Source organism: Silurus meridionalis, chromosome 11 (genome assembly GCF_014805685.1).
Source record: "Silurus meridionalis isolate SWU-2019-XX chromosome 11, ASM1480568v1, whole genome shotgun sequence".
Classification (NCBI taxonomy): domain Eukaryota; kingdom Metazoa; phylum Chordata; class Actinopteri; order Siluriformes; family Siluridae; genus Silurus; species Silurus meridionalis.
Genome location: NC_060894.1, coordinates 20,577,871 through 20,637,500, shown reverse-complemented (window position 1 = coordinate 20,637,500; position 59,630 = coordinate 20,577,871). Strand labels below are relative to the sequence as shown.

At 37.8% G+C, this 59,630-nt stretch overlaps 5 protein-coding genes and 1 long non-coding RNA gene across 7 annotated transcripts; 4 read left to right on the top strand and 2 right to left on the bottom strand.

The window, feature by feature from the left end:
• Positions 1-498: 498 nt before the first annotated feature.
• On the top strand, positions 499-4,323 carry LOC124393202 (GTP-binding protein Di-Ras2). The gene is made up of 2 exons (XM_046860756.1): positions 499-944; positions 1,820-4,323. Exon 2 carries the CDS (start codon positions 1,838-1,840, stop codon positions 2,435-2,437), a length of 600 nt encoding a protein of 199 aa, XP_046716712.1. The 5' UTR covers positions 499-944; positions 1,820-1,837; the 3' UTR covers positions 2,438-4,323.
• A 29,398-nt stretch (positions 4,324-33,721) lies between these two features.
• Positions 33,722-38,109, top strand: LOC124393199. The gene is made up of 3 exons (XM_046860752.1): positions 33,722-33,878; positions 34,936-35,022; positions 36,344-38,109. The coding sequence occupies exons 2-3, from the start codon at positions 34,965-34,967 to the stop codon at positions 38,107-38,109; spliced, it is 1,824 nt and encodes a 607-aa protein (XP_046716708.1). The 5' UTR covers positions 33,722-33,878; positions 34,936-34,964.
• LOC124393200 lies at positions 38,106-45,916 on the top strand. The gene is made up of 11 exons (XM_046860753.1): positions 38,106-38,379; positions 39,356-39,514; positions 39,941-40,111; positions 40,213-40,314; positions 40,401-40,511; positions 41,273-41,451; positions 41,614-41,771; positions 42,137-42,179; positions 42,532-42,718; positions 44,045-44,180; positions 45,005-45,916. Exons 2-11 carry the CDS (start codon positions 39,442-39,444, stop codon positions 45,102-45,104), a joined length of 1,260 nt encoding a protein of 419 aa, XP_046716709.1. The 5' UTR covers positions 38,106-38,379; positions 39,356-39,441; the 3' UTR covers positions 45,105-45,916.
• Positions 45,917-46,055: 139 nt separating this feature from the next.
• Positions 46,056-48,219, bottom strand: LOC124393203 (lysozyme C-like). The gene is made up of 4 exons (XM_046860757.1): positions 48,007-48,219; positions 47,222-47,380; positions 47,025-47,100; positions 46,056-46,327 (listed from the first exon to the last, which is right to left on the bottom strand). The coding sequence occupies exons 1-4, from the start codon at positions 48,131-48,133 to the stop codon at positions 46,261-46,263; spliced, it is 429 nt and encodes a 142-aa protein (XP_046716713.1). The 5' UTR covers positions 48,134-48,219; the 3' UTR covers positions 46,056-46,260.
• A 2,829-nt stretch (positions 48,220-51,048) lies between these two features.
• Positions 51,049-55,215, top strand: LOC124393204. The gene is made up of 2 exons (XR_006927293.1): positions 51,049-53,573; positions 55,162-55,215. It is a non-coding gene; the product is annotated as an uncharacterized LOC124393204 (long non-coding RNA).
• macir (macrophage immunometabolism regulator) lies at positions 54,086-57,421 on the bottom strand. Of its 2 annotated transcripts, none has more exons than XM_046860754.1 (2): positions 57,266-57,421; positions 54,086-56,072 (listed from the first exon to the last, which is right to left on the bottom strand). In XM_046860754.1, exon 2 carries the CDS (start codon positions 56,063-56,065, stop codon positions 55,439-55,441), a length of 627 nt encoding a protein of 208 aa, XP_046716710.1. In that variant the 5' UTR covers positions 56,066-56,072; positions 57,266-57,421; the 3' UTR covers positions 54,086-55,438. The 2 variants fall into 2 exon arrangements, with proteins under 2 accessions (XP_046716710.1, XP_046716711.1); XM_046860755.1 differs by having other exon boundaries at positions 54,086-56,068; positions 57,266-57,392.
• Between the last annotated feature and the right edge of the window lie 2,209 nt (positions 57,422-59,630).

Sequence of the window (59,630 nt, the reverse complement as noted above, 5' to 3'; positions counted from 1 at the left end):
CTCAACAAACAATCATTTATCATGCTTGTTCTCTAAGACCAATAACTGATCTCCATTCTTCCCTACAATCAATCACTGATCAGCATTGTTTTTAACAACCAATCACTGATCACCATTCTTCATGACAATCAATTACTGGTCACTATTCTTTTTAACAACCTATCAATGATCACCAGCTATAAGTAGTAATGTATAAGCCACTGTCCCCTGAAAAAAAGTCAACTGTGATTTCAGTTGTATTATTTTGCTGTAGAAGATCAGGTCAGAAGTGATCTTCCGTTACACTATAGTGTAATGTTACCAATGTGGTACCTTTCCTTGTCATTACTGGTAACCTCAAGAAGACATTATTTCCACCAATATCTTATAAAGAAGCTCCAAAATCTAAGTAAAGGCTCCTTAAAGGACAATTTTGCATGTTAAATAATTTTAATTAAAGTACACTCCTTTTAAATAGAATAGATTTACCTGTAACGCCAGACCTGGTGTTTACTATGTGTATGGATAATCTATGAATTTAATTGTATTGTGCGTTTTCACCTATAATGAATATGTCATACAGCATTTCCTTGGAATCTTATTATTTAATGATTTCAGGGGATTTCCCTAGGATTTTTCATTAAGTCTGTGATGAGAACTGATAGCACAGGTGGTCAGGTGATTAGGTAATTAGGTGATCAGGCGATCACCTCTCAGTTCAGCCCACGCGCTGGTAGGAGGGGGTGTTCTTGTTGGTGATTAAAAATGGGCGGGGCTATGATGCATAGATGAGATTCCACGTGACGTCAAGGGGAGCCGCGTTTATAAAAGCCTGGCTCAGCGCTCCAATGGACTTTCAGTATCAGAGCAGGTTCACAGGACGGAAGGACTGCGTGTTTACCGTCTCTACTACATCATTCAACATGATAACAGGAGCATAAACTTTTCTCTTCATCTGTTTGTAGGTAAGTGTTTTACCTGGTCTTTTTTTATATCCTTCTGCACCAATGGATGACAAGCGACACCCTGTCACCCTGTGTAATCAATATAATTATTTATAATCAAATTGTATTATAATAGTGAAATAGAAAAGCGCAATGGAAATCGATAGGATACTTACAAGACATGATGCTGTTCGGATGCAGTCCATTCTGCACCTTTATTTATTATTTCCTGTATCCTTTTCTGCATCCGCGCGCTTTCGGATTAGAGCTTTTCCGACATTGTGCATTGCGAAAAAAAAGGGGAGAAAATGCAAAGAAAAAAAACCCAGGCTGTGTCCTATTCAAAAGAATAAAAAAAGAATAAAATTGTGCGCATTGTACATTAATTTAGATCTGGAGCGACATCATGGAGCAACAAGGCGACCGACGAGCCGCGTTTGCAGTTTTTTTGCAACAAAAAAAAAAACACCCTTTCCTCGCATAAACCCTTATTATTTTATAAAAGATATGGAAAACGTTTAGGATGTTCATTCTAAGCGATAGGAGCTCTAACGCGTGATGTGCATCGCGTCTAAATGTTTATGCGGCTCATTTGACGCATGGCGTTTTGTACCCTGTGTTTTTTTTCCTCCCCTCATTCTGGCATAGAGGATTTGATTTTGCGGGTGGGCAGACACGTGTATGAGCAGTGTGAACTCTGTATTCAGTGAAAGATACTTGCAATTCCCTGTCAGGTTACAATTTTACCTTCAAATGTGCTTGTTTGATTATTATTTTTTTTAAATCACACTTATTATACAGGTCTTCATATTACACATGTCAAATACTAATCATTTGTAAATGCTCAACTAGCTTCCCAGGAACTTTTTTTCACTTTCTGTCTCATCTGCTTCTAGGATTTCAAAAAAAGAACAATGCCGGAGCAGAGCAACGATTATCGCATGGTCGTGTTCGGAGCTGGAGGGGTCGGGAAGAGTTCCCTGGTCCTGCGCTTTGTGAAGGGAACTTTCCGTGAGAGCTACATCCCGACTATCGAGGATACCTACAGGCAGGTAATCAGCTGTGACAAGAGCATCTGCACTCTCCAGATCACAGACACTACGGGTAGTCATCAGTTCCCCGCCATGCAACGCCTATCCATCTCCAAGGGTCACGCCTTCATCCTGGTCTACTCTATCACCAGCAAACAGTCTTTGGAGGAGTTAAAGCCTATCTTTGAACAGATCTGCCAGATCAAAGGTGACGTGGAGAACATTCCCATCATGCTGGTGGGCAACAAAATCGATGAGACCAGTGGCCGCGAGGTGGAGAGCAGCGACGGAGAAGCCTTGTCCAAGAGGTGGAAATGCGCCTTCATGGAAACGTCAGCCAAAACCAACCACAATGTAAAAGAGCTGTTCCAGGAGCTGCTGAACCTGGAGAAACGTAGAACTGTGAGCCTCCAGATCGACGGAAAAAAGAACAAGCAACAGAAACGAGCTGAGAAGCTCAAGGGAAAATGTGTGGTCATGTAAGGCATCTAAAGAGGACGTGTCTGGATTCAACCCAAGGACATTCGAGCTTTCACAACGTAGCTGTTCTGGCTGACGCCTTTTTCACCTCACAAAGAAAGATATGCATGGTTAAAGATAAGACTTTGTGTCGCGACAAGTGACTTGTTGAAGGAAGGGATCGCTGGTGTTCACTGACAGTCAATTCAAAAAAAAGAAAAATCCATTCTGAAGCCACTTTCATCCTGTGCTGCTTTAAAAGACATTATTCCCTGAGCTCGTCACTAATAGGATTCAGTTGGCATCACATGTTAGTACACAACAGCAGTGTTTAATGCTTTGCCACCGTGCTCATGCTCTCATACTGCACAGTCCAGGTGTAACTAAAAGAGAGGAAGACGAGGAAAGTATGAAAGAAGGTGGAATTGGAAACATCGATTTAAACCATCTGCTCCTGAGATGGATGCGATACAAAGCAATACATCATGTTATACAGATTTGAGTATTAAGAAAATAATTGCTCATATAAAAACTGTAATTTCTGGTCTCTTGTACAGCCAGGAAAGTTCACATGGTTTAAAGGTCACCATTTGAGAGTTTACTAAGTAATATATTTGACTTTCTTTTGAATATTGTATTTAAGTAACTTAAATACAAAAAAAAATCGCAAAAGGAAATCGCAATAGGAAAATCCCATCCTTGCCAAATGTTATTTACGTACTTAAATAAGTTTTTTTAATAAAACATTATGAATAACATACATTCTACCACGCATCTCGACAGATATGACAAATAAGTCCGACTTGGATTCGTCATAGATATAAGTCTGATTCATTTGATTCAATAAGATTGAGTCAGTGCCTTTAAGGTTTTGAAGATGCTGAGTTCCAAATTAAGATTACTTGAGGTGTTTACAGATTATGGTAAAAGCTTGATCAATCATGGCCTGTGTGTGTGTGTGTGTGTGTGTGTGTGTGTGTGTGTGTGTGTGTGTGTGTGTGTGTGTGTGTGTGTAAGAGTGAGAGTGTGTGTTGATTCATAGAGAATTCACCTACCAAAGGCATACAAATCACTAATTGAATTCCAACCTTGCTTCTTCGGGAAATATCAAAGATGCCTCCTTCAGGTGGCTAATGCACTTGCGTGCCAGTATTCCCAGTCTGTTACTGATTGTGGATTTTATGAAATCAAATAGTGGCCTTTGTGGTTGGAGCATGTGGCGATTGATTAAATGGATTATTCTAATGAAACCGATAAGATATAATAAACTATATATAAAGCTTTACAGCAGAATTGCATGATTCCAGCAGCAGCAGGAATGAGCTTCAGATAACGATTGTGCAAAACGAAATTATAAAACCATATGCCCTACCTAACAAGCACCCTGGTATGTTTAAACATAGGCCTGGCATCAACTAGGCTTTCTAATGTTTATAAGAGTAATAACATATGTATAGATTTAGCATGATGGGTCTTGAAATTCTAATGATAGGGTCTGGCTTTACAGCTAGCTTATATCACTGCTTTGGCTGTCTTCTTATACATCAGTACTGGTTCCAGTACGACAGATAATACGTGCTGTTTATTTCAGTGATATTTTGTCAAAGAAATGTCATTAATATGGTTGTAACAAGAAGTGAAAGAATGCCAATAGATTAAATGCAGTCGCAGTAGTTAGTATATGCTCTATCTAGAAAAATCATAGTTACAGGCACCAGTGTGCCGGATCGTCAATCACTGATTAAGATTAAAAAAACCTGTTTGTTTGCTATGACGGAACTGTAAAATAAATATTATATGAAATGATGTAATATTGTTTTATTGACCTGCCTGTAAAACATCATGTGTGCCTACAAGTTTATATATTTACTGTAAATAAATGAGAAAATAAAGATAGTTCTGCATTTAAACCTGAATCTGGAGTAATTCCTATGTAAATTGTAACTTTTTTCATAATTGTATTAATCAAAATAATTGTAACATAGATCATTTAAAGTGTATACACGTCTTCCGGGGTAGAAATGAAACGATTTCATTGCAGAAAGGTAACAATGAGACGTTGTAGTATAGACAATTTTGGATTTGCTATGAACCAGACATCATATTTGATATTTTCATTTTTTAATTTGACTTGACGAATGTCATGTATGCGTAGTGAACAGACCAAACGATGTACACTTCTCAATAACATCTCATAAATGACGCTTTATTGTTCGTGAGAACAATATAGAATAAAATACCAGATATAGATAAATAGAATAATATTTATCCATAATATTCTCTCTGATCTGTAAATGTTATATATTTATTTATATATTAATAATTCGCTTAATTATTGTATCTTGCAGCAAATCACCCTCCTATGTATAATTACAAAATATTATAACATTAATGGACATTAGTGATTTATTCTATAGTTCTATTTTATAGTATTTCTATTCTAGAAATACAACATCCATCAACAGCAACAACTCTAAAGCCGATTAGACTTTATAATACCCTTTTGACACCAATCGTGCCAGACAAAAACACGTAAGATGTTCCTTCAGTAATTGCTAGAAGCTTTTGTACTTCCTTATTCAAACAGCCAATGGCCAGTATGACCAGGCTGATGAGAGACAGCCAGAGGCCAGGCTGGGGGGAAAGTAAAGCTGGGCTATTAGATATGACTAATCAGCCTATGTGGCTCATTATTGTGGAGTGACATAATGGAGCACCTGCCAGTGCTCACTCAGCTTGCTTGTCTCAAAGCCCCTTTATGACCGGCGGTTTCTTTTAGAGAGGCGCGAACTGAAGCAGAGTGCATCACAACTACCAGAGTAAAAGATGCATCAACCTGATATACGCTGGAGACAAACAGGCCTGTATATCACAGACGAACAAACAGGCTGTCATGGCTGGATATATGAGTGGTGTTGTTATGTAAACGGCAAAAGAAAAAAAACGGATATGACAACTTAATACACAATGATGAATAAGCATCATTCAGTCAGGCATATTATGCTTCGTGTTTATCTACAATCCCATAGATTATTGTTTTAGCACAAATTAATATAAAATACAGCAAACATAATTGTATACAAAATATATCAGCTAAAAAAAAAAAGCACAAACAAAATCGTTGGGAAAAAAAATAATTATTTATTTTATTTAAATTGAATTTATTATTAATGAAAATTTCTTTAGCCAACAAAATATTATTAATGATAATTACAAGGTGTAATAAAGAAATGACAGTGCACATTACAGCAGAGTATTTGTGTAAATATTATTTTCATTTTTAATCAGTCATTTATGGGAATGTAAGAACCAATGGAAGCATAATATTCCTAAATGATTGACTTTACCTGTTTCATTAGCTGTGTCACACATTTATGGTCATATTTATACCATAAAACTTGCCTGCCCTTTCCAAAAATATTGCAAAATGCAAAAGCTTAAAAATGAACAGAGTTTTAAATTAAAGATCAAACAAAAAGGTCTTCACTTGAAAACAAGATCAATGTGCATTCGGCAATTTTTGGCAGTAGTTATTTGAACCGGTTTGCTTGTAAATAGTTACACAATAATGGTTTTACCGATTTTAAAATCAGTCCAATTAATTTATAAATCAAAATGTTTTACCAAAAGAGAAATTATTGAAATGATCAATAGTCATTCAATAATTAACTCAACTGTGAATATATAAATATATATACTCAGCTTGGTTGCAATTTCTGCAAACTGCAATTAAATATTAGTTCCACCACTTGTCTCTTTTTTAAGGTTTATGTCACCGTTGAACCATTTCTTCCACTGATATATACTCTAGGGGTTTTGTGTTAAAAAGATGTTCTTCCTCTTTGCCTGTTGGGATTTTCTTGTTAGCAATATCATGCAACAAAGGAAAAACACAGCAAATCATTCTGTAACTCAGGAACTTGGTCTATAGCCTCCTGATCTTTTTTCCCCAACATGCTCGACTGATTACAGTTTAGAAATAGAGATGGTCTGTAGATTACACATACACATACACATACATGCTAATTCTCCACTTGGGTGCAGCAAATATTTTGTGAGTTAAATCCCACAAATGGCAACCAAATCTATACCAGGTCATGCTAATGAGGCCCTCCAGTGTACTCTCCAGTGTAACCACAGGCCAAATCTCAAGTGTTTCAAAGCACTAAATCTGTCTGTAAATGCTTGTCTGGCCACTTCAGTGACAAAACAACAACAATAGTCTCTCCATCATTTCGCCCACTCGCTCTCTGTTTAATCTGATTTGAATAATTTAAAAGCCAGGCCATGCGTGTCTTACCGTGTACTATGTTATGTGCATCAATCTCAATCGTTTACATTTTCACCACTTCAACCTTTTTTGCGTTCCAAATGAAGCTCGGGTTTGTTTAAAGGCTGTATATTTGTTTTTTAAAGAGCTCATTGAAACAGAAAAAACAGAAATGAGCGTCAAGAACATTTAGAAAGGACGCTTTGTGATTGCAATTGGATTTAAAATCTATAAATAAAAATAATCTAGTGGACCGTAATTCAAGATTCAGTGAAAGAGCTGGTGTCTTAGGACCATGGCCTCAGCTTCTGTCGTTATGATAGACCATTCTTTATAAGCTAGCAAACTATCTGTATTAAATTCAATGTATTTAAAATCAGGATTTAGAAAATGTGTTGGGCTTTTTGGGGGTTCTTTCTTTTTGGTCATAAGTTTTGTAGGTGATGCATGATCAAACCGATACATAGCAATATAAGAGCACATTTTAGAGTAGTTGTTGATGTTGAGGTGGGGTTTGCTATAGATCTTACCTTCGGTCATTGACACAACACTGAGGTGAACATAAACAATTAGCAGTTCTTTTCCACTCGCTCTGATAATCTCATGCTGATGCTCATGCCAATTTCCCCTTTACAACAGATGAAAGATTCCTCTACTTCTACCCATACTGGCTATCGGTCCTTTGTAAGACTTCAATGCTCTCCTGGCAGGCCTGCCTCTAAGCAACCTTTAATCTCTCCAACTAAGCCAGAATACAGCTTCCCCATTTACTTCCTATACCTTATTGAAAACATTGATGCATGCCAACAAAGCTGTTGTAAAATAGAACCAGTACCACTTTCCTTGTATATAAACACAAGGACATTTCAGTAGACACCCGTATCCAGAGCAACTTACATTTATCTCATTCATACAACTGAGCAGCTGTGAGGTTAAGGGCTTTGCTCAGGGACCCAGAAGTGGCAGTTTGGTATAAATGGGATTTAAACTCATGACCTTTGAATCGTGACTGTGATTACGAACTTAAGTCTAATGCCTTTACCAGCTCCTTTTGTCACACCCTGTACGTTACTATGCTCCCTCTGATCTGGCATTGCTCGATTGGTCCTACCAACACTCAGGGTACAATGAACTTCCCAGTTGAATCTTTATTCAATAAAGTCCTAACTCTTTTTGAATACTTACATTAAATTATTTTCAGTATTATCTCAAAAACAGAGTTTATTTTTTTACTAATAATGCATATAGCTTATGAGCTCATTAACCAAGATCAGGAATTATATCTAAATTGTTTATTAATAGATTTCTGGTTAAGGGCATCTGCCAAAAGGTATAAATATTGTAGATGTGAAATCACCACCTTTGAGATATGAATGCTTTTTAATAGTTTTAGTTTCTTTAGCACAAGGCCCAAGCATTTACTGACACATAATGATAAATTATAATTTATTTCATTATTGTTTGCTTGCTGTATAAACGCTTGTGTGGCACCATGTTACCATTATGATATAGTCTATCTGTACTCACCTATAATATGAGTTGGAAGCTCAGCAGTTAAGGCATTGGACTTTGGTTATAAAGGTCATGAGTTACAATTCCAGCCACACCATGCTGCCACTCCTGGGCCCCTGAGCAAGGCTCTTAACACCATAGCTGTTCAGTTGTACAGTATGAATGAGATCAATTTAAGTTGTTCTGGATAAGGGTTTCTGCCATATGTCAAATCAAGTCAAGAAGCTTTTATTGTCATTTCAACCATATATACTGTAGCTGACACAGTACACAGTGAAATGAGTTAACGTTCCTCCAAAACCCTGGTGCTACATAAAACAACATAAAACAACACAGAGCTACATAATAGAACACAGAGCTACAGAATTAAAGTAAGTTGTCCTCGCCACATAAAAGTGCATCGTGTGCAACCTGGTGCAAACAGTGCAAGACAAGACAGTGATGATACACAAAACACAAAAAAGCACCGCCAGTAAACCTACTGTATGTTCTACAGTACAGTGTGCAAAAAAAGATTCAGAAGTGTACTTTTAAACTATATGCTGTTAAAGGTAACATTTTAAATAAAGCTTTAATGTCAGTTCAGGATAAGAGCGTCTGCCAAATGCTGTCTCCGGTAAATTGTCTATTGCTTTACACTCACCACACATTTGTAAGCATGAAGAATTGATTGCATGAGTGTGCAGGAAAGGTAGGATGGGCTCTGTGTTAGGTAACCATGGCTGTACTTGTGATGGGATGGGTGCAGTGGAGACAGTGGGCCAGGCTTGTTGGATTGCTGATGATCTGCAGACACAGAGGATCTGCATCTCACAGGGCGAACAATCGGAGGGAGGGAAACAATTGCCATGGAGATGGAGAGAACTATGCCTCTGGCTGTGGAGGAGGAGTAATGACAATGTAAATAAAGCGAAAGTGAAGAGTGGGAGTGGGAAAAGAAGACAAGAAAGACAGACCAAGTCAGTGTGTGTGTGTGTGTGTGTGTGTGTGTGTGTGTGTGTGTGTGTAATTAAAAGTATTCAATATTATAAAACATGTTAAGTTGTGACTTCAAGCTCAGAGAACATTCTCAATCCTCATAACGAGGCAAAAAACATTCACTGACAGAAAACTGTGCTGCTTGATTAATGTTGTAGGTCTCACACTTGCTTCAGTGTCACATGGTTTCTGCCTGATGCTATTGTTAGACTTTAGCATGTGCAAAATTAGGTAGACATAGTGCCTTTCACACATATTTGCATGCTTGTTTAAGATGAGTGAAGAGAGCTGCAAAACATTGTCGTTATTGTTTAAAAAAATTCCCATAAATACTCTGCTGTCATGGATATCAAGCAATTTTGAACAGAAGAATTATTTATATACTGTATCTCACAAAGGTGGGTGAACCCCTCACATTCCAGCAACCGTTTTATTATATTTTCTAAAGAGGAAATACTAAAGAAATCAAACTTGGATATATTTTAGAGTAGTCAATGTGCAGCTTGTATAGCAGTATAGATTTACTATCCTCTAAAAACAACTCAACATACAGCCATTGTTGTCAAAATAATTGGCAACAAAAGTGAGTGCACCCTAAGTGAACTCGTCAAAACTGTGTCCGAAGTGTCAATATTTTGTGTGAGCAACATTATAATCCAGCACTGCTTTAATCCTCCTGGGCATGGAATTCACCAGAGCTGCACAGGTTGTTGCTGGGATCCTCTTCCATTCCTCCAGAATGACATCACAGAGCTGCTAGATGTTAGACACATGGCGCTTCACCACCTTCCACTTGATGATGTTCAACAGGGGCTCAATAGGGTTCAGGTCTGGAGACATACTTGGCCACTTTATCACTTTCACTCTCAGTTTCCCAAGCAAGGCAGTTGTCATCCTGACGGTGTGTTTGGAGTCGTTGTTATGTTGGAAAACTGCTGTTCGGCCAAGTTTCTGGAGGAAGAGCATAATGTTCTGCTTTAGAATGTCCAGAACATGTTGGAATCCATGTTTCTCTTAATGAATCGCAGCTCCCCAGTACCAGCAGCACTCATGCAGCCCCAGACCATGATGCAACCACCACCATGCTTGACTATAGGCAAGACACAATTTTCTTGGTCCTCCTCACCAGGGTGTCGCCATACATGCTGGACACCATCTAAGCCAAACAAGCTTATCAGACCACAGGACATGGTTCCAGTAATTCATACTCTTGGACAGGTTGTCTTCAGCAAACTGTTAGCGGGCTTTCTTGTGAGCCAGCTTCAGAAGAGGCTTCCTTCTTTTTCAAATTTGACCTCGTCTAGAAAAACTTCTGTATGACCCTGGCCACTGCACCACTCCAGATCAGTAACTCAGTGTTTCAGGGTGTTACAGATCTTCTTATAACCTCGGCCATATTTGTGAAGAGCAAGATTTTGCCATGAGATGCCATGTAGAACATCCAGTGGTCAGTATGAGAGAATTGTACTCAAAGCACCACATTTTAACTGCTCTGATAGGAGATACACAAATTTGTATGGTCCTGTCAAGCAGACAAAAACATGAATTTAATGAAAAGGTATTGTTTGGACTAATAGTTTTTGAGACAATAAGATGTATCTCAAATATAGATTGATATCTTCTCGCTAAACTGTTTCCCAAGCACCACTGCTGCTACGTAAATATGGCGTATCACAACACTCATATAACACGAAGACATGTCCTAATAGTCACATAGAATACAGATTAACATGGCAGAGGTAGAACAGCATCTTCTTGGAGACAGAACAGGAAACGAACATCTGGTTTTATTAAATCTTTTATCTTTTGTTTCTTTTTTGTACTACAGAGCCGTGTTTTTGAAAGGGCCATGCATTAGAAGTCAAAAGGCACAAAAGTAAATTAATCTCTACCATATTAAATGACTTCACATCATATTTTTTACATTGCATGGAATCGCATTGTGTTGAATCAAACCGAAATCGGATCGCACTGCATTGTAATAGGGGGGAATTGTATCACCACATCGGTAGCTGCTTCGTATGTTTTGTATATGTCATATGTCTTATGACTGTTCTTGGTGTTATTGTGTTTGAAGATGATCTGACATGGATAGCATAAATCCAATCTTGCAGTCTTTCTAATCTTGTCACTTATTTTGCTAGATTTTAAAATAGTAAATCCATCTGTTTATCTAAAATCAAAATAAGACTCATTCTGTTTGTAAAATGAAAGCATTGTGGGTATGCATTATATAATCAGTTATTCAGCTCCTAATATTGCCTCTTTTTATAGCTGTTTTTATCTTGAGTGGAGATGAGGGATGGTCTGAGGCTTACTGAGAGCTTTTCTTTTCTCTCTGAATCTGGGTTTAATATTGGTTAATATAACATCTCGAATACAGCTTAATGCTATACGTATTACTTATAAAAGAGATGAGCTACACAGAGAAAGGCACAATATAATGCAATACGAAGAGAAGGCTAGCAGAGCATGTCACTCCAAGAAACATTATTTGAATATAGTGCAGCATCCATTTAGCATGTCAGGAAAAACAAGGGATGAAGCAGAAGCTAAAGGATTATATTGTGGTTTATAGCTAAATATATAAGAAATATATAAGGAAGATATCATAGAAATGGCAATGCAGTAATGTTTTTAAAAATAATTTATTAAAGATAAATATATATAACACTGCACTGCAGGCTATTAAAGTGTATATAAGCTGCCAGCACATCGCCATGAACTTTTTTTTATGGAGTGGGCGTGTGGAGAAATGTTTACTGTAGAGGCTTCTTACTGCATTTTCACCTTTGGGTGCAAATCGAAATAAAAATATTCATATCCTGGAGTTGCAATTTCTGTCTATTACAAAAAAAGTCAAGTAATAGCAATTATTGGTTGCTTTTAAAATGTCAGAAATAGATATAGATATAGATATAGAAAAAGATATATACAACCCAATTCCAAAAAAAACAAAGAACTATGTGTAAAATGGAAATAATAAAAAATGCTAACAATGCTGATTCTCATAAACCAAATTTTAATTCACTATAAAACATAGTAAACATAGCAAAACTTGAATTGAATTGAATTGAATGGCTGTAACATGTTTTAAATAAGTTGGGATGGGGCAACAAAAATCTGGAAAAAGGAAGTTATTAAGATTAAACAGTTGAAGAATCAATTGACAGGTCATTAAGATGTTTGGGTATAAATAGTGTATCATAAAGAGGCGGAGTCTTTTAGAAGTAAAGTTGGGCAAACCTTCACCAATCTGTGAAAAACTGTGTCTACAAATTAAACAATTTCTAGATTCTAGATAGATTCTCTATTGGGTTTAGGTTGGGCCAATCAAGCACATGGATACCATGGTCCTTAAACCATGTATTAGTACTTTTGTCAGTGTGGGCAGGTGCCAAGTCCTGCTGAAAAATGAAATTAGCATCTCCATAAAGCTGGTCAGCAGAGGGAAGCATGAAGTTCTCTAAAACTTCCTGGTTGATGGCTGCTCTGACATTGTACCTGATAAAAAAAAAACAGTGGACCAACACCATCCATGGCTCCCCAAACCACCACTGACTGTGGAAACTTAACACTGGTCCTCAAGCCACTTGGATCTCCTCTCTTCCTTCAGACTCTGGGACCTTGATTTCCAAATAAAATGCAAAATTTACTTTCATCTGAAAAGATGATTTTGGCCCATTGAGCAACAGTCCAGTCCTTTTTGTCCTTTGCCAAGGTAAGGCGCTTCTGACGTTGTCTCTGGTGCAAGAGTAGCTTGAGACAAGGAATGTGTCAGTTGTAGCTCCTGTCCTGGATACTGTTCATCTGTGCATGGTGTCTCTTGAAGCACTGACTCCAGATGCAGTCCATTCTTTGTGAATCTCCCCCAAATCTTTGAATTCACCACATGTCTCCAATATTGAATTTTTTGAATATTTATATTTTTTTTTTTATATATATGAGGTACTGAATTTTAACTTTTTATCAGCTGTAAACTATAATCAAAATTAAAAGGAAAAAACACTTGCACCCATGTATATACAGTATATATACAGTCTAAATATATATTGCAGACTGATCATCAGCTGCACTTTAATCTTCCCCTGGAAAAAGAGACATTTCTTCCATTAGAGAGGAAAAAACCTTCCATTTGAAAAACCATGACCATTCAGGAACTAGCATCAGAATGCCAAAGTGTATGTTTTTGTGACTCTGTGTGTGTTTGTGTGTGCGAGGATATCTCCTATTACAGCTCACAGCTCACGTCAGATAGAAAGGGTCAGGACAACAGCAACCACTGCATGCGCAATGAGAGGCTTTCAATGCCCCTGCTTTCGCCAGCAGTCTTGTATCGTTCTTTCATTGCCACAGCAACGTGTGTAGCAGGCAGTATTTTTATCCCTCCTCCTGTGAGTGGGGTGTACTGTATGCAGTTAAGCCACATGGAGCTGCTTCAGAAGTGTGGCAATAGGAAGGAAAGGCCTTTGTCGACTCGGAAACGTCAATGCCGTTCACATTCTGACGTAGGCACGGCTATCCGACTATTGCGTTTTGTGCTTGAGGAGGAGGAACTTTAGCTCTGTTCTCTGTCAAGTCGCTTGAAAAAGTTACATAGACATGAGATCAGGGAATTATTTCTGCCTAATGAACAGCAGTGCAGGTAGCATGCAGCTACCTTCATGAACATCAGCTAACCATCAGGGGCAATCAGAAATACTTTGATTCCTCTTTCTGTCTTGAAACAAAGTTATGTACTGATCTATAAACATTGCAGACATGCTGACATCTATCTGTTGACCTTTCTCTTCAGTTCTAAATGACAAATTCACGCATGTTTCTGGCGTTCATTCGTTCTGGCAACAATGTGATGGGGAACAGGAATAAACTAAATGCTCGCCACTCATGAAATCCTGAGCAGGTAAAAGGTAAAGGTATTCAACATTACATAAAATATACAATTACAGTAAGTGATTTTTTAATTACTTACAAATTAAAGTGTCACCAATTTACCTTGTTATGTCAAGAAGTCAAGAAAAGAAGCTTTTGTCATTGTCATTTCAACCATATGTAGCTGAGACAATACACAGTGAAATGAAACAACGTTTCTCCAGGACCCCGCTGCTGCATAAACAACCTAGAGCTATATCACACAATATAGAGCTACATAACACAACATAGAGCTATATAACACTACACAGAGCTACATAACACAACACAGAGCTCCATAACACAACACAGAGCTCCATAACACAACACAGAGCTACATAACACAACACAGAGCTTAGGACTAAAAGTAAGTTGTCCTCACCACATAACATGCATTGTGTACAACCTAGTGCAAAGACACAATACAAAACCAAACTGTACAGGACAGATACACAAAATACAATAGTGCCAACCAGTATATATTCTGTATAATGTTATACAATACAATGTGCAAAAATAGGAGCACTGTGAACAAAAAGAGTTGTATTTGAATTTAATTGAGTATTTAAGTGTGTGTGTGTGTGTGTTTGAGGTTGTATTAGAATGTTGTAGATGTGATTTAGTAGGTCTACCACCTTTCCAATCAAAGGTTTCCTTTACAATGGACAGTACAATTTCTTTCACTTGTAGTATTTCTTTTATTTATATTCGAGTTTTTAAGTATAGGAAAGCCAGATTTTGCAATTATTCAGTTTTCAGAACTGTTCCATACAGAACCTAATGCATGCAATTCTTTATGAACAATGGAACGTAGAATAAAAACTTGCCCTGTGCTACTTGCCTTTTAAACAGGGACTAAAAATGTGGACATTTTTTTTTCTCTTTTTGACTGTCTGGGTTGGTTTGTCGTAGGGGAAAAAAAAAAGCTTGTAGGAGAAAGAATAAAAATAAGGAGGTACAATGACGTGCAATTCCTTTCATCAAGTGGTAATTTTTTAAAATAATAGTTACAATTATAATAATTGCATGTATTAATAAGCATCCCACTCTGTTTCCAAAATATATATTTCTTTCATATTTTGAAACTTTCCATGAAAATTGGTGACAATCATCATTTCCTCTCCGCTGGATACGATACGACCTGCCGCCGCTGCCTCTCCGGGTTAATGTCCGCCTTTGTCTTTCTTTTTCACTCTCTATCCCGAGTACATGCATCGGCGATGATGATGATGCATCCCAGAGCTGCCAGGGGAGAGGGCCGGTTGCCATGGAGACGTGGGTGGTGGAGCTGGGCGGCACGCTGCAGTGTGTTGGAGACACGACCGTGACTCATTATGTTTGCTTGCCTTGCCTTCCAGTGACGAAAGAGGGGAAGTGGTACACATCTGCTGCTGGATTATCTTTCATTACAGGTTCTCTCTCTCTCTCTCTCTCTCTCTCTCTCTCTCTCTCTCTCTATCTCTATCTATCAATCTTTCTCTCTCTCTCTGTATATCCACACTCTTTTATCTCTAACCCTGTGCATTACACTGCCATTATCTAATGGAAAGGCTGTTCATGTATGCAGCACAGCAACAAGCCGCGAATCTGAACTTCCACACTGTGTTGCTTTTCCATGGAATCCTAAATGATTAGGTGTTCACACAGATTCTTCAATTTAAATGCCAGATGTCATAATGTTTAGAACGCAAGGTTTAGAGGGTCTATTCGTATATAGTATGTAGTATGCAGACCACGAGTATTAGAACAATTGATAGATAAGATCCACGGATATCCACGGAGAGCAAAATGTTTTCTAAAGCGCAGACAAAAGCAGGCATTATTTGGTTACGCATGTACACTGTAATTCAGGGTGACTGATGCTTGGCAGCACCCGGATACTCCCTAGGAATCTTAGTAATTCATTGTAATAGGCTCTTTTCAACCCATTACACCAGAAGTAGCATTTAAAGATCTAAAGATAAATATAGTTTCTCAATAACTGCTATGACTGTGATCTTTCCAATCACCATTAATGTACTTGACACAGATGAAGACCTTTTAACGAATCTTAATCTCTGCCTTCAGCTGGATTAATTGAATATCCTCCTGTGGCTTTTAAGCAAATCGGAAAACCCGTCATGTGACACATGGAGCAAAGGACGGAAAGCTTTCTGATTACGTAATGTGCAGGCCAATCATGAAACATGATTCTTATCAGGAAATGCAAACGCAAAGGATTTAAGGCAGTAACTCTTACTGTGCCTGTTTGCTTCCACGTGTGTGTGTGTGTGTGTGTGTGTGTGTGTGTGTGTGTGTGTGTGCTCTAGCTATATCTCGTCATCACTATACACTGTTAGATGTGAGTTCATCCCTTGAGATTTGTCTCTTCAGAGGAGTGCAGTTCCCTGTGGCAGGGAGTTTTCTCATACAAGTGATTGCTTTCTTCACAACATTACAAAACTGTATGTTTGCCCCTTAGGCACACACACACTCACACACACACACTCACACACACACACACACACACACACAAACAAACAAACCTCTCTCTCTCTGGGAGGCTTTTATCTTTTGGCTAATCCTGTCCATATTTCAATTAGTTTCAATGAATGATAAATTTAACTATCAAAACTGCCGTTAACATATTTAATCTGGCATTAAATGTGCCACCACACAATACAGTGTAATATCACATTCATGATAAAAAGCTTTAAAATATTTCTGCCACTGTCAGTAATTTCAATCTGACCCCAATATTTTGCACTAGCTGAGGAAAAATTCCAGGGTTGCACAGAGAATCAGGAAATTTTGGAACTAGGAGTTGGCAACCCTGTTTGTATTTTTTTATGTCGTCATTACCAGTTAGGACGTTGCAATTTTGTCCTGTCCGCTCATGTGATTACAATATGGGTGCGTAATTTTAAAGAAACAGAACAAGGCGTGTTGTGGAACGGAGCGGTATAGGGCTCCTCACGATAGCACCTCGAACAGCCTCGATATTCTCTGGTGTGCAAGAGGTTTAACACCACCTGAGGATTCATTTTTAAAGCTGAACCCGTTTCTTTAAAGTGAGCATACGGGACACGATCATGATGTCCTAACTGGTAATGACTATCTGTGTGAAGCTGCTTTGTGATAATGTCCGTTGTTAAATTGTACAATTGCACATTGACAGTGTACGAATTCCACACTGTAATGTACATTGTCAAATAAAAATGAATTGAACTGAAGTGAATTAATGATGCAGAAATTCCCTTTGCGCAGCAACTCACACTATCACCATTCTTATAAAAGGTTTTTACAAGGAACGCTTGTTGCGCACGACTCCACTCTCCATTATGACTAAAGGCAAGGCGTTCTAAAAAAGTTAGCATTGGTTCCAAACAATTGCTGATGCACCAGGTTCAGCAAATTCTAGTTCCTAGTTTCCTTGCACCACCCTGTATTTTCTAAAAACAATCTATCTGTATTTCAACAGGACAAACCACAGTTTACTTCCCAGATAAACAACTCAAATAAAAGCACAGTGAACAGCTATTTCTGAGTAGTTTTGCTTATTGCAGAGACAAACTAGGCAGCGATAAAACTTTCGTTTGTTGGTGCATTTGTCTACTGGCGAGCCTCATTAATAATATCCCTTTCTGTCACTTTCTTCTATTCGCATCTCCCTGATTCATCCCAACACCTTTCCTTTGGATGGAGTGCCCTTCGATCGGACATTTAGATTTATAGCATTTGGCAGACGCCATTATCCATAGCTACTTATAATTATCTTCTCATCCAAACAACTGAGCAGTTACAGGTTGAAAGCCTTCCTCTAGAGATCAGCTATGGAGGCATTTTGGGGGGAGGGGGATTTTAACTTACGACCTTTCCGTTCAGAAGTCTAACATCTTAACTAATGAGCTATCACCTCTTATTGAAGACCACTCTGTGCAGCTAAGGATCGTTCCACATGGACAGTCTAAATATCCATGAAGTTACTTAGCAACAATCCTTTGAGGATGGATTTGGACTGTAATTAATGTCAACAATTTAATTGGACATTCGGTGCAACCCAGATGGGGATGGGTTTTTCCCTTTCATCTGGTTCCTCTTAAGGTTTCTTCCTCATGCCATCTCAGGGAGTTTTTCCTCCCCACTGTTGCCACTGGCTCGCTCATTAGGGTTAAAATTATAGGCATTAACATTTTATAAACTCTTTATCTCTGTAAAGCTGCTTTGGAACAATGACCATTGTTAAAAGCAATACACAAAAAAACCCTGAACAATTAAATAATATTTTAGTATAATCCATTTAATCAACCTATTCTATTGCATAATATATAAAAGTGCATTCCTATCCATATATCTATCTAATCTTCAGCACAATCCCTTAATTAACCCACTAAAACTAATCATATTTTGTATTTCTGCATAGCTACAGTACATTTGGTTCAGAAGTTCAGCTTTATGACAAATGAACATGGCTGGAGGCTTTGAAACGTTCATGTTTGCCATATTAGGCTTATGAGAAGCCCTCGTGCTGATTTCTTAAATAAAAATCCCATTAGCTCTACTTTATTATCTTATTAAAGTCAAAGTCTTTTTGAACATGAAAGTAATTACACCTTTTTAACCCAGGAACAATAAGACTCAACACTCACAGAGGCGTTTTTTCCAGCAGCAGCCACTTTCCATATTCACCTCCTTGCTTTCTTTTTGCTAAACAAAGCCAATAACTGGGGGATGTGACAAAATGTTGTGAATCTGTCTGAATAGAAGTGAGATGCTATTCTTGTCCCAGCACACAGCGAGATCTGCTTGTAGTTGTGAAAGTGGAAGTTCACAGTTCTGCTAGAAATCTGCAATAGAAGAATTCATCTGATTGACTGCTGCACCTTGGAAACTAATTCTCGTTTTCTCTTTGTGCTTTCTCTTGCTTTCTTCGAGGTCGTGCTCAAACTCAACACTCCTTTATAATTTTAAACCCTCACCTTCAAATCACAAGAAAAGGTTTAATAAACCCCTGTTACTATTAGGCTTGTATTCTTAAATGTTATATTTTGTATTTATTATTTATTATTATTGAAAAAAAAGACAGAAGGCGGAGCTGGAGGTGGAAAATTAGTTAAAATTTTCATTGTAATTGACGAGGATGGACGGCATTAAAAATCGGATATGAGGTATATTAAAGAATGCTGAGGATTGAGCCGCCAAGCAGGAGGAAACGAGGAAGGCCAAGAAGGAGGTTTATGGATGTTTGAAAGAGGCAGATGCTGTTAACTTTGCATCAAATTTTTTTTCAGAAAATATTAAGAAGTCCACAGTGGTACCATTTTAAATGCCATGATTATTATACGACAAGTTCAGGCAAGTTTATTACATCTTGTACACGATGAAAATGTCCTCTGACAGCCTGAACGAGTGTATGGTCCAGATTGAGCTATCAGTGTCCAAGAGCCCTTTAATGGCTGGTTCAGGAACATTCAGACCTGATGCAGAACAAAATGTTAACAGACAGGGGGTTTCCTTAATGAGACTGAAAACCTGTTAAATATTGGTCTAAGCATCGAAAACACATCGCAGGAGATGGTGGCAGTAAACAGACACTGTGCAGGTCAGCCAAACAATTCAGTGAACTTACTTATATCCTGTTTGGATAAAAATAAGTTACTCATACCAAAGTAGCTGCTACACTAGATGTCAAATGTATGTGGACACTCTTGACTATAACAACCATATCGCTTGTTTATCATCCCATTCCAAAGATGAAAGATGGCAGGAATCAATTAAGCAATGAGAAAGAAGATTTCTAATTGAGCTTGGGAAGGGATGGCTCAGTGGTTAAGATTCTGATCAGAAGGTCATAAGTTCAAATCCCACCACCACCACCAAGCTGCCACTGCTGGACCCTTGAGCAGGGTGCTTAACCCTCAACTGCTTAGTTGTTTGAATAAGATAATTGCTCTGGATAAGGGCATCTGTCAAATTCTGTAAATAATAATGCAATTGGTAAAGGCTTCCTTTTTTGTTACAGTCTTTCACAAACTTTCTGTCTGGACGTTGTGGGAAATGAAAGTCTGTTATTGAAGAACGTCTTGTATTACTCCTGTCTTGCTGGAATAATTGCCTTACTGAGACATCACCAGATACATAACATTCGGTGGCATGATGACAAGCATTTGTGCCTTAATAAACAGGCTATAACACTTGAGGTTCATAGATTGTACATGTACAGTGCTTACTGTATGGCAGATTAGTGGTGAATAATTATAATAACTGATATAATTTATTTAAAGTGTGCATTATAGTGTTAATAATAGAGAGATACAGTATAATAATTGACAAGCAGATGGTGTGAATTTCCCACTTGCAGTCCTCTAAAGGCAGTGTTAGCCAACTGAAATTTGTTTTTCAGACACACAGGACAGGAAGTGAATAACAGCATGATAATAATCCAATCTGCTCTCATGCCACCAGAAAAAAAAACCCAATAAAACCTGAAGTATTGCTAAAAAACTAGGACAATATGGAGGATTTGCATAGGTGAAAAAAAAAAAAAAACAGCAGACTTAACATCTTAAGTCTCAGTGGAAGTCATTACTTTTCACTCTAATGCACCTGCTCATTTGTGCTTTGTTAATGTGAATCTCATGCAGAGCCATGCGCCTGTAAATTACATCTGTGTCCACCGACAATCCTCCATTTATTTCTCATGTTATTCCTTTTCTTGATATTATCTGCATTAATTATAGAAGCAAACGGTTAGCTGTCAGCGCTTGCATTAGCAAGAGTCTCTCTACCGCGTGTTCTTACACACCATATGGAAGTGCATACTGCTTCCATCTGCACTGACTGTTTATCTAAAACGTCCTGGCTCGCTCGCTAGCTCACGCTTACATGCCCTTAAAATGTGCTAGAAGTTCCCAGTCAGGTATAAAGGGTTGTTTGTGCGTAGTTAGCATCGGATTGCTATGCATTAGACACTACAGTCTTGAGTAAGAGCTCTGGTGTTCAATTAGAAAGCATCTTCAGCTCTTTATAATATGTCAAGTGGCAGTGCATTTTACTAATAAACACACTCAGGGGAGTGGAGCACTTGGTGGCATGCATTCCATTACCATTTTGCCTCACCGGGGGGACGCCAGTAGAGGCGGGGGTTGATCTTGTTCATGAACATAAATATATACACACTTATTCACTGAATCATTAATATTAATAAGCATCATGATTTTTTTTTTTTTTAGAATAAAATGTTATATATAAATATAAAATATATAAAAACAATTCATGTCAAATATTATTTGGAATAGAAAATGTCAAATTTCATGAAAATAGATCAGATAGTGACTAAGGTCTCTGAATAGATAAAACAATTTAGTGCAACATTGGTTCTTGGGGGTGGAATTGATTTTGGAATAAGGTGAAGATTTCCACAGCAGGGTCATCAAACCGCTGCCTTCAAATGTAATTAGCCTCAGAGCTGCCAACATAATTTTTCTCCTCAGCAGGTCACCTGAACATGCTGCGATCTGGAATATTACCAGACTCGTAGTGCTAGTAAACAGGAGAAATATCTCAGGGGAAAAAATGCGCTTGCATTGCGTTGATTTTAGATGGTCTACAGTACCGAACTGTGGCAGTCAGCCTTTTTGTTCTAGCAGCTATTCAGTGAAGTATGTGCCTAAGCTTTTCGAGTGACAAGCTGAGATAATTAGGCAATTATTTTCATCATGAAAAAAAAACCAGCCATCAAATTTTAACCGTGCCAATATTTGCACAAAGCATGCGGCAGTAATTGTGGTTTTATGTACAGTATGTTGTCTGTAGCATAGAGTGTATATGGTCAGCTTAATGGTTCTGTCCTTTATTTGATAAGGATTGACCTCTCGTTATCTGAGACGCATAAACATACAGCTGAGAGTAAATGCACGTCATGGTTCCATTTTTACAGATTATGTTCAAAACACAGTGCTTTTCAGTGCTTATTTGGGGTTTGTCGGCATGGAAATGACATTATTACGTAATTACGGTTGTGTGGTTTGAGCAAACAAAACGGTTTACATCCATATTCACATGCTCGGGTGTACAACAAAACAAATTTATTTCATTGTCGGGTCTGCATGTTCTATCCCTGATATATTTTTAGGCTTAAATGCAAGTGCTTGTGTTTAAACACAGTAGTATAGATGTCTGTCCACATGCTTGTCTTTGCATGCAGGTGATTTGTAAAATCTCATTGGACCCAAGAGAAAAAGTAAATAAATAATAAGTAGCAGCTTTACAAATATGCAGAACTTTCCCATATGATGCTTATTGTGAATACATTCTATGATAGCTAATTAATAAGCATAATAATCATGATACTAGATAATAGATGTTTTTGTTTACTAACACTGGCATTAAAAGAGTAATATACTCCAGAACATCCTGGTGTACATCCTTAGTGTATATCACTGACCTCTGGTTCCTGAGTATATAAGAGGTAATGCACTTAACTTACATTTACATTATCTATCAGACATCTTTATCCAGAGCAACTTACAATTAGTTGAATGTTAAGGGCTTTGCCCAGGGGCTCATCAGGGGTTTGGTGGTGGTGGGATTTGAACTATTGACCTTCTGTCTAGAATTCCAAAAGCTGAGCTATTACTTCCCTGATTAATGCACTAACTTTACCCATTCTCATTAATTTTCAACTGCACTGGTTTACTTTCAATACACCAAACATACAGTAACAAAGGACTAATCGGTTTGTTTAAAAGCCTCTGATTTGTGAGTTGGTCTTCTCACTTTCTATGTACATTTCTGTCAACCTAAATATGTTTTTAAAAGATGCATCAAAAGGAAGTTGGAACCCTGTTTGAGATTTTCATCAAGACAAAAATGTACTCGGGTTTTATCAGATCAGACGACATGCTGCTTGGCACGGGTGTGAAAAAATTATAATGATCATCTGTAGTCAGGCTGCAAGGTGTTTAAACAGGTGCAAACATGGTTTTTAGATATATAATTTTGTATAAACCAGCAGTGCTTTATTCTGGGTGTAATGAAGTAAAGCACCAAATCAAACACATTTTCAATGCAAAAATATGTGTCCATGTGAAGTCAAATCTGCCTTGACGAACGCACTCACACACCATGTGTGTATTACTGTATTTTGTTTAGTCATTTCCTGGTAGTCATTAAATGCCTTTTAAATGAATAAATAGAAGGCATTTTAGTTAAAATGGCTGTAACCTTCTGTGTGAGCGTGTATTGAGAAAGCAAAGCTATTAAAACAGTCGAAAGCTCAAGGCTGTTTATTGTAGGTGTGAATAAAATGACCATCACTGAGACACTGGAAAAAACGTGACTCATTCGAATGAAAGCCTTTACTCGGCCGCTTGAGAAGCTCCAAAGCTTTATTCTGTGACCTCGATTCACTGCAACGTACCTACAAAGTTGTTGAGCGCAATTACTGAAGGCCTTCTGATTCCAAATGCGTCACTCAAAGCCAGGAAAACGAGTGCTGCTTTTTTTATTATCCTGACTTGACCATACATGAAGAAGCGCATTCCCCGCTAGGACCTTGTGGAAAAAATGAGAAGTGAATAGGAACAAAGCGATGGTTGATGAAGCGCTCCCTGACATCACAGCACCGCTCGAACGCTTTATGTAACATGATACCACAACGCAATTACCGCCACTCATGGGCTCTTGTGTTTGCCCATCCATTTACACAGGAAATGGCTGATAAATGTTTGCTCTCTCAACATCAGGTTAGACACAAGTGAAAAAGTGCTTACGACTTTGAGTTTATTTTATTTTTTTATAGTGACGTTCTTCAGGAGGCAGTAGTGTACTATGAGTAAATACATAAAGGAAGTCAAAGAATCATTAGACAGGTGCCCAAATACGTACTCTTTTGTTTGTGCGTAACGGTACTCATGCTTCAGACCAGGACTCTACACAAGACATAAATCACACGACCACAGACTATTTCATGGGGCTCGAAAGATGATAAAGATGTGACACGAATAGAGAGAACTTCTCAAATCCACAAATTCTGACCGAAATATAGCAGAGGACTTTTGTGACCAAAGAGGGGAGCAAAATAGTGGAGCCCAAGATACTGTGAATAATAGTTTCTTGTCAATAACTCCATACTCAACAATTTCATTTGCGAAAATATTGACTTTTTGTAGCCTCAAAGTAATCTATTGAAGACCATACAGGTCTTTTATCGAACACTGCAAAATGAGCGATTATAAGGTTACAGTGCAATTGATACTTCAGTACACTTAATTCCACTTTTTTCCAAGATTGAAGAAAACATGCATATAACCATTAAAAAAAACTGACAATGAATGTTTTTTGCTTCAATTTCATTCACTTAATTTATGTCCAATCTATAATCCATACAACCAAAGTGACCTCATTAGTTACATCAAGTCAAATTGGCTTTTGTTGTCATTCCAACCATATTCCAGTACACATTACACAACATTCTCCCAAGGACATTAACAAAAAGTAACAAAAAACACAATATTACACGAAACGAACTTACGTAAATTGTGACATTTAAAGGCAAAAAACATGACATCACATTTTTTTTATAATAAGGTCAGAATCACATAGTCCATTAGACTATTTAATTTATATTGGCACGTAAAAGTGGGTGCAGTCCCAGGTGATCGCTTAAAGAGTACTCTGTGTATTTCATTGTTGATTAGATGACTTTTTTTAAGTCAAATTTTAAGATTAGCCAAAACATTTACTGCTAACTAATTATAATTATATAAAATCACAGGTATCTGCACACATTTCATGTGAAATCATGCTTCAGGACTCCTCTCTGTTCTGGCAGGTTGTAAAGACCCAGATCTTTCATCAGTATTAAATAAGTGCCTGTCAAAAGTTTGAAAACACCTAGTTTTATATTGCCTTTGAGAGATACATGCAAGTTCCTTGTGCTTCTATGCAACAATCTAACTGTTTTTTTCATTGCATTTAGATAAATACAACATTTACAGTATGTAATGTTATAAATATTTACTTTGACCAAACAAATCTATAAATGTACAGATGTTCCACTTTATTTTTAATTACAAATATTCCCTCAGCATGAAGAGCTGCTTTACATGGCATCCAGAAACATTCAGCTTACGTACTTTACCATGCCTCTTGTAAAACCTGCCAAAGTTGTTCTTCACTAGGTCATCTAGATTCATTCTAGATTTCTAGATTTAGGTGCAGTGAAAAATGATTACAGAGCTTGTTGTATGGTGAAGTCGGTTCCACTGAGCTGCAGTCCAGATGGCATTACATGATGTTAAAGTATAGAATGGTCTTCATTTTAGTTCAGGATTATTGGTATTTCCAAACCATTATGCTTTCAACTTGTTTGACTGTGGGGGTGAGGGTGTCTGCCAACATCTTTCCTGTTTTTTGTCTTAAATAGGTTTTTATTTTTAGAGACTAGATCTTCTATTAGACTCATTTGTCTACGGATCTTCTAGTCATTCACTGTCTAATTATTGTGTTTTTTTGGCTTTTAACTAGTTTGTTGCATAGTTTGTGTCTAAAAACCATAAAGACTATGCGATTCCAATCTTTTGTCATTCTAACCTTTTCCTTCCAACTGAGTTTTAGGCTGATGGTATTTTTAGTTTGTATCTTAATGATCCAGTATCAAAATGTAGTTACTAATTATGGTTTTAAAGCACTTTTGTAATTCACTATGTAAGGACATCTGCCAGATGGAATACATTTAAATGTAGAAAGCTTCAACTCTAGCCCTGCAGAAAATACAACTGTTTTACAAGTCCTTGTGCAAAAATAATAATAATGCACTCCTGCATTCTTTTTCGCTTTATAACATAGAAATCTAAATATAACTACTGCTCCTTTACATTTCTAAATCCGTTTTTTATTACATATTTCAGGTTGTTTTTTACTGAGGATAATCTGCATTACTGTGCAGCTTTTACTGAGCCGCTTCAGTGGTTTTAAGATGAAAGACTAATTGCCTCACCTTGTTTGTGTCCGGTAGGAGGGATTCTGCATTCTGTAAGCCAGATGGTGGAGTGTTGGCACTCATCTCTTCCTCTGCAGGCAGCTTTTACAACTGGCCACATACATGCTGACTGATCTTTACAGCTTTTACCCGAGCTAAAGATAGCTCAAAGATGCATAGTGTGTGCAACATGAATTTTAAATGAGCTGCAACTATTCAGTTCATCCTAAGCTGACATACTGTAATGCACAAAAGTGCACACCCTAAGGACCAATAGAAGAAGGTATTTTGTGCCAATACGCTTTGTTAAATAATAATCATATTAATATTGTAATCGTTTTGTCCCTTTTAGTTTACAGATAATAAACAGGGGTAAGCCTAGTAACTTGTTGCATTACATGGACAGATCCTGATCAGGGTCACAGTGGATCAAGAACCTCTCTTAGGAAAACTGAGCGTAAGGCACACAGAAGAATATTTTGGAGTTACCAGTCAACCAAATGGTGGGCAATGGAATAAAAGAAGAAGATCCTGAGGAAACCCACGCAGGCATGAGATCAATGTTCATTTCTTCACCCAATCACAGAATCAAACAACTGCAATACAACCACCACCATGCTGTCCACTGTGTCCTCTGTACTCTGTAATTAAGAGGTTCTTTTTAAGTTAACAAAGTACACCATGAGCGATCACAGTATTGTGTACAACTATAGCAGTATATTGAGGGTGAACTGTGAGGTCACAACCCTGAATAATGTATCATTACGTAAAGTATTGTCCGACTTTAGAAGCATATTCATATAATGCATGCATTCAAAATAAGGCAGTCATAGGAAATGCATCTTTTTTTCCCCCTTACAAAATATGTAGCATGTTTAAGGCATAATCATGAACAGGAGCATGATAAAAAACATGCTCTTGTCTACAAAAATCTTCATTACACTATAGTTTTCCGATTATCCCATCGTAATTTTAAAAAAATCATAATTTTAAAAAGTCGAGACACGGTCTAGTTTACTCAGGAGTCTTTAAGTAGGGTGATCACTATGGGGTAGTATACTAGTATATTAATAATGTCACAAACTACAATACATAATTTAGCACAACAGAGCAATTTACAGTGCCATAATTAATAAAGTTTACAGAATATATGTTTGTTGCAGCGGGTGCGTGGACGAGTGCCAGTTCGCGGTGGAGGCAAATATAAAGGAGAGAGACAGGAGCTAAAATTGGCCTTTGAAACACCAAAAACACAGAAAAAATTTGCTCTAGCATGAGACAACTGAAATCTGTCAACCACTAGCGAGAGTAAGGAATCTCACAAGGTGGGAGATGCAAACATCCTGGCAGCGTCCCAACGTATCGTATTGTAAATAAGCTGCTACGTTTGTCTGCTGCACAAAATGTAAAAATTTTTACAATTTTGTCGTATCGTTATTAGCATCGTATGATTGCAATATTTAACCCATATGTAATATGGGGACTATCTGTAATTTCTTCTTTCCAACATGAAGCCCTAGTGTCCGTTTATCAAAACCCTATTATCTGTATATAAAAATAATCATGTCTGTCTAAGATCTCTATCAGCTCTAATTATAAACAGTTTTCTTGCTGTAGTGTTTGCCTGGTTAAAACTAAGCCACGCTTTAAAAGCAGAAGCGTCGTGTTAAATTTATTGCACGGCTATTCAAGTCTGTAACGAGTGAGACGGAAAGCACAAGCTCCATAGACAGGATAAACAGGCCCTCTGCGCCCACCCCTGTCATAGCCTGGAGTCTATTCCTCGCTCTGGTGTGTCAATCAATCTGACGATTTCTACATACAGAGAAAGACAGAGGCAGACAGCGAGACATGCATGCACTAGGATGTCCCAGGAGACTGAGCTCCCTCTTTAGGCCTGGAGTGTGACAATATTAACATTAGCACACACAGCGGCATTTCGCTACAGGGTGGCGCCTGCACCTACAGCAACCCAGCTTGATACACGTTGTTCCTCAGATTGCAAATACAACCCCCTACACACACACACACACACACACACACACACACGACATCTGTATTCTGAGCATAGCATCTCAGATTTAAAAAAGTCCAGTCTTTCTCAGCATTTCTGATTTAGGCCCAAAGCACTGTGGTCTTACCTCTGTGATACTGGCGCGGTTTAACACGTCTGCGTTCCACAAGCCTACATCTTTACACAGTGCAGCCTCAATAGTGTGAATATCACTAGCTCTTCTACACACACTGTGTGTGGCTTTGCTTGCTTCACACACTCTCTGGGGTCCTGCCTGGCTATAATTGGATCATGGATCGTTCGAGGAGAAAATGCTTTTTTTGGTTTTTTTTTAATACTTAAAACACAATAGAAATTTGGAGTTCATTTTAAACACACTTTTAATTCTGCCTTTGTATTTTCCTATACAACACTGTTTTTTTGCGGGGGAACCTTAGAAGGCTGTTGGGGATGTAAAAGTGCTGACATATACAGATATGCAGAGCAGCATGAAGCAGGGATGCCAAGTGCAGACATATTGCCTATGGTGTGTGAGGAATAGGAAATAGTTTAATGCAGTCTTTGACTGTACACTTAAATAATGGCCTTGCGAATCGACATCCTCTGCATTTTCAGTGATGTGCACTCTTCAATCAAACAGGGTCAAAGTCACTGAGTTTAAAGTGAATGCGAATTTGATTAGCGCCGAATCGTTCAGATATATTGCTGATTTGAAATTGCCCTGAAATTGTTTTTTTCAAGCTGCGCCTTTTGTTATTCAGAATGCACTCCGGATTACAGGTTTTTGGTCAAATCTCATTTCTTTTTCTTTCCTTTTCTCCATCTATCAACTAAAAGACTGAAACCTGTAATTTTGCAGAATATAAAGCAATCAAGTATAAAGAAACCTCTTAAGACTCTTGAAAATTGTAAATCAGAGTCTTGCTGTGTACTGATTTCAGCCTTCATGTGCTCTGGTGTGACGTCTGTTTTCAAATGATTAATAAATGACTTCCCCGCCACAAAAAGCAACTCAAAGACAGAAAATATTAACTCTTATTCATTGTCCTGCTTTTGTGCCTTGATTTTGCTCTCTTTGATCCAAAAAGGGAAACAAAACTAAAAATAAATTACCTTGACTATATGACTAAAAGTTTGTGGACACCTGACCATCATTCCCATATATATATATATATATATATATATATATATATATATATATATATATATATATATATATATATATATATATATATATGCAATATTTAAATCTTCTGTTAGATCACCATTCAATCAAGAGCAAATCTTTCATGCTTTCAATAAGGTTATAATACTGTATAACAGTATAGAAAGCAACCATACATCGTGTTGCTCTGCAGCAAAGTGAATTATCCAGTGCACAGAGCGAAGCAGTAATGGGTGTGGATTATACTGTAGGCTGGACAGGTCTCATGTGGCCTTGCAGTCTGTGAATCAACAGTAATCATACAGGTATGGAGTCTAGATAATAGCATGTTATATTAGATATAGACTAGACTTGATATAAAATGTTATAGCAACAACAGACAGAAGGGGAAATAGGACAAAAAACACTCTCTCTCTCTCTCTCTCTCTCTCTCTCTCTCTCTCTCTCTCTATATATATATATATATATATATATATATATATATATATATATATATATATATATGCAGAAGATAACTGGCTTGAAGAGCACACACACACACACACACACACACACACACACACACACACATATATATATAGGAGTAGGAGGCACTTGAGTATATTGATGATATAATACTGTCTGAACCAAAGAAATAAAAGTGAACTATCTGTACCATATTGAATTACATACCATTTAATTTTTTCTATTGCATCGTACTGCATTGAATCGCATTGTGTTGAATCCAATTTAAATCTTATCACACTGCATCGTAATAGAGATGAATCGTATCGCATCAGTAGCTGCTTCATATATATCTGTAATGTATCGTATCATTGGCTATGCCTCAGTTATGGAGTTGCACATCCATATTGTGTGTCAATGATTTATAAGGACAGTTGTAAGTGTGTGTGTGTGTGTGTGTGTGTGTGTGTGTGTGTGTGTGTTTTACCAGATTCCATTTTGTTTTTTTCCTCATGAGAAAGCATAAGATGCTTGAAATGTCAAAAATGATGGCCACACGGTGCTAACAGCTTTTTGCATAACAGCAAGAAATCCATTCCTTTCAAAATGGTCCTCAGCTCATAATCAGTATAATCCACAGTATGAACCACGGGCTGAAATAATGTTGTCTCACCTGTAATCCATCACTTCATGTCATATTTCTTTATATGTGTAATGAATGTCTTTACTTTGCTCTGTATGTTTGCTGAGAGAGAGAAAGAGAGAGAGTTTGAGGTAGAAGAGGAGAAGGCTTTATTAATGAATTGGTAGTCATAAGCCATAGCACTCACTCAGGAAGCCGTACATTCTATAATAAGCGACAGTGAGATGGGAAGAAGATGTCCAAATGGTTTTAAATGCTAATGAGCTAATTATACATCCCTTCCTTCAGCCTGCTGCTTTGCATAATGTAAGAACAAAATGCTCAGACAAGGTCCTGCGTGCAAGGTCACTAATTAGTGCATCAAGTCACTAAAAGATCATTTTATTCCTTCCTTTTGATTGCTTTGCACATTCAGTATTAACATAAATCTATTGGTTATGACTTCAAAAATATTACAAGCGTCTACTACGAGAAGCACAGTATAAATCTTATAGTGTGCACGAAAGATTTTCGATAAACCCCACTAGAGGCAATGATAGAAAAGCAAGGATTTATACAGTGACTAAGAGTGAATATATATATATATATATATATATATATATATATATATATATATATATATATATATATATATATATATATATATATATTTCCTTTGGCACTTTCAGTTTTACATGAACGCAATTCCTTCAAATCCTCATCTCAAGTAATTTCTAAAGCAATGTCAATTAATGTTTACATGTCACATGCACATTATTTCTTTGCATATCCCAGAAGCTGGGGTCAGAGCTGCAGTGCTTTTTAGCACAGAGCATTAGGGCCTTGCTCAAGGGCCCAGGAGTGGCAGCTTGGCGATACTGGGGCTTGAACTCCTGACCTTCTAAAATAACCCAGAGCCTTAACCTCTGAGCTTCCACCTTTGTTATATTAGGTGGTAGGTAGGTCCTATAATTCTTTAGATTCGATTCGATTCGATTCAATTTGATTTGATTCAATTTGATTCAGTTCAATTTGATTCGATTCAATGTCATTGTCATTGTGAGGAGTACAAATACAGGGCCAATGAAATGCAGTTAGCAACTAACCAGAAGTGAAAAGGTTTTGCACTATAAACATTTATGCTAAAAATATATATGCTATAAATATCCAATAAATGGACATTATATGCTCACACACAGTACTCACACACAGTACTCGCACACAGTACTCACACACAGTACTCACACACAGTACTCACACAGTACTTACACACAGTACTCGCACACAGTACTCGCACACAGTACTTACACACAGTACTCTTTAAGTTTATGTTGTACAGTTGTACAAGTGAAGCAGAATTTGCTGAAGGTTTACAGCCCTGCTATAACATCTTATCATGGCACTCTGTCTGTCCTGGGATTTGAACTCCACAATCCCTGGATTAAGAGGCTTGTATTTTATTCCTGACCATTACAGGAACTATACTGCTGACTGCACTTTTTTTTTTTCTTAATCGAAATTATCTAAGATGAGCACTAATGTTTTATAATAAATAAATAAATAAATCAGAACCAGTAGCTACTGCCAAACACACCAGTATATGTCCTCATGTCCTCGTATTGTATCAACAGTGTCTTGTGCCTGCCATATGGAGCAGGTCTGAGATCTTCACTGATCCTCGGCTCACCTGCTTATTCCGGGCACGAGTTTGCAGTTCACAATGTAGGTCACGTCCATGTAGCCACAACAAGGATGAGCGTTTTGTGGAAAAGTCTCGCTAAAGCAAAAGCTGCCAAGCTAATAAATTTACACATCTATTTATACAAACAGAGACATGAGTCTAATGCAGAACAGATATTATCTGTCACATGAAGGATGAAGTGTCCTCCATCTGTTTGTTTCTTTCTCTCTCTCTCTCTCTCTCTCTCTCTCTCTCTCTCTCAACACATTGCCTAGTATGGATCAGAGTATTAAAAAGACTTTTTTTGTGTCCTTGTGTAATTTGTTGGATAACATCAGGTCTGGCTGAAAGGTGGGCAGGTGATTAAGCAGGAGGCCGGACTGAGTGAACTGGGTTGACATGAGCAGATGTCTCATTGTGAACAGTTTTAGCATACAGTATAGTATGGATTAATGTGACGTCCAGACAGAGAGCCAGACTGTCCGACAAGCTTGAGGCCAAAATGCTTGAATTTTTTACGCCATCTAGTGGACAAAATATATATATATATTTTTCTTTTTTTTTTTGGGTCGGGGGTTTGGGCATCAATCAATTTGTCCCAAAGTTGATTGTAAGAAAGACCTAAATATCTAGCTAGCTCAGCATGTTGGTTTAAAAATCATGGTGCCATAAATAATTTTTTTACAAAAAAAAACAAGCGTTAAAAATTTTTTACTTATTGCTACAACTGATTAACGACAATATCTCATTTTATCTTATATAATATCTCAAGTTAAGTCAGAAAATGGCTTTATTTCACTTTTGCATGAGTAGAAGTGATAAATAATTTTAGCAAATGCATAAATCATTGTAGAACACAACACAAATAAAGCCTGATATTGGAAATACAGTCACATATTTTTGTGACGGTGTTTCCAGGTGTAGTCCAGTTATAGTGATTTGAAAATACAAACTAAATGTCACATCAGTTGGACACAAACTCTGGAATCACTCACAAAACACCTCCAAATCTATCTATATAAAAGATCAAAGTATTACATTCTGAGTTTGTATCTAGCTGACAGCTAGCTAGGTAGCTAGCTATTAAACAAATACAGAATAGTGACCAAAGTATTTGCATTCCAGACCTTTCCGGGCCATGTGTGGTTCTTCCCCAAACTTTTAGACTCTGATGTCAACACTACTGAACATCTTTGGAATGAATGTGAAAGCTGACTGCACCCCAGGCTTCCTCACCTCACCTACATCAGTACCCGGCTTTATTAACACCCTTGTGTGTGAATGAGCACCAAATCTCCACAAGCACACTACAAAATCTAGTGGAACATCTTCCCAGAAGAGTGGAGGGAATTATAACAGCAAATTAGGGACTAAACATGGAATGGGATGTTCAACACATACCAATTTTAAGGTCGGGCGTCCATATACTTTCATCCACATCATAAAAATTTTATATTCAGAACTTTTTTTGTAAATGAATAAATTCCATATCACTAATAACATGTTGTGGTCAGCAGTAATATATAACAATGTCTATGTAATATGTAATATATATATATATATCACTTTTACTATTAGAATTTTCTCATCCAGTGTTTTGTACCCAATCAGCAATTTAAATGCCCAAACTGTAGATCATTGATTTTCATTCCTAGTTTTTTGACCATGTGGGAAAAAATATATACATCCAGCGCAACCTGGTCTGCTTCATACAAGCAACAGGCAACCTCATATCACATGTAGTCCATAGGATTAAAGCTATTAAGCTGCTTCACGTCTTTGGAGCACAAATAGAACAAGGTGGAGAAGATGTCTGGATGGAACGTGATGCTGCTTCTTTATTAAGAAATTTTATCTTTTGTCAAAACTCTTTTAAATGAGAAGACTACATCGGTGTATCCTTAAGGTAAGATGATAAATTGGTTTGGATTTGGAGTTGTTATGAGATTACAAGGTTAAATTGCTGATGTGCTTGTTCTTGACATGGTGAAAATATGAAAAAAATGTGTGGAATTTAAAAAAAAAATGATTAAATTTTTTAAAAGTAAGCATTTTAACCTTTTTTTTACTATGAAAATCAGTTTTATGTAGATTTATTTGACTTGGCTGAGCAAAGAATACAGACATTATATACATTTGATAATATTTTTGTATAAATTACAATTTGAATATTGTCAGCATGTTGTTATGTTATATAGCATGTTGTTATAAATATATATTTATTTCCTTTTTTCCATTAAATCCAATAGAATCTTCATGTAATGCAATAAAAAATCTACAGTATTCTTATAGTGTAGCAGCAACGGAAAGTCTCGAAGACAATTATTTTTCAGTATTGTATTTGGAACTGCATTTTATCAGGTGAATAAACATCATTCTTCCATACAAAATTAGCTGCCAAACTAAAAGGAAATGCAAACTTGCAAAAGAAATTTTTATATTTATGATTAGATTATGAGATTTTGTGCAAATGTTAATATATCATATCGACCCAAATACTATTTAATTCAATTTAGTGTTATTTGTAGAGTGCTTTACAGAAAGAAATAGATTACATATATACATTTCAATCTCTACAAGTTTATCCCTAATGAGCAAGCCGGTGGCGAGGAACCTTGAGAGGAACCAGACTCAGAAGGGTGACACCAAATGCTCATTCATTATAGTTCCATCATTGTTGAGATTGTTGAGATCTGAACTTCATGTCCGTAACTGATAATAATTTGTCTATACACACTCCATGTTTGCAAACCTAAACCTTTTTGTAGAACTTCCTCTAAATAAATGTAAACTTCTTCATGTTGCTGTTAAACTTAAGAGTGTATAATATTCAGTGTTCCAACACGGACATATTAATTATTCTAACTTTGACCAAAATTTTATTCGAAACCTAGGACTAATTGAATAATTGGCTGAAATGTGTAAACCGATATGTAAAACCATCATGGTGATCTTTTCTGCAGTGATATCTGAAGGTACTTCGCACAGCGGAATGAGTAAAAGAAGGAGGAGGAACAGCCGCAGGACGAAGAGCTCCTGCAGCGTGAAACGTGAGTGCTGGTCTATTTGTGGCTCCTGGACAGGGTGAGAGCGATAATCCTGTAAAGACCGTCCCAGTCACATGCTGCCATAAAGCAAATGCAGGGACACAGGAAGGTGCCGGATTAGCAGGGACTAGGAATCTAATCTAACCTATTAACATGAATGAGCCAGCTGTCGGACTTTCATTAAGGTTGTTCACATGCGTTGTGTTTTGTGCCTGCGATCGTATGTGTCGTGTTTGATACGAGATGGTTTTAAACATTTCGTTTTTCTGTTATTTTTTGCTTTTTATTAATTTATTTGTTTTTAATTTTAAAAAAGGACAAATACAATATCATTTCAATCGTGTGACTGAACACTAAATCTTTTATAATGCTCAAACTGTGGCAGCAGGTTGACTGTTTAATGCTAAAACCAGTCATGTATGTCTGAGTAAAACACAGTTAAATAAGATTGTATTTAAAATTATCCTCACTGTGTTGTGAACTTTAAAACACTTCCACTTTCTGCAGATATCCAGTCTTACAAAACATGTGTTAGGAGTTTTTATCCCTTACAACTGCCTTGCTTAAGTATTCAGACCAAATATTGTGATGTTTACAATATTATAGTAATGTTGATTAAATGAAAAGGTGAAATCATAATTAAGCCTGGAAATGTGGGAAAATTCAATGATTGAATTCATTCAATTCAGTTTTTAATGTCCTCAAAATACTCATATGTAAATACACTATAGCTGCTGGTACTACAGTGGAACCTCGATACTCGTGACCTCGATAGTTCGCGACTTTTTATTTGGAACCGGACTGAGAGTAACTCACGAACTCGATAGTTTGTGACTGGAAAGTTCGGAGTAACATTTCGAAACATGGTTTGTACTAATAAATAAATAAATGTTTGAAACACTATTTTATTGTTGTATTATTCATTTAAAGTAGTAAATAAAACATTTATGACGAGTAATTCACAATTGTTGTTGAGTTTACACTACAAGTCAAGTCGAGTCAAGGTTATTTCTATAGCGCTTTTCACAACAGACATTGTCTCAAAGCAGCTTTACAGAAATCAACAGTCAAGGTGAATGGTGTGTATTTATCCCTACAGTACATGTACAATTCCCCCTTTAAAAAAGGAACCATCAAAAGAAAAGAGTCAAAACCTCGCCATTTTTTGTTACTCGTGAGGGGTTATAGAACGTCACCCCCACGAGGATCGAGGTTGCACTGTACTCTATAAATTGCCTTTTTTTTTATGGCATAAATTCAATATTCTTTGTATTGATTACTTATAGTTTGCTTTAACTCCTTTCACATTTCCATATGTCTTCAGAGTCTATCTCTTCATACAGTTTTCAAAATAATATCAGTAGTCCACTGGATTATGAGATTACACAAGACCAAACCACTGAGAAGGGAGAGACAGACTGCTTTTGCAAAGAAATCTTTTTGTCGGATGAAGAGGAGAAGGATGAAGAAACTTCTAGCAAAGAGAAAACATTTAGACAAGAAAATGCTGCACACAAAAAAGAAAAAGTCAGCAGTACTGTACAAACTGATGAGGGAAGGAAGCTGACTATTACCCACTCAGTGACGTTTAATGATTTTGGAAGATCTCCTCCGAAAATCGTGTTTCACAGGTCGGAGGATTTTACAGCAGGAGAAACTGCTAACATTGTGATAGAGGTCACAACATCCAAAATTAAACACCTGAGCTGTACAGATATAAGACTAGAGATCAGCGAGATGGTACAGTCAGATACCTCTGATCTCAAGACCACTTTGATTCTACAAAATGAGAAGGAAAAGCAAAACGAGAGCCTGAAACCTCAAACACCAAATACAGAAGGTTTTATAAATCCTTATTCATGCAACCGGAGTACAACAAGTTCAACATATACGCAAAAAGCCAAAATCTGTGAAAATATCAGCTTTAAAGTCATGACAGAACTAAAGACAGATGTTTCCTCAAGAAATCCAGGCTCATTCAGCAGCCAAGGGGAGATGGACCGCTGTAAAAGCTGCCTCGAGGATCACAACAGCAGATCTCACATGGGTGGACAAACAGACACTGATTTCACACTCGTGAATGGATCATCTACTTGTTCATCACTACATGACTTCTGGCTGCCACATAGCAGGTTATCACAACCCGACAATCATAGCAATAAGACCTTATGTGATGTTCCTCCTCCTCCAAGGTTTGCTGATAGGGAACATGATGTACTACAGGACCTTACTGAGAACATAGTGTCCTGTCATATAATCGAACAGGAGGATCCTCAGCATGACCCAGATGCTTCAGTGTCATCCAAGAAACTTTGGCGTCCGAAACCAAATGTGCATAAAACAGCTTACTGTCCTGAACCCTATGAACTTGACGCTGAAAAAAACCTCTTGAGATCGTCTGCATCAGAAAGTCACAAACCGAAAGGGAAAATCCAAAATCATGACAGCAGCACCAGTTCTCAATCAAGTAGTTACTTAGACGAACCAAGAAAAAGGAGAAGAACTTACCCAGGAGTTTCAAATCTTTCAGGTCACGATGGAGAAAGCAAAATGTCATGCAGAGGGTCTTTTTCCTCTGGCACACTTTCCTCGTTTTTCATGCAGTCATTACTCTGTCAGGCCGACAGATCTGCTAGATATCATCTAGAGGATGAGAAAGTACAAAGAAAGACTCACAGTGCCTTCAGTAGCACCAGTTCCCAACCAAACTTGAGCTCCTTCTGTGGTGCTTACATCTCAACGAAGACCCCAAATCATCCATCAGTGACTGAAAAGACTACAGATGATGTCTTTCCAAAGTGCCAAAATGAAGAAGTAGAGTCAGCAGATGTTGCTGATCAGATATTTATGGACAGAGCTAACCAGGAGAGTTTCTCAGAAGACCCACTGGAACAGAACGAGGTTACTGAAAGTGGCTTTGATGAAGAAATGATGGAAGTGGAGAGTCCAGTATTTTTGACAAAAGACACCCATCAGAAGAATCTGCTCATTCACGTGATCCCACCTTCGGTTTGCAGCTCAGAAAATGCATTAGTGATGGATTGCCCAAAGGAGCTAAAACACAAACATATGAGAAGCAAGAAATTGTGAGCACTCAAAAAAAACAAAGCTCAATAGTGACCGTTATTGGTGGATATGAGCAGAGATCTCTGCCCTGTTACACTGTAAGTGAGGACATTGTACAAAACCGTCCATCAGCAACAGAAACAACTTCTGCCTCATCAAAAGCACAGGTTGAGTGCCAGAAACAACATGGAGATGTGGAGAAACCAAAACAGATTTCCTACAGACCAGCAAGACGTACATCCTCTCAATTAGCTAAGGGCTGTAGTCAAACAGAAAAATGTCTGAATAAAACAGGTAAGATATTCATCTGAAATGTACAGTGGTGGACAGTAATAAAGCGAATGTAATTCTTTACTGTAATTAAGTAGCTTTTTCGTGTATCTGTACTGCTGTGTTTCTATTCGGCGAGACTTTTAATTAAAATTCACTACATTTCAATGGATGAAAATGTATTTTTATTAAAAAGCTTTTTTTTTTTAGGTAGTTAAAAAGAAGGTTCTGGATTCATGATTCATAATTTGATTAAGCAAAGAGTCTTGTAACATAAATATGAATGGCCATGACTGTATCAGATAAATAACTAAATCAATATCAATAGCCAAACATGTATAACAAAAGCCTTTAATGGTCAGCTATTCATTTCTATGCAGATTGTATGAATAAAGTATGAATGACCACCTGAGTATAGCAGGTGGCTCTCAAACAGGGCGGGGGGGAGAAAAGGATCAGACATAGTCTCAGAAAAATGTTTGTAGGAATCTCATTTGTCGTGAAAATCTTCATAAAATGTAAAATATAAACTCATGAGACATGTCGCTTTTAACCCAGTACTTTTCTGGATTGCTCCAGGACTGATTTCATGTATTTATATATGAAATAAAATAATGTTCAATGCAGGAAATGTATATCCATGGACTTCATCATCTATAACTCAAGATCTTTTTGGACAATATCAACTATGAATAACCGACAGTAAAGCTCTAAGTGTCTTCTTTCCAGAGATATCTAAATTGTGTATCTAGCCCACTTTTATCAGGATCTGTTAACATTTAAATTAAGGTGGGCATTTTTAGCTGTGAGTCCCAAAAGCTGTGGTGAAGGCTAACAGGTTAAAGGGAGAACTTTTACTTTTATCGACTGTATCTTTTACTCAGGTACATGATTTGTGTACTTCGTCCACCACTGGACACATAATGATTTCTTTTAGATCTCTGTCTGATTATCTCTATTTGTGCAAACTGTGTACAAGTTTGTTATTTATATTATTTAGCAAAGGTCAAGGAGCACTTGAAGCCGGTTGACAGTATCCCTAAAGATTCTGAAGACACCTCAGACCGCTGGGCGAAGAAACGCAAGATGTTCAAGGAGAGCAGACAGTGGGGTTCTGCAGAAGAGAGCTCCATGACTAGCAACATCACTGATGAATCAGGTGATAATATTATAAAAGTCGACAGAGGGTCTGCATATAATCACAAAAGCTACAGTGGGCAGCAGAGATCCGGGAAGCATCCGGCAAACCTAATAACGCATGCATGAGAGTTCTTATATTCATTCATTTTCAGGAACCATTTTATCAAGGTTAGGGTCACGGTGGATCCACAACCTATTCCAGTCAACACACACACACACACACACACACACATTTACCCTGAGGAGCAATTTATAGCACACATACGGGCATGTTTCTGAATGCCAAGAGAAACACACTCAAGAAACACACAAAAATGAAAATTGTGTCTTCTGCCCTGGAAATTAACTAACAAACAAACAGTCAATCAGCTAAACGTATTATACCAAATCAAAATAATTTCTATTGATTCAAACTGATTATCATATATACACATTTCTTTTACAGACACAATGTACTCTGAGGACACCCGCTCAGTTGACATGTCCCTCCGAGACATTGAAGACAGAGGTTTTTACACAGAGACGTTTCACTCAGCGTCCTGGATTTATCGAGGAGATGGCGGCAATCCAAATGAAACTATTCAGTGCCTTAGTAAACGCCCTCGACCGGTAGCAAGTGAGCATTAATAAATAATAAATCATCACGTCTACATGAAATTGTATGATGCAGCAGAGACTTAATAATGTAAAATACCAAATTGTCTTTTTTTTTTGTAGTCCGTGAACGGACTGTAAAAATCAGCAAAGGATCGGGAGAATATCCGTGGGGGTTCCGAATTCAATACTCCAAACCAATTATCGTGACAGAAGTTGACACAAGTAACTGGACCTGCAACCCTAAATAAATGAGTAACTGCTACATTGGTAGAGAATAATGCCATACTCATTCTTCTTGCTGGTTGCAGATGGAGCAGCAGAAGAGGCAGGGTTAAAAGTTGGAGACCATGTGCTGGCGGTTAATGGTACTGACGTCACAGGTGTGCCACATTCAGAGGCAGTCGACCTCGCTCGGCAAGGTACGGCAGGCTTTCAGACACAACATCTGGCCATGCTCGGATTAACGATATGCAGGCAAGGGTTTATTAAAGATTTGGGTTTCAGTCAAGTTCAGGCCAAAAACACTTATTAATTAAAACTCTTGTGGTATTTTACAATTGTGGGAAGACAGTATGTAATTTGTCTATATGCATTAACATCTGTGTTTAGATTCATTTGACATTGTAAGTAAACAGTAGTAATGGGAAGATTAACTATATGAAGTGATTGACTCAGAAAAAGATTCAAATCACTTAAATGATCCGTTAAGTCATTTAGTTCATTTGGTTCCTTTGATCAGAAATAAAATAAAATGTTACAATTTCAAAAAGCAGATCCTTCAACATGTCTACACACACACACACACACACACACACACACACACACACACACACACACACATATATATATATAAATTATAATGACACATTGCAGTTACAATAAATCATAGTACTTTGGATACTTATGTACATTTGAAGGTACTTTGGAAGTAATATTTTACCTACTGTATCTACTTTAACTCAGCTGCATGGTGTGTGTACTTCATCCACCAATAGTTATATCTCCTGCCAAGAGAGTTTCAAATATTTAGTAAATTAAATGTAAAAACTGGCAAGATCGTGATCTGAAGGGGAGGAGAAGAATCCCTGGGTGCCATTGTAATCAGCAAACAATGAATTTGCCTCTAGAAACTTTACGCAGGTTGTTCTTCTCTCTTTAATATTCGCAAAACATCAAACAGGCCCTGACCTCCTGATTCTAACCATTGGCTCGGATATCGGACGAACCCCGAACACACCAAAGCCAGCATGTCGAGGCTACTTGCACAAACGCACCCAGTCCAGTTTCCTCAGAGGCTGGAGAAAGAGGTGGTTTGTGCTTAGACATGATTGCTGCCTCTACTATTACAGAAACAAAAGAGTGAGTTTCTTTTTCTCTGATTGACTTTTATAGACTTAAAAAATATATACATAATTTTGGGAATAAACTATAAGAAATGGCTCTGGATATGGACTTCATGTGTGTGTGTGTGTGTGTGTGTGTGTGTGTGTGTGTGTGTGTGTGTGTGTGTGTGTGTGTCAGGATGAAGGAAAAAGCCATGCTTTGGCAGTCATGCGGCTGGAAGGTGCAGTGGTGGAGGCTGATACCAGTTTAGGGAAGCCCTTTGTGTTCAGATGTTCTCCTGCTTCTGGAAGTCGGGTTTACTACTTCTGCGCTACGTCAAATCATGAAATGCGAAGGTGGCCGATCATCTATTACCAAACAATGAAATTTGTAGCAGATCATTGTATTAAAAAAACATCAAGGATTAATTCACTTACCCTTACCTGAGCATCAATTCTTTCAATTAAACCTGTAAACAGTTTTTTTATTAATATTTTTTATTTAATTTTATCATGCTAATAAAGATCAGAGGTGCAGTGTGTCCTTTTAGAACAGTAGTTACAGCTTTATATCTTGACTGCCCTGCACTTAGACTGCAATTTAAGAAATGTGACTGTACAATAAAGGCTTCTCATTGTCTTCTACTTTCCATTTTTACAGTTATACTGAAAAACATGCTTTTTTCTTGCTTTCTTTATATCCTTTATTTCCTGTTTTGCAGATGGTTGGAGGTTTTGGAACGAGCAGTTCACCCCATTACTCAGGTAAAAACATTTTTGCTGAAAAATATCTGGGGAAATATCTTCATTTATGCAATGGTCAAGAAAATACCCTGACAAAGTAGACTTCCAAATAAACCATACTGATGATAATAACGATATCATTCCATAAATAAATAAGCAGTGCATTTTTTGTCCCACTGTTCAATATGGACCTGCAATGAGTCTGATGATTTTGGAGGATGAACCAGCAGAAAAACCCAATATTTGTTCTAACCATAGTGTCTAACAAAAAACCTGAACAGCGCTGGTGCACATAGCGAAGCCTATCGGTTGTTTTACAGTACAATTACTGCTCACTAGTTTTGTCACGGTAACAGTAGGGATTATGTTGCAGATTCACGTGTGGGTGGACGTGACACGCCACAACTCCAACGTGCCTCCTCTGGCTGTGAAGGACCCCGAGTGCCTCGGTCTTCTAAACTTGCTGGACAGAAACAAGGACTCGTGGGTGCAGCACTACTGCATCTTAAAGGACGGATGCCTTTACTTCTACGCCAGCATACGATCAACTTATGCAATTGGTAGGCCAAAAACACAGCACATTTTTACCATATTTTATTTTACAGGATTATTCCAAAATGAATTCAATTCATTATTTTCCTCAAAATAATACAAACAATATTCGTTTGAAATCTTTGCAAATTTATACAAAAAAACAACACAAAAAACACGTACATAAATATTCACAGCCTGCTTCCACTGATCATCCTTGATATGTTTTTACAACTTGATTGGGGTCCACCAGTGGTAAATCTAGTTGATTGGACATGATTTAAAAAGGCACACACCTACAGAAGGGCCCAGTGCATTTCAGAGCACAAACCAAGCCATGAAGTCCAAGGAATTGTCTGTAGGCCTCTGAGACAGTATCTATGCACAAATAATTTCTGCATTGAAGGTCCCAATGAGCACAGTGGCCTCAATCATCCATCAATAGAAGAAATAATCCACCAATGGAAGGCCAAACTGAGCGATCGGGTGTCTTAATCAGGGACGTGACCAAGATGGTCACTTTGAAAGAGCTCCAGCGTTTTTCTTGTTGAGAGAGAAGAACCTTTCAGAAGAATAACCATCTCTGCAGCACTCCACCAATCATTCCTGTATGGTAGAGCTGCCAGACGGAAGCCACTCTTCAGTAAAAAGCGCATGACAGCAAACCTGTAAGTTTGTCAAAAGGCACCTGAAGGTCTTTCAGACCATGAAAAAAAAGATTGAACTCTTTGACCTGAATGCCAAGCGTCATGTCTGGAGCACCGCTCATCTCCTGGCCAATATCATCTCTACAGTGAAGTATGGTGGTGGCAGCATCGACGGGTTATCTTCCAGCAGTACAACGACCCTAAACACACAGCCAAAGATGTGGCTATGGGACAACTTTGTGAATGTCCTTGAGTGGCCCAGAGCCCAGACTTGAACCTGATTGAACATCTCTGGAGAGACCTGAAAATGGCTGTGCACCGATTCTGACAATCCAAACTGATGAAGCTTGAGAGGGCCAAGCTTGTAGCATCAAATCTAAAAAAAACGAGGCTGTAATTGGTGCTAAAGGATCTTTAACAAAGAATTAAGCAAAGGCTGTGAATACTTATGTACAGGTGATGATGCGTTTATTATTTTTAATACATTTGCAAAGATCTCAAAAACACTTCTTCTACGTTATCCTTATGGGGTATTCTTTGTAGAATTTTAAGGAAAATAATGAATTTAATACACTTTTGAAGCTTTCCAGATGCACTGTAGTCAAGTCGAATGATCATATTAACACTAATCATATTAACCCTGTTTTAGGATTTTTTTTTATGCTAAATCATATTGTATTTTATTGGCTGTGATGCTGTGATACACAGGTGGGATTTACTTGCATGGTTACACAGTGCGGGAACAACCTCTAGGATTCAGGAGGTCCACCATTGAGCTCAAACCCCCATCGGAAGAGTTCAAAGTGTTCTACCTCTGCACTGAAAACGTCAACGAGAACAAACGGTATGCAACAAAACTACATGAAAACATTTTCAAACTGTCTGCATTATACTCAATGCTGTAGGCATGAAGGAAATGGGAAATTCATTTATTAATGTTTTTAATAATGGGGTGTGACACTGATTTGTATCTACATTAGAGACTCCTCAAATTCATATGATAGTCATATAGTCACACATCTCTTAATCCCATCATTAAGATGCCACGGCTATAGAAACCATCAATATTATCGAGATTCCCGTCTGCATCATAGACAGGAATCTCATACAGAGAGAATTAATGTCATTAAAAAAACAAGAAACCCAATGAATGCAATACAAAGAGTCTCCTTTCACTGGAGCCACAGCTGCATCGCCCACATACATCATCTCTAGCAGAAGCATCGATTTTCACCTCGTAAATTTCAACTCGTGAAACCAAACTAATTTCTGATTCTTTGTCAGTAATTGTGGAATAAAAAAAAAAAAACAGCTATTAAATCCACACAAATATATTTGAGCTTTTCTTGAATTACAATTTTACTTCATTGGAAGTAAGAGGCTTAAACATGTCCCAGTCTGACAATGCCATTGCAATAAGTGAGCTCCATGGTTTTCCATGCTCTGAAATCTAAGGAAAAGGCTGAATAAATCTGGACTGGGATGTTCCACATATGAAGGCAGGTGTCCACAGATCTTTTGTCATGTAGTGTACATCTATTTTAAACCTATGGATATGTGTGATCATGTATACATATATATTCTGTATGTATAAATGCTTTTTAACATTAAAATAACACAGTGCTCTTCTTTCACCTGACATAACTTTACAATAATTTCTTGTTTCAGGTGGATTCGGGCGATAAAGACATCTATAGGAAAATGGCTTCCTTTGCATCAGGCACTTCAAGACTACATGAGTCGACCTCCTGAGGAAACCAAAATGTGAATCAGAATTCATCAGCTGGTGGGCAAGATGAGCAACCACTCATTACCAGAATGTTCTATGGCCAATTATCCAAATTATAACTTTTTGCTGCAAATGTATTTGCTGGACACTGTTTTTGTTCTGGCAGGCGCCACTAGAGGGAGCTACAGCCCGCATCGTCCCATCTGTGCTCATTAATTACTGAACGCAAGTTTGAAACCTATAAAATAGAGGGTATTTGGGGTTTCTTTCTTTGACAAGTTACATGGTATGTTTCCAAAGAAAGGTCTTTTGTAATTTTGTGAGTTTATTGATCATTTCTTAAATCTGCTATATATTTCTGCATTTGTACACTACATGGGCAAAGTTTGTTCTGACCATCACACCTATTTTCTGCACCATCCCTGAGATTTTTGTTGTATAAGACTTTATTTTTTGCATCAACAAGATTTCCACTTCCTAAAACTAAGAGGTCAAAAATCTGTTCCAACATGAAGATTCACAAATATGTGGTCTACAAAATCTAGTTGAAAGCCTTCCCAGAAGAGTGGAGGTTATACTAACAGTAAAAGGAGGGATAACTCTGTAAAGGAACATTCACAATTATATGTGAATATGATGGAGAGGTGTCCATAAACTTTTTACCACATAGTGCATCAGTTTGTTATAATCATGAATGGAGAATATACATTAATTCAGTAGGGTGAATCTTTTGTTTTTTTCGCTTGTTAATGGCAGTGGGTTGTTTACTATTAGTAGTGTCTGTGTGTGTTTGTTTTTTCATCAATAGCTATGGTTTTATAGAGTTAGACATTATTGTAGAATACACTGTTTTGTGTCAGAGGTTTACATTGTGTCCATTCATACATACAGTTTCTTTGTAATTTTCTTTCCACTATACTTCATGTCACAGTGTATAAATGATTTGTAATGAAATAAATATTATAAATATAATACACACAAGTAAATATGTTGCTGTATTTAAATGCTTTATTTCTGCAATATTGATATTGATAGAAGGTTTACATGAACCTCTCTGAGCTCTTTGCAGATTATGAGTAAATAGATGATTTGGATTCTTAATGCACTATTATGTACCATCTTTACTACTGATTTGCTGATACTACTGACTACTGATAAACATTGATGTTTAATTGATTGTTTCATGCTTTTTGCTTTACACTCCACAGCCTGCAGTGTAAGAGCTCACATCGTGACCCCGGCAGTATCTACGCCATGCCACCCTGCAGAAAAATAATAAAATTTCATGCACAGTCAGGTTAAAAAATTTAGGAGCGCATTAAAATACATAAACAAAATTAGTAATGTGAGATAAATCGCCATATTTTATTCACAATAGAACATCGAAAACATCAAATGTTGCAACACGTCTCAAAAAAAGTTGGGACGAGGCAACAAAATACTGTGAAAGTAAGTGTTACTAGAAAGAAACATTTTGCAACTAATTAGGTTAATTGGCAAACAGTAAAATGATCGGGTATAAAAAGAGTATCTTAGAGAGGCAGAGTCTTTTAGAAGCAACAATTTGCAGAACCAATTTTGAAAAATTGCATCTACAAAAATCATCATCTCCAGGATATAATATTAAAAGATTCAGAGAATCTAAAAAATATGACAAAGAAGACCCAGGACTGTTAAACAGCTAGAATTCTGTACCAGACACATTTGGCATAAGTTTTTAACCCCAAAATTCCAGCAACTGCAGCAGCTGGTCTCCTGACTGGTTCTGAGACGTATACAGAGTGTTGCTAAAAGAAGAGATGATGCTAAATTGATAAACGTGGCCCTGTCACAACTTTTTTGAGACTCGTTGCAGCAATCAAATTCAGAATTACCGTATGTTTTCATCAGTTTAAACATTTGCTATGGTTTCTATGTTTTAAAAATAAAATATGTGGTTTATGAGATTTACAATCTTACCAGGCAGTAATGCCCTGCTGTCTCACAATGGTCTTGGCACACTGAGCAGCTTGTGAGATGTTATCGGAAAGAAGTGCTGTTTGAGAAAGCAAGTGTTAGGATAACTGCATGAGTCTTTACTCAGCTTTAGTGTTGAAACCAAGATCAAGACTAATTTTGGGATACTGATATAAACTATGATCTATGAAGTTTCTCACCGCTACAGGAGATTCCACACCCGTTTGCACTATGGAAACTCCCATTGCTACACCACCAACGGTTGTTTATCTGGAAAATACCATAGTCCGTAGATCCATCAGTGTTTCGGTTGAGAGCATTGGTGTTGTAGTTTGACTCGTGCTTGGCCAAGCAAACCCCTAAAAAATTCAGCATTCATAAAAATGTTATAAAATGAACTTACAGGAAAAGATATTCAATGAAGAATTATTAGTGCATGTCAACATAAATTTGTGAAAGCTGCAAGTTATTTATTTTTTGCATTAGAATATCTAATACTAGGTATTCGTTTTTCCTCTGGGTTTTCCAGTTTCCTCCTACCTTTCATGTGTATGCGCAATGGACTTTCTTACCATCCAGGGTGTATCCCCATGTCACGCCCAGTGTTCACAACATACGCAAAGGATCCACTTTATCGTTCCAAAAATATATTGGATCAAATGCAGTAAATTGTACTGCCTAATGTGGTGTTAATGAAGATCTCATGGTGGAACCTATCCAAGGAATACTGGATGTGGGGCAAGAATTCACCAGTCCATCGCACATTTACACATTCAAGTGGCAATTTGTCTTAACCAATCAAAATTGGATACAGGAAAAACTCCAAACTTTCGACCCTGGAGCTGCTACATGCTGCACCATCGCACATGCTCTTTCGCATTAGTCCTGTATTATTAAGCATCCTATTCATATGAATACACCTACTTAAGTTTGCGCACAATAAACAGACAAACCGTATAGTATGTTAAAATACCAGTTTACTCACAGTTAGCCAGACTGATGCCATGATACCCGGCCAATCCGTTTGCTTTCATGGCCCTTGCCAGCTCACACCTGTCAAAGACTTTAGCGCTTGCTGCTGCTACGAGCAGAAGGAACACCAAAACCTTCATTGTGCTACAGTCAGAGACCTAATCACTGTGAAGAATTCTGTATGTTCTCTGTACACTCCACTCTGCACTTCCCGCTTTTATACAGGACTCATGAAGAAGTGGCGAGACTGATGGTTGTTTGAAGGTTATGCAAACTTTCTCACCCTTTCTCAGAGACTTTCAGTTGGTATGAAATTAAATATTTGCACTGATTTGTCCTGCGCATTAAAAAAAAAAAAAAAAAGGCAACAGCGTTTCCAGTTCTAAGATAAGATTACTGTAACAATTCAAAATTGCACGTATGTCTTTTTGTTGCCAAATAAAATCATGGAGATTTCTGTTCTGTTTACTAAATGTCCAGTTTTGTAGACTAATGATTTCTCACCTTTGGATGTTTGCCCTGAAGCATATATAACTTATATAACAGTATACAGTAGAATCTAGAGTCATTTCATTCAAGGTTTCATTTTAAAAGAACATGATAGGCATGATCATTTATTGCTATTCTTCTATTCTTCTTCAGCAGATCCCCCTATCCTGCACAACCTACATTTATCTTATTCATACTGCTGAAGGTTTGGGAGAGGAATGTTGTCCCATATGTGCCTGATACTGGATTCTAGCTGCTCAACAGTCCGGGGTGTTCTTTGTTGTGTTTTTCGTTCCCTCTAAAACAAAGTCACGTTATTGTAATAGATGCAGTACACAGATAGCATTGACTTGCTCAAATATTTAAGGCCTTCCCTGAGAGATTGGTCCCTCTCCTCTTCAGTCTGGAGGACGTGGTGTCCACCTGCATTTGAGAATGATATGCAAACTGAGTTTACAGACAATTTTTTAAGGTGTTAATGAGCCCATACATCGATTTTCATTACAGAATCATGACTGTTTTAAATGCAGTGGCATTTAACCTGAAGATCACGGGCATCCAATATTGATTTTCGCTCTTTCGTTCCTTTGTGCACCAAGATTTTTGCAGATTCTTTGAAACTTTTGATGATATTATGTACTGTAAATGACAAGATATTCAACTGTTTTGCAATTTTCTGTTGAGAAATATATTCTGAAATTGTCCCACAATTTGTAGTCTTTCACAGATAGGTGAAGCTCTGTCTATCTTTACTTAAGATACACAATTTATACCCAATCATCTTACTAACCGGTTGTCCATTAAATGTATTAATTGCAAAATGTTTCTCCAACTATTACATTTTTTATAACCCTTACTTTTTCCAGATTTTTTCTTCCACCTTTCCAAATTTTGATTATACATGTTGCAGCCACCAAATTGAAAAATCCCTTATTTGTTTGCTTGGAATGAACAAATGAAACATTTGGTAGGTTTTCAGTGTTTTACTGTAAACAAATTATGGCTTTTTATATTTGCAAATCTTTGCATTCTGTTTTTGTTTACATTTTACACACAATCCAAACTTTTTTTTAGAACTGGTTGTAAAAGGGAAAATTCAGCCCAGTCTCATGACATTTCGTAATATAGTCACATTTCCCTCTTTGTTCGTGTCACAAAGGACGACTTTATATATAATGTATTTCAAAAGGAAGTATTTTTGGTGCCTCCGCCAAAGTTTTCTTTCTGCCACTGGATACCAAAGACGCTGGTTTATTTTCGCTTGTAATTATTTTTTTTAATCTTCAAGCAGCATTACTCAACATTGAAGTAATTTTTTATTGCTTTATGTTCCAGTGGTTCCTTCTGCTCAAAATAAGCAAATAAATTTGGTTAATTAAGGAAACTGTGTTAATCAGAGACACATATTTATTACAGTATTACCCCAAACCCTTACTGTGTATATTTTTTGCAATATTTTCTGATAAAAATAGGGAAAAAGATCACCTTTGGCATTTCTTTCAGGATTACCTATAATCTGTTGCTATGGAGACGGAGCCAGACGGAGGCAGTTGTGCTGAGTGACACGAAAAAAGACAGAAATTCGTGTACACGAACACGAATCAATAGATAAAAGTTTGTGACTATATCATGAAATGCAGTGGGACTGTGTTTATGCTCCTCAGAACATATGTCATTTTAATTCCTTTTTTTTTCCCTCAAATGTGTTTTAGTTGCAGGTTAAATGAGCATTTTAAGAAAAACATTTGTTATTCTCCAAAAACTCAATGCAACCTCACATGGCTGATGATGTCGAAGGTCAAACGCACTTCACTTCCAAATTTTTACAATTGCAACAGAGCACCCAACCATACACCAAAAAAGAACCATGTTGTGCAATTGAACAGTGTTTGGAAAATCACAGTTTACGTGACGATCGTGAGTGCTCATGAGAAACTGGATCAAAAAGCTCCTGCTCCATTTATCTCCTTCTGGGCTGTGAAGTGTTGAAGGTGTATTAATCACCCGACAAAATCCAAGATCCTGAATGTTCTTTCATATGTTTGCACAAACTGACCCATAATTTATACAAGGATAGAATGAAATGGATTCGAAATCAAATATATGCCCAGGCTTTATGCCCATTCTCTTATTTGATAATGGATATCACATTTGTACTTGCACTTTTGCCCTTTTTTTATATACAGTAAATGAAAGTCAGGTGCCTTTTACCAACGCTATTGACGGTAAGCTTAAAAAAATATTATCCTTCTCATTGCAAAACACACATACATGCACAAAAGCTTAAAAACCTAATATAGCATTGGGTGCACCCAGGAAAGTCACACACACACACACACACACACTTCTGCAGGAAATGCATACACTTCCTCAGTACGGACAGAGGAAGTCGAAAGTGCAGTTTCGATTATTCCAAAAAATCTTTAACGTACAAAGCTGTCGCTCTGCATGATAAGAACTAAACCCTGTTAGGGTGGAAGTCATGCACCATTGGGCGAGTGCTTTGACTAACTCAAACAAACAGTTACAGAAGTGTGTTTGGAAAGTCATAAACATTTACCATTTATTTATTGACTTTTATTAGTCACACACAGCTTACAAGAACAAAACTTTGGTCATCCAGATATCAAAGTTCAATCTGCTGATGAGTAGAAATGATCTTGAAACAAATCTAAGCGACACATCATTACACAACTGCCCTCTTGTGTCCAGTCACTGCATTGCAGGAGAGTCGCATTATGAGCAAAGGCACATACGACAGCTTTAAAATGCCACTATTAGGCATCATAAAGGGTCATTAGAGGGTCATTAGATTCCGAGATTAGGATCCGAGACTCCCCATAATGCATTAGGAATCCCCTATGACAAGTTAAAAATAGACTTAGGGGGTCACGTTATAAGACTTGACTCAATTCGAGCACTGATAGAAACCATGATTATTATAAAGAAATGCAGAATAACAGAGCGCTGCATCACAGACAGGAATCTCACAGTGAGAATGAATCTCATCACTTAAGCAAGAAACACAATGAGCCCAAATAAACACGTCTCCTTTCACTGGAGCCACAACTGCACCGTCTGCATACATCATCTCTAACAAAAGCATCGATATTCACCTCACAAAACTACCCCAGGTTTTCCCTGCATTTTTTCTGTGCCTTACAGTTTTCCTGTGGATCTGATATTAAGATGTGCAAATTCTAGAAAATAATCCTCGTCTTTTAGCCACTGGTGCAGTTCGCTACAGGTGTGTTTTGAAAGCTCTGACTCAAAAAAAGCGATGAAATGAGCAGCTTTTACTATTATTATGTAGCATAATTGCATTATATGTACATTGAGTTCAGAAATCTGGTTAGAAGGTGTGAATAACTTTCCTTAAACAACCGAGTTATGATGTTTTTGCATGATGTTGACTGCAAAACTCATAGCTAACTGTTAGCATGCTCATTCTAACTGGTTAAGCAAGAACAGCACCTTCCTACTGTAGATAGTCTGAGTACTGCTTGATATACGGCTCCTGATATCATATCTCATATATTGTAAACATACACAGTGTCGTATTCCATTTATTTAATGTTATGAAGGTTTGTACTCATTCAGCTACAAGGGTGTGAGTAAAGTCGGGTACTGATGCAGGTGAGATGATGTGAGGAGGCCTGGGGTGCAGTCAGCGTTCACATTGACCATAAAATGTGAGATTAAAGCTCTATGGCAGGAGACCCTCTGTGCACAGGGGCACGTTCATGCTGGAACAGGTTCGGATCTCCTGGTACGAAAGCATTCAGACACAGACGGGTAGAATTGCGGTAAAAATTGGGAGAAAAAGCAGATATGGCTGGAAAAGGCAGGTGTCACAATGCTTTAGTTTGGAAATGAAGCTCGACAGAGAAAGTCTTCGGGACAGAGGACGTTCAGATTATAATTTGGGTTTGATTATGTCCAGGAAAAAAAAAAAGTGCAGGAAGTGTTTTCTAGCAAACTGTTGCTATGGTGCTGATTTACACTATTTATAAACACTGTGTTCATTCCTCACTGAGCTTTAATAATTTGAGCACAGGCCTTCCATCCGCTCCATTAAAGACAAAGCAAGACACAAAAAGAAAGAAAAATGCAGCGTAGTGTTTTAATAATGGTAAGTGTTAAGCTTCAACTTAATACAGATGAAAGCATCGCAGGGCACACGAACACTCGGCAGGACAAAGAAACTGTAACGCGCACAGCCTAAAGAATACACATCAACATCGTTCACCCTAAGGATGGAAACTCATCTAGCTAGAAAAGTGTTAATTAGCAGAAAAGACCGACATGCAGTGCGTCATGTCATTGAACTAGAGCTCAAGGCACTGGGACCTAGCATGGCTCCTTGCGTCTGTAGACCTGAGAAGCAGTGTGAGGCATTAGCATTGCCATGACAGCTCTCTGAAGTCACGTTTAGGAGCAAAAAACAGTACAGCGGACTAAAGATGGGATGGAGGAGGATGCACCAGGGGGGAAAAATGTGTTCTCATAAGCGACAGGATGATGAAAAGGTTTCGGTTTCGCCTTTAGTGCTCAGGAACATTGACTTACAATGGAGACGCGTTCTGATGACCCCATCGTAAGTCGAGACATGGCTTAGGTGTCCTAAAGGATGATCAGCATGGTGTAGTGTACTGTAATTTGTTAACACATTACAGCACAAATAAGCAAAATAGAGCAATTTTACAGTAGCTTACTATATAAACATGTATGTGAACGAGCGCATAAACGCTGCTAAGCTGCCTGCCGTGCCAAATGTCATATTTTTACAACTTTGCCGAATCTCTGTTTTCGTCGTAAGATGGAAAAATCATTATGAACCATCGTAACTCGGGGACCTTTCAATGTACATGTTGGGGGGAAAAAAAATAAAAATAAAAACAATAACGCCTGCAGCGAAAACAGAAAAACTAGCAAGTCATCGTCCCACTGTTACAGAAAAAATACAGAAAGGTTTGGCTCAGTCCTGAGTCACAGAAATGATTCCTACCTTTCAAATATGAGTGATAAAACACACACACACACACACACACACACACACACACACACACACACACACACACACACACACACGTCCATTAAATTCATGGCACGCTGGGATCAATCAAAACATTCCCATTAAAAAAATAATAAAATGTAAATAAAGACAGCACAAAACTCAGAACAGCATCACAGCCTTGAAATAAAGCAGGTAAACATGTAAACATGATGTTACGCCGTTCAGCTCGAGAGCGAGCCAAGAAAACATGGTCGATATCCGTGAATCTAAGGTGCTGAGCATATTTATACAAACAGATCGTCACTACGGAAAAAAGAAGTAGAAGACAAAAAATTGCAAGGGGGATAAATAGAAGAAATGCACTGATTTTTCCATCAGAGAAACGTGTGCGTGTGTGTGTGTGTGTGTGTTTGTGGTGATAATCAACGAATCTAAGGTAAATCCAGAGAACAGAAAACATGAACCTTTCACTGAACTGGCCTTGAACCTACAGGATTTAAAAAAATACACAAATAATAATAATAAGAAGAAGAAAGTGTTAACTATTACATCGTCCACTACGTTAAAGAAGAACAAATCAAACGAGTTTTAACATGAGAAGAAAAACTCCAGTGTAATTCACTCGAACATCAATGTACAGTAGCTTCAGGGATTTAAAATAAAAAAAACATACAATATATAAACTCAAACCAAAAAAAATACATCATACGCCTCAAACCAGTGCATCAAATTCACACTATTAACTCTTTTGGTGGTTGCAATGTTCCTGGTCAATGATCAATAAATATCAGATGAAAACACAAAGAAAGAAGAGAAAAACAACGTCAGATGTCCGGAGAAATACGGGATGATGGATTTGATCTGGTCTGGATTATCAGGTAAAAAAATATGATTGTCAGGTGTGGTTGCACAAATCATAAGCATAATCATAGCATTTTTTTGGATCAAGTTTTTCCCAGGACAGCCAAAGTTCATGCTTTGGTTTGTTTTAGTAGCAATTCTGTGCACCAGCATGAGGGGGAAAAAACACAAAAATAAATACAAATCCCACGTGAATCGATCAACAGAAATGTTAGCACATATTCCTTATGTAGCTCCATGAATAATCAGAGTGGGTTCCTCGTGTGGACATCTAGACAGAACTCGAGAGACTAAAACAGGAGAATTAATAGTGTTAATTAATAGTGAGGCACTAAACCTGGAGTGAGTGAACGTCACCCTGATCTATTTTAAAGAACATGAATGTTGTTTAACAGTCTGTTTTTATTGTTTTTGTTATTAGACGTGTGTGTTGGCGTGTTGTTCGTATGCGAGACGAGCGCACGGCTCTCACCTACTGACGCGAGGACGAGTGTGAAGATGCTAATGATGCTTTAAAAAAAAAATCTAATAAAAACAAAGCTAACTTCAGGAGAACGCCACAGTGAGCTACGCTAACCTGGTGCATTCAAAAAACAAAAACATATCCAGATGTTTAACAGTATGTTCTAGTGCAGGTTATAGGTACATCTTCTGCAACAGAGGTTTTTTTCACCTCCGCACAGGCATACACACGTACACAAACACACAAACACACACACCCACACACACAGTAGTAGTAGTAGCAACTGTTAAGCATATAGTTTATTGCTAATCCTGAACAAACTCACCTTCACTCTTCAGACTCACACACACACACACACACACACACACACACACACACACACACACACACACTATTATAAACAACTTCACTTTGTTCACAGGTTAACGTTTAAGTTAGCTGGACCTCACTGAACCTTCAGGTGAACAGTTCTTAAAATAACGAGATTAGTGGTCTATCGGTGCCTTTACTACAGGAACTGCCTATGATCTGACTGGAGAAACTCGTGGCCCAAAACCAGCAGCCAGTTCCCAGGGTGTATCAGGCCCGGCTGTGGGTGCATTTTTTTCCCCCCGTTCATGTTTTGTTCCTGGTGAAGATGCGCTCGGCACGCAGCGTCAGGTGCTGGAGCTGGTACTGCAGCACGTCGGTGTCGGCCGGCTCGCTGAGACTCATCTTGTCCAGGTTGAGGTAGTCCAGAGATTTGGAGTGCGCTCGCTTGGCCTTGAGCAGGCACAGAGGCAGTGGGCCATGCAGGGCTTTACTGCTCTCTCCGGCCACTGGAGATCTAAAGCAGGTATCTCCTGAGCTGGGCATCCGCCTCCTGCGTCGCCCGTTTATGGCAGGGATGTCGTAAGGTTGGTAGTAACGGCTTTTGGTTTTGTAAACGCGCGAGGCACGGTGCATCCCTAAATCCACCGGTTTCTGGATCCCCGACGCCTCGGCGCCGCTCTTCTCCGGCCCAGACCACTTGTGGGCCAGTTTCAGAAGCTCCTCCCCAGTGGTGAAGCCCACCAGGTAGTTAGAGTTCATGTGGAGGATCTGGTATCCTGAGACAGTACTTTTGATGGGCGAGCAGGGCGTGCTGGAGCAGCGCGGCTTCTCCACCTCAGGCTTCAGCGTGGCTTTGACCTCAGCAGCGGGTAAAACGGACACAGGGGTCCGGGACATTCCACTGACATCCAGCTCCATCTTTAAAGACATGGCCTGGCTAGAAGAGCGACAAGATATTAGATGAACAGAGACAATTCATTTTTATTTGTGCTTTTAACAATGGACATCGTCTCAAAGCAGCTTTACAGAGATACCGGTTATAAAAGAATGAAAGAACCCATTTGATTTTTCACAGCTTCTCAAGTACCCAGTCTTTTTCCTGCTCCATCGAACCCGACTCAGCTGATTAGTAATAGTTGGTGGGAGAAAACAAAATGTTGAGGCATTATAGTAGCATATGTAACACAATCAGTGTTGTGTTCATTCGGATCAGAAACAAACATCAGGTCTGATCAGCGTTTTTCGTGCTGGATTTTTATGAATCATGCATTCCTAATTCATCTCCAAAACAACAACATAAAACACATGATCTGTCCCTGAGTCATAACATGGAGCTAAATCCCAGATGAGTGCCAGTCTGCCGGAATAACATGGACATATGGGCATGCATGATGCTTTGCCAAACATATGGTCAAGAGCAAAACTGGCATGAGAAATGTTTTTCTAAAGAGGCAAAAAAAAAAGATCCAGTCACCTTCTATGAGACCTGATTAGATCTTTCATGTGACTTCACACACCAGCATCAGCACTAAATGGCTGGAGATCCATTCATTCTCTACATGCCCGGTGCTGCGTTCACTAAACACAGTGTTGCATATCGTTAATGAGAGGAATTCAAAGACAGGATAAAATCGGAGGAAAAAAGAATCCGGTGGCTTTGCATCCCAACCCCAATGCATGAGCAAGTGTCAAAATCATTAGTAATAATTACTTTTATCTCCAATATCTAATTGATGTACATTATAACCTCCATATCAGATAAGGATACAATGTAAATGGGGCCTTTTCAGCGGATACATTTCAGTTATATTGTAACTCTACACTGCAAATTTGTTTCGCTTTGGACGTTTATTTTAAGTTTTAACATAAATATATAATTATATATATAAAAATACGTATGCGTACATATAAAATATATATATATATTTATTTCCAAACCAAACCAGGAGAAGCTTGTGTTTAGCCCGATAGCTTGTCGTTATCCTCCATTAGGGGAGTAAAAAAAGGAGAAATGTCCCTAACATATAAAATATATAACATTATACCGATAAAGTGGATCATTGAATATTTTCTTTTGCATTAAATGATTATATTTGCGTGCATTGAACGCATGAAAACACAAAAACAGACCTGTCTCGGATAAGCCAGCTCCTGCAGCACACGCCTCGGATTGTCAGTGTAGTATCAGGCTTATGGAAGGCCACCAGAGTCAAAATCTTCCTAAAATCTCACTGCTGGTGTTTCCACTTCCACAAGAGGAAGTGACGTCATACGAACAGGTCAGAAACCTACCCAGAATAAACATAAACATATTAAATGAATTGGTTTTGTGTCATTAATACTCCACACTCTATAGTTGTTAGTTTGCGGGGGAGAAAAAGCAAAAACGACAAGAATGAAAGTCAAAATATTTTAACCCCCGACAGATGACGTGTCGTCGATGCCGGTCGATTTCTTTAATCATTATCCTTTTAGTCTCTTGAGAAACATCTCTTTTATTAGCATGCAAATATGACCATCATTATCCTTTATACTGCATAAAAGAGGTAATTTCCCTAATGTCTGTCTGATTTTCTCTTCTGAATAAATTAAGATTCCTACAGAACTGCTGCAGTGTCAGTTTATTATAATTTTGTGTTGATACACCGAAAAAAAAAAAGAATTTAACCAATTGTATTGTTATCACTTTAATCTCGTATTGCTGACTTTCAAAATAATTTGACTTTATTTTTGTAAATCTGACTTGAGAAAATATAAAAATTTTATTCTGGTATTCTGGATTTTTTTATTTTATTTTAAATGGCGCTAAAACGGTGTTGTAACACTCCAGTATAAAGACACAATCGGCACAAGCTACAAAACCTTTTTGCGCCACGGCACGGTTTTACACAATTTTTCCACAGACCTGGGGAAGGGAGGTCCCGCGCATAACTAAACATGTGCATATTACTAGTATACATCGTATTACTAGTATTACATACATATATACATACACACATATATACATATATAGTGGATAAGTTCTTGGCTTTCTGATTGGAACGTCATGGGTTCAAATCCCACCAATGCTCAAATGCCACTGCTGGCCCTTAAGCAAGGTTCTTAACCTTTAGTTGCTCAGCTGTATAACTGAGATCAGAGTAAGTGGTGGCCAAACGTAAGTAAACTCACCATAATGCAGAATCAGAGCAAGCTTATTTTATCGATGCATTAAAAAAAGTGCGGGACATTGGCACAGGTGAAAGTGATCACTAGTAAAAACAAAACAATTGCAGATTGCAAACGTTAATAAAATAAAAAGAAATTAAACACTTATTCTTTCTCTGTTATTTTTGCTGTGTGGTTCGGTGCCAGTACTTTGCTCAGTGGTTGGGGACCCCTGACTTATACATATAGAGAACTCCCAGTTAGCAAAATGCACTCGGGCCAATTCTGGTTAGATTCTTACCTGCTCCTGTTTGCTGTATTTGGTGAATACTCCCTGCCCAGATCCGGCTCGTGTCAATCAGGCCAGATGCAGCAGCCGATATCTCGCCAAAACTGCCAGCTCGTGAGTAATGTGTACCGCATGCCAAAGCTGGCACGATTTAATCTTGATATGTTGATATCAATATGTCCACCTCTGTAATATTTCTTAAAAACCCTTTACAACCAATTTAATTGATATGACAGCAAATGTAGGCTATAAAGTCGAGCCACAACCTATTTATTTGGTCAGTTTCGTGGAATCGAGCATGGCTTTGTGGTCTTTTAACCCCGTCTCTTTAAAGTTCTGCATCACTGCTGTTGGAGAACACGGCTTGCATTACACGGTTAACCTGCTCCAGGACCTGCTGTCAGGAAACTTTGATTCAACGATTTTAAATTTCCCTCTGTGATGTGTTTGAAGTCAAGGATTGACGTGAGGGCAAATCCAGGTCCGTCAAGATGCCATTCCTGGTCCCTCAACTCTCAACTGCTCAGGTATACAAATCACATTGATGTAAGACGCTATAAATAATGGTATACAATCATTTTCTTTTTATATCCCAAATCTTTTTTGTAATACTGTATGTCTCTCAAGGTTTAGGCCTCTGGCTACTGATTAAACCGGAGTTGCCTCCAAAAATACAGATACACCGAGCACCGAGACCCCCAGTCACCCTAAAGAGCAGTTTGAGGCTGTGTTTTAATGTTCAAGTGTAAATAAAATCTTAATTCAACACCTGATTAAAACATAAACTCACCTGTTTTATCGCAACAGAAAGCAACAAACCCAACATACACGTTTGCATCAACAGATGAAGCACTACAGTAATTTGATATTGTGATCTATTCAGTGTTACCAGGGCCTGAGATTTATTTAGCTGTTGCCACTTGACATGGTCGAAACATTAAACGTATCCGAATGTAATAAAGTAAATGCTTTTACACACACACTTTCGTTTGTTGTGCAATAATAATAATACAATTAAAAATACCCACAAATGTGGTGTCTCCTGAGTTACAGCGTGTT

Excerpts from the sequence above, each read along its gene's own strand:
- macir (XM_046860754.1), bottom strand. The coding sequence starts at position 56,065 with ATGTCTTTAAAGATGGAGCTGGATGTCAGTGGAATGTCCCGGACCCCT.
- LOC124393200 (XM_046860753.1), top strand. The coding sequence starts at position 39,442 with ATGTTCAAGGAGAGCAGACAGTGGGGTTCTGCAGAAGAGAGCTCCATG. Across the intron at positions 39,515-39,940 it reads CAACATCACTGATGAATCAG|ACACAATGTACTCTGAGGAC; the intron begins GTGATAATATTA and ends TTTCTTTTACAG. Across the intron at positions 41,772-42,136 it reads TCAAATCATGAAATGCGAAG|ATGGTTGGAGGTTTTGGAAC; the intron begins GTGGCCGATCAT and ends CCTGTTTTGCAG.
- LOC124393199 (XM_046860752.1), top strand. The coding sequence starts at position 34,965 with ATGAGTAAAAGAAGGAGGAGGAACAGCCGCAGGACGAAGAGCTCCTGC. Across the intron at positions 35,023-36,343 it reads GAGCTCCTGCAGCGTGAAAC|AGTCTATCTCTTCATACAGT; the intron begins GTGAGTGCTGGT and ends ATATGTCTTCAG.
- LOC124393203 (XM_046860757.1), bottom strand. The coding sequence starts at position 48,133 with ATGAAGGTTTTGGTGTTCCTTCTGCTCGTAGCAGCAGCAAGCGCTAAA. Across the intron at positions 47,381-48,006 it reads TGGCATCAGTCTGGCTAACT|GGGTTTGCTTGGCCAAGCAC; the intron begins GTGAGTAAACTG and ends TGAATTTTTTAG. Across the intron at positions 47,101-47,221 it reads GTGTGGAATCTCCTGTAGCG|CACTTCTTTCCGATAACATC; the intron begins GTGAGAAACTTC and ends TTTCTCAAACAG.
- LOC124393202 (XM_046860756.1), top strand. The coding sequence starts at position 1,838 with ATGCCGGAGCAGAGCAACGATTATCGCATGGTCGTGTTCGGAGCTGGA.